The following is a 72,089-nucleotide window of genomic DNA, read 5'->3' as shown; positions in this document are numbered from 1 at the left end:
ATGTCGAAGATGGGAGGGGCCCGTAGACGTCGATGCCGACACAATGAAAGGGTCGCGCTGGACAAGGCAATGGCTGCAAAGGGCCGGCGGAGGGGCGCGGAGACGACTTGCACTGCTGACAAGCAGTAAAGGAGCGAATATAGCGGCGGACAAAGTTGTACATCCCTCGCCAGTAGTACCGCTGGCGGAGACGCTCGTATGCCTTCAATAAGCAAGCATGTGCGCTTTTGCGGGTCGGCATGGAGATGCACACAAATTTCTGTGCGAAGATGGCGACGAATGACCAAGAGCCATTTACGACCATCCGGGCGATAGCTTTTGCGATACAGCAGACCACCCCGGATCATAAAATGGGAAGCTTGGCGACGAAGAGCTCGCAGAAATGAAGATGTTGAGGACGCGTTGAGGACGTCTAGGAGTGATGATATCCAGAGATCCCGGCGTTGTTCAAAATGAAGATCGTCGGAAGTAAGGGCTGCAACTGAGGGTTCGGATATCAAGTCCGAGGGTGAAGGAGAAGGCAGCGGCGAGCGCGACAAGGCGTCAGCGTCGGAGTGTTTGCGTCCCGATCGATATATCACGTCAGAGTCAAAATCTTGAAGGCGAAGAGCCCAGCGGCCGAGGCGTCCTGGATGGTCTTTCAGGGAAGCCAATCAGCAGAGGGCATGGTGGTCAGTGATAACGTTGAAGCGGCGGCCATATAAGAAGGGGCGAAACTCTGTTAAGGCCCACACGATTGCAAGACACTTGTTTTCCATGACGGTGTAGTTAGATTCAGCTTTCGTTAGCGCTCGGCTAGCGCAAGCAACTGCATATTCAGAAAAGCCGGGTTTGCGCTGAGCGAGGACAGCACCGAGACCGATGCCGCTGGCGCCAGTGTGCACCTCTGTAGGAGCGGATGGGTCGTAATGGCGGAGAATGGGCGGTGAAGTTAGTAGACGTCGGAGCGTAGTGAAAGCATCATCGCAGAGTGGGGTTCATGTAGACAAGTCGGCGGGACCATTTAGCTATTTTGTAAGCGGTGCAATGATGGTAGCGAATTTGCGGACAAAACAGCGAAAATATGTGCATAGTCCGACGAAGCTGCGTAGCTCTTTAACCGACGCCGGTTTCGGGAATTTAGTGACCGCACGTAGTTTGTCACCACCAGGACAAACTAGGTGCAGGACACCATCTTTGGACACAACATGACCCAATATATTCAGCTTGCGGGCGCCAGTGAGACAGCTCAGGATTTGGTGCAAGCGCACGAGGTGCATCGGAAAATTGGGAGAGAAAACGACGATGTCATCCAAATAACAAAGGCAAATGTTCCACTTGAGGCCGCATAAGATGTTGTCCATCGTTCGCTCAAACGTAGCAGGAGCGTTGCAAATACCAAAAGGCATCCCAGCCAAGAATTAAGTCATGCGAGCATGACGCAAGCGCTACAAGCTCGACGATGTATAAGACGTCCGCGATAACGACACGCGCTGTGCAAGCAGTAGACGGACGAACGGAATCGGCGCTGGCGGTGCGAAGAGAGAGTCCAGAAGGCGGGGTGGTGACAAAAACTCGCTAATGACGGAGAGAGTGGCCCCTGTATCAACGGATGCAAGGGTACGAACACCATCAACAAAAACTTCGAGAACGTCCGGCGCAGACAGGCGAGGACTTGTGGTAGGCGAAATGTGCGCAGTTCGTGCCCCAGGAACTGCGGCGGCTACTTTTCCGAGTCATGTGTCACGCTGCAACGCCGCATTGGAGACACGGACCGGCGGCGAGGAAACTGCGAGCGGTGCAGTGGAATGTGCTGGCGGCCCGACGAGTTGTGCGGCTGCCTTGGAGATGTAACAGAAGGTGGGCGCAAGGTGTCGTACTGATAATTGCAGTCATCGATAGTGCGTGCAGGGGTAGAGCGCCGAGTGCGACGGCACAGGCGGGCAACGTGGCCTGGAATACCGCAGGCATAGCAAATAGGCCGGTTGTCATTCGTGCGCCAAGGATTGTAGGGAGGCGTCGTAGATCAGAACCGTGGGGCGACAGATGGTGGCGCCATAGTCGGCAGGTACGCAAAGGACTGTGGCGGCGGTGAGCGGGCGGTAACTTGTGCATACGTGGGAGGCATCTGTACTTGCACAGGTAGAGGCGGCGCGATAACAGGAGAGCTGCAACTCAATGGTGCAGCAAGAGGTGTGGGCTGCAGTGGAACAGGGTCGGCATGAGGTGTGATTGGCGCTAGCAGGTCAAAGCTGGGAAGGGCATCAGCAACCTCCTGCGTAATGGTGTGTCGGAGAGAAGGGGAAAGCAGCTGGGCTGTTGATGACGGGCGTGGGCCAGACAAAAGCCCAAGCTGTCGGGAGACCTCATTCCGAACGAAGTCTTTGATGTCAGCCAAAAGATCGCTGCTCACAGCCTGGCCAGACATGGACGCAGCAGGTGCGGGAGAGCGAGGAGTGCAGAGTCGTTGCTTGAGCATTTCGTCGAAACTTTGGTAACGGTTGTACACTGAACCACAGTGGTTGGGCGCTTTTCCCACAGCATGTGAAATGCATCGACACCAATGGCCTTCATTATGTATTTTATCTTGGCAGCCTCATCCATAGACGGGTCGACACGCTTGCATAAATTAACGACGTCTTCCATGTAGCTTGTGAAGCTTTCCCCTTCATGCTGAACTCGCACGCGCAGAGCGTCTTCAGCGCGTAGTTTCCGAATTGTGGGATGACCGAAAATGTCCGTGAACTTTGCCTTGAAGTTGGCCCAAATTGGCATGTCAGCCTCGATGATTTAGATACCAGAGGTTAGCAGCGTTACTCAGATAGAAGGTGACGTTGTTGATTTTCATGCGGTCATCCCAGTTGTTATGACGACTAACCCGCTCGTACGAGGCCAATCAATCTTCAACGTCCTGGTCGCCCTGCTCGCTGAAAACTGCGGGGTCTCGCTGCCGAATGGCACCGGAGCATGAGATGGACTGCGAAGGGGCTGCCACCGGCTGTTGGCCTACCTTGTTTGTCGCCATAGGTATCGTACGGCTGCGGAGCTCCACGGTGATCGTGTAAGGATCGTACCCCGGCACGTTCCACCATGAAGAGGGGTTTATTGGGAGTTATTCAAAGGACTGGAGACGGCGACCGGTGAGACAAGACGATCGTAGAGCGAAGCACAATCTCGTCCGAGCTCTCAGTGCGCGCGCCAGCTGATCGGCGTCTTCATCATCGTTAGTGTCGGCGCTGTATTATCTTCTTTCTTACAATATCATTGAGTTCATCCACACTGAGGCTATATGAAAATGTTTCCTCCAGGCGAGGTTCTGATATAAACAATGACCAGTCCGCCGTGTGCAATTTCCAATGGCGGGGTTTAGTAGAGATGATTGTTAGGAAAGATAACAGGCTAATAATCACAGGCAGGTGACGGCTCAGATAAGGGTTGTCTAGAACATCCCATTTAAAATCGCTAAAAATGGAGGGTGAACAGAATGATCTAAGCAGCTCATTTTTCCGGAGCTTGGCGAGTAGTACGTTTTCCGTCCAGTGTTTGGAACGCAGCTGCTGTTACATAAAATAAAATCTTCTATAATACGACCTCTAGTATCGGTTAGTTCACTTCCCCAAAATGATGAGTGGACATTAAAGTCACCGACTATGAGATATGGTTCTGGAAGCTGTTGCAGAAGTTCTTTCTGGTCAGCAAGGGTTATGGTTAATTGTGGTGGCAGATACAAAGATCCTATTGCTAATGTTTTGAAATGTACGACGGTAACAGCCTCGGCTTCGAATTTGGTTTTTAGGCTGATTTCGCTAATTGCAACATCACTCCTGAACACAATAGCAACGCCTGCAGAGAGCCTTCTTTAATGCTCTCGGTCGCACCGATTGACTTTATAGATTTTCATACCTTTTTTGGGGGTCATAAATTTGTCTCCTGTATACATAATGATACTGGGGAAAGTGAGCCTAAAAGATCCTTTATGTAGCTGTAGGTTTTAAGAAATCCATGACAGTTGCACTGAATGAGGAACGCCATGCTTAAGTTATGCTGATTTGATTGAAAAGACTTACTTTCGGGGTTTGTCTGCTCCAGTTATTACGTTTTTCTTTCTTTTTTTTCGTTCGAGAGAGCTATTCCGCCTCTGCAGCAGTTGCGGAGGAGGGGTTGTTTTCACTGCCTGCTCAGAGGCAATAGAGGTCCGCGAATGAGACGCGGATGTGGGGGTATCTGGCTTCTCCTGTTGGGAGGAAGACGTGCGGACTGCCGCTTGAGAGGCTGGCGGGCCCTGTTTTTGGAATGGCAGGACATCCCGTACTGTTTCTGCCTGGAGCGCGGATGGTCCTGCCCTAGGCTCTGCTTGTGCAGAGGTCAGGACCTGTTGAGGTGCGCCGCCCCCCCCCCCCCCACTCTACATCATTGGAATAGTTTGGTTTAGCAGTGAATTCAAATGTGCCCTGTGCAACAAGGTAATGCTGAAGTGCTTCTTTAAATGTTATATTTTCTTTTACTTTTCTTTTTATTGTCTTTTTCCTTCTTCCAAGAGGGACATGACCGAGAGTACGCTGCGTGCCCACCAGTACAGTCTGCGCAGTGTAGTTGTAGTGTGGCATCACACTTTTCGGATTTGTGGTCATTTGAAGAACATTTGGCACATGTTTGTCGGCCACGCCAGCTCTGGGAGCCATGACCAAACTTTTGGCAGTTGAAGCAACGCCTAGGGTTCAGGACGTAGGGCGGATGTCTACTTTGATAAAGCTTACTTCTATGGAGTCAGGGAGCTTGTTGGAATTGAAGGTTAGTACTATGTGCTTTGTCGGCCGATCTTGGTTGTCTGTTCTGAGTTTGATCCTGTGCACTCTGATTACATTTTGTTCGGAAAGGCCTTCTAGTAGATCTTCTTCAGTGAGAGACAGGAAGTCCCTCTCTGAGATCACACCTTGAACAGTGTTCAGCGATCTGTAGGCAGTGACTGTTACTAGGATGTCCCCAAATGTGACAAGTTTATGAAGATTTGTGTACTAGTCTCTGCTTTGGAATTCGAGCGGGAGATCCCCGCTGGCCAGCTTGCTTACTTCGTATCTGGGGCCTAGGACGTTTGTTAAGGTCTTTTACACTACAAAAGGTGAAATTGTCCGGACATGCTTGCCAGTGTTTTCACTGTGAATGACATGATACTTGGGGAAGATTTGTTGTTTTGGGGGAAAGAATTCAGCTGTTACATCAGTCCGCCTTTTTTAAGGCGAATATTTGGTTTTGATGAAGATGCCATAAAATAAGTATGCTGTTCGGCCACGGTTCCAGCCGCCCACCACGGATCCCAACAAGGGGACGGCACAGGAAATTGCGAACGAGTCCTACCCCCGCCAGCTCTACACCATAAATATAACCTAATATGGGGCAACACAGGGCAGTTATTTCAAACAAGGTTAAACCTTGTTGCCGGGAATTAAGGAAAACCAAGAAGAGAGTAGAGGACAGGAGAGTTGTAGGGAAGAAGATATGAAAGTGAAAGTTAGAGGGGAGGATAGGAAAAGGTGACTGCCAATTTCCCCCCGGTAGGTCAGCCCGGAGGTGCCGTCTGTGGGAAGCATGGGCCAAAGTGGTGTGTTGCCTCTGCCGAGGGCACTCGTCACCGGCTCAACCGCAGACACGGCGATGCCACGCACGGCTGAACGTGGGTGCTCGGGGTCCGTGATGTCGCACAAAACACGCAAGCATCTGATTTAGCAGATGCCCACTGCGGTGAGGTATAATATATTGTCATCATTCGAACTATACCCCTGATGTTCGAAGGCCTCTAAAATATTTAGACAATTACCCCACCCTGTGCTAGTGGCATCCACTTTCATGCGACCACCTAATTTTCTGTCGCCCTCTGATATGCTTACTAAGGGCGGAACAGATGGAGCGTTGTTACCGCGTCAGCCGGCGTTTTTCTCGCGACGGCGCGCACTCGACGCCCGGCATAGTAAAAACCGCACGCCGCCGCCCATCTGGACCTGCTAGATATTTGACGCGCGAGCGATGTGCCGTAGTTTCCAACAGGAAGCTCCTGCGCAAGCGCGCCAATAGGCACCCTGCATCCGCAAGCTGCCGCCACTATCAAGGTTGAGTTCGATGTATGCAGACGATACTGTGCTGCTAGCTGAGAGTCTGGAAGAATTGCAAACTCTAGTTACGTATTGCGGAGACGAAGGGGACGCTCTAGGCTTCAGTTTCAGCGCAGTTCAGTCGGGTCTGATGATTTTCAACGGCTCAACTGATCAGGGTCTTAAAATACAAGGCCTTGAAATACCTAGAGTAGCAGAATATAAATATTTGGGGGTATGGGTAAACGAAGGATTGGCATACATTGGAAAGCATGAGCAATCACTTAAGGCCAAAGGGCGAAGGAATGCCGGGGTAATGAAGCATAAGGCATTGTGGGGTTACAATAGGTATGAGGTATTGAGGAGTATTTGGAAAGGAATTATGGTGCCAGGACTTACTTTCGGAAATGCGGTTTTGTGCCTAAAATCAGAGGTACAGTTGACATTAGAAACAAATCATAGATCCGTTGGACGATTAGCACTAGGTGCCCACGGCAAAACTACAAATGAGGCGGTACAGGGAGATATGGGCTGGGCATCTTTCGAAGTACGGGAAGCTCAGAGTAAAATATTATATGAGAAACGCCTAAGGAAATTGGACAGTAACAGATGGGCAGCTAAGGTATTTAAATACCTGTACCTAAAAAGCGTTGACTCACAATGGAGGAAAAGAACTAGGAAACTAACTAGTATGTATGCTAGTAACAAGGACGGAGAAATAAAGAGCATTAAGCAACAGGTGAAAAACACAGAAGGTAAAAACTGGATAAATTCGATGAAAAAAAAAAAAAAAAACAGAGTGTGGAATTATACCGAAAGTGGAAAAGGCAGATCAGGAAGGAAGATTTCTTTGATGACTCAAGAGGCAGTGCCCTACTTTTTGAAGCTAGATCAGGGTGCCTTAGAACACGCAGCTACAAAAAGAAATTTAACATTGGAGATGACGCATGTGCTGCATGTGGAAACTCGAGTGAAACAATTGACCATATTATACTCGAATGCAATGGTATCCTTCCGGAAATTGATGCAGGCGCAATCACTGATCCTGAAGCTCTGGGGTTTAGAGATAACAGTGGCCGGGTGAATGAACCGGCGGTGGAAACTAGCAAAAAACGGCTGGAAGATTGGTGGCTTAAAAGCAGAGAAGTGGCATAACGTTAGTAATGTAGGAGCAAAATTTAATAAATAGAATGATGGTTTAGTTAACCATTCTAAATCAAGAATTAAGATATATAGAGAAAAATGAGCATGATAGCTACTGCTACCACCCCGTTTCAAAGGGGACGCTCCTATATTCCATCCATCCATCCAGTTCGTCACCCTGTGCGACCGGTTCCTCGTCCCTGTCAGGAAGCCTTCTTCTGCGTCTCTGCTGGGGTGGCGTCTGCTAGCAGACTGCCGCTGATTATAGAGGCGGAATTTGGAGCTATTGATGTGACTGAAAAATTATTTCAAGGCGCACACGTCAGGAAAGGAACGAAGCTTTTCAAAGCAGGCCATGCGCATAATGGGAAAAATATAGTAAGATGATGTTGAAGCAACTGCCCGGTGCTTTGCACAGATTAGTGTGCCATCACAAATGATCACATTAAGGGTAAGAAACATTTAGCAGCTAGGTGTTAGCATTCTGACTGTTTAAGTGCTAGCTTTATCCAATACTGCAACCGGTCTGGATTACCGCTACATTTTTGCAACTTAAAGTGATGTCTGTGAAATGCGACCGGAAGAATCCCTTGCACTCGCGCCTACAAGGCGCGAGTGCAAGGCTCCTTTGTAGGCTCTAAGGGAGCACTTCAGGTGAGGGTCAAAGGAAGTACCTTTGCAAGACAAACTGAACCACCTTTGCAGGCTGCGAGGTTCGAAACTGGGTTTGGGCCCACTGCGGAGGAGGGGCGCGCAGCGGGGTTTACGGAGCTTCTCCCAAACGCACACCCCTGGAAAAGCCGAGCGCCAGACCGGGGGACGCTTGTACCCATTTTTACCGGTGGGTGTCGGGCGGTGGGTTTCGAACTAACCACCTCCCGCAGCCGAGACGGGCGCTCTAACCTGAGCGCAATTAGGATAAAACAATTTTCACTTTCACAGAGTCGCCTACAAATTCAACTTTGCTTTATCATAAATAGTTGTGCTTTTATTGAAGATGCGGAAGCTAATTCTAGAGCCCTATAAGAAAAACGCGAAAGAGGGAATGCAACAGCAGTTTAAAGGGGCACTAAAGAGAAAACTTAAGCGGGCTTGCATCGATAGAATACCATTTTCTGATTACAAAAAAATCCACTCTTACTGAAAACAGAGCTGTTATAAGGTAGTAAAGAGGAAGAACAGAAGTACAGGTATCACCGCCACAGCCGAAACTTGTAACTACAAATCACGTAACGCGCCAGGGATCCCGGAGGCTGACAAATGCGAATTACGTTGCCCGTTTGAATGCCGGCCTAGGTTTTGTCTCGAATACGATAACACGCTTTTATCATATGTGTACGACGGCGAAAAGTCAATGTAAACTTTGCAAGGCAAATACAAAAATATACTTGGAGGCGCCATAGGCGCCCACTTCAGTTTCGGTTATGTTCCGGCTCAAGCACTTCGTGCGTGCTCGGATAGTTTCAAGTTTTGACTTACAGCGCCTGAATTACGAGCTTGGAGCAGCAAATGCGCCTGGCTCGTTCACATTTGAGCATTCGGAGGTGCGAGCGAGTGAAATTCGCTGCCGCCGACATGATCCGTCGTTCGCACTTCTGAGCCAACATATCGCTGCCGTCGCCACATTGACTGCGAGCTCCCGTTAACTCTGACATGACCGCTCGACTGCAGCCACCTACGCCACGAAACGCATACATATGCTAAGTGCCGAAGGAAACATATATTGTCATTAAACTGTTCATTACATCATGGCACATCTGACCAACATACTGCGGCAACAAGACCTTCAACGTGCTATTTGCAGGCATAGTAAACAAAAGGGGCCCACTTGCCGCTCATACCACGAAGAGCGTCGATCTATTGCGCTGGTCGCAAGGCGAAAAAGAGGGCCTCGGGTAAAAAGTAAAAACTAAAAATAACGAGCGCCACAAATAGATTGAAAAATGTAAGAACAAAGTCAATATCTAAAAAAAAAAACGCCACCAGCAGCGGGATTCGAACACGCCACTGCTCGCACCGTAACGTTCGGCGCTAACCACTCGGCTCCCGCGGTTATTTTTTTTATTTCCTGGCTTTTGCAAGACAACACAAACACACACAAGACATTGTATAATAAGCCTGCCAGGTGCTGGCTTCCTCGTACTAAAATTCCTTTAGATCCATCAAAGGTTCTACCTTTGTTCCTGCATGACGTTCATGATCTATTTTTGTTCGTCATTATCATCATTATCAGCCTGACTATACCCACTCCAGGGCGAAGGCCTGTCTCATATTTCTCCAATATCCCGGTTCTGTGCTAGCTGCATCCACTTGACCCCTGCGAACTTCTTAACCTTGTCCGCCTACCTAACTTTCTGCCGCCCCTCCCCCCCCCCTCTACCCTTTACTTCTCTTGCAATCCAGCTTGTTACCCTAAGCGACCATCGGTTATCCTCTCTTCGCACTACACGCCCTGCCCATGGCCATTTCTTCTTAATTTCCACTAGAATGTCAGTAACTTGAGTTTTTTCTCTGACCCACTCTGCACTCTTCCTATCTCTTAATGTTACCCCTACCATTTTTCGTTCCATAGCCCTGTGAGTTGTCCCCAACTTAAGTAGAACCCTCTTGGTGAGCCTCAATGTTTCAGCCCCATAGGTGAGCACAGGTAAGATGAAACTGTTGTATACCTTCCTCTTGAGCGATACCGGTAAGCTGATAGTCATAATCGGCGAGTGCTTGCCAAATGCGCTCCATCGCAATCTTATTCTTCTTGTTATTTCCATTCCATGGTCCGGATCTGCGGTTACTACCTGTTTTAAGTAGACATATTCGCCTACTACTTCCAGTGCTTCGCTACCTAACGTAAACTACTGTTCCTTGCTGCTGAACATTACCTTAGTCTTCTGCATTGATTTGTAAGCCTACCTTTCTACTTTTCCTACCTAGGTCATCAATCGTTATTTGCAGTTCATCCCTCGAGTTGCTTAGCAAGGCAATGTCATCAGCAAATCGCAAATTACTGAGGTATTCTTCATCTACCCTTATCCCTAACTGCTCCATGTCCAAGTCTCTAAAAACTTCCTCTAAGCAAGCTGTGAATCGTATTGGGGAGACCGTATCTCCTTGCCTAACACCTTTCTTTATGGGAATTTAGTTACTTTCTTTATGCAGAACTATGGTTTCTGTGCAGTCAATATATATATCTTCCAGCACTTTCACGTACGGCTCGTCTACCCCCTGATTTCGCATTATCTGCAATGCCGCCGAAGTTACAATTGAGTCAAATGCTTTTTCGTAATAAATGAATGCTATGTATAAGGTTATATTCCGAGCATTTTTCTATCACCTGATTGATGGTACGGATATAATCGATAGTAGAGTACCGTTTCCGAAAACCTGCTTGATTCGTTGCTTGATTGTAGTCTAAGGTTGTGCTGATTCTTTTAGCGATTACCTTAGTAAATATCTTATACGTAAAAGACAGTAAGCTGATTGCTCTGTAATTTTTAAGATCCTTAGAGTCCCCTTTTTTGTGAATGAGGATATTTGCATTCTTCCATGGTTCCGGTACCGTCGATGACACCAGGCACTGCGTATACAGGGTGGACAGTTTTTCTACCACGATATCACCCCGTCCTTTACAAATCTGTAACTACTGATCCTCTCCAGCTGATTTCCTCCTTTTGATAGTTTCTAATGCTTTCTGACCTCGTCTTTCGTCACTGGTGGAACGTCTGACTGTTTTTCCCTACAGCCAATCTCATTACTGTCCTGACTACTTTGGCTGCTGCACAAATCTGTATAGAACTTTTCGGCTACTTTGACTATCTTGTCCATATTTGTGATGACGTTGCCCGCCTAGCCCTTATCGCATACATCTGGTTCTTGCATATGCCCAATTTCCTCTTTACCGCTTCAATGCTTCCCCCATTCTTTACAGCATGCTCAATTTTCTCCATGCTATACTTCCTCATATCGGCCACTTTGCGCTTATTGATTAGCTTTGATATCTCAGCCAATTCTATCTGGTCTGTTGGATTGGAAGCTTTCATACTCTGGCGTTTCTTAATCAAATCTTTTGTCTCCTTAGACAGCTTACCGGTATCCTCTCTAACTATCCTACTGCCTACTTCTAAAGCGCAACCAGTATTGATGTCTCTGAAATTATTGTTCATTGCTTCTAGGGTAATGTCGCCATCCTCAGTTACAACTGAATATCTATTCTGTAGCGTGATTCTGAACTCTTCTGCCCTCCCCCTCACCGCTAATTCGTTGATGGGTTTCTTTCTTACTAATCTGTTGCGTTCCTTCTTCAGAATTAGGCGAATTAAGGACCTCACCATCTTGCGGGCACTGCATAGCACTCATCCGGTTACCTCTACATATTGCATAGTGGCGGGGGTTAAACACAGTATGAAGTCAATTTCATTTTCAGTCTCCCCGTTAGGACGTTTTTATGTCCATTTCTGGTTTTTCCGTTTGCTGAAGAAGGTATTCATGATTCTTAATTTATTGCGCTCTGCAGATATTCTTATATTATTGCAGAGCGCAGTAACACTTTTGTTTACTGTCTGCCAAATTAGATTCGGCTACGCCTCAGGTAGCTGGGAAATATTTCTGCATATTATGTCATTGCCACATTTATAATGGAACCTGCTTCGAGGTGTACAGGCCATAGCTGCCGGTATAAAAATCCCAGTTTCTTGACCATCGGAGCATGCTGCCTGCTCTCACGACTTGCAACTAATGTTGTGGTTGCCTATGCGCACTATATTGTGCAAAGGAACCATTTTATCATGTAGAATTTCACAGCGCTGGCAAATTTAGGGGCACCGGCTCTTCGGTCATGCTCTGCTACAGTGGACGTAATTTTCGCTGAACACGGAGCAGTAGCATAAACCTTGAAGAAAAAAATGCGACGAAGCTTCAAAATTGGCAAGCGCAGCAGCGAGGACACTATTTTGCTGGTAACTATATCTTATTTGTATGTAAACATTTCGGGAAGCGTTGCGATGACCAAAGGCTCAGTTTGTTTATACGCAGTGCAAGAGAGCAAAGGCTCGAGAAATATGTAAATTATTGTGCATTACAAGCGCTCTATGTTTTTTTTTCTTCCTTTATGGGTACATGGCTCGGTAAATTACTCTCTTAATCTTTTTTTTTTTTATTTCGACTGTGGCCGTCACTTATTGTGAGCCGATGGTCGATTGTGAATACTCTGTTGTCATGTTGGCCCCTGAGGGATGCGGCGCCGCGGTCCGCGCCGGCTCGCTAGCAATCACGGAGTCTCCGCTTACGTCATAGTGTGCGCCACTATTCGCGACTACGTAGTCGGAGGAAACAGTTTGAATTCGACCGGTGGGAAGAAGAAAAAACCTCAACTTCTTATCGCAATTTCTCAGCAATTATTCGATTTTTTGCTGCCGGATATGCTGTCACAATGTCACCAAATGTAGCTTATTAGATTTTCATAGCATCTTTGGGTGTCTTTACTGCCCCTTAAGTGACGCGCTGTAGCACGTCACATGAGCATAAAAAAGCCTGATGCTACTTGATATGGCCAGCATGCCTGATTGCATGCCTGGATAGTCACCTTGATTGAAGAAGAATCTGCGTAAGAAGCTGATATTTGATTGGCTGATAGCTTTCATTGGCTGTGTAGCCATCGATAGTAAGTGCTGTGTTTCAGAAGCTTGACCGCGCTCTCAAATAGCTCAAGACTGTGGTACATTACGACTGTCATTATTATTCGTTCGCAACAATATCCACAGTAAAATTTAGAATTGATTCGTGCAGTTGAGTAAGATAGCAGTTCTGACTAGCAAGAATGACCATGACTACAGGTCTGTTCTCTCGTTAGAGGATGACTCTCACATGTCACCCTCCGCGGGTCGCCGCCTCTCCTTGATTTTCCGCAGATCCAGATTTCCCGCAGTTGGTGAATCCCCGAAATATCGTGGAAAGCAGATGAGAAAGCTCCGCAAGAGTCCGGGACCGATGTCTCACTACAAAGCCCTACGTTAGTGACTAAAGCTTCCTGAATAACAACTTCACAAGCCTGTGGCCATTGGGCGCAAGCAGCGCTAGCAGTGTCACGCGATAAAATGATTGTTCATGGCTTACCTTCTTCCATTGTATCGCTGCTGCTCACGGACACCTGGTACTGAGCTGGCTGACCTGCCCGGCCGTGTGAGGCGAAAAGGTCGAGACGACGAGCTGAGTTCAGTTCTCTTCCTTTTCTTCGTTACACGTGTGTACTGTGCGCTGTAAATTTCATCGTATTCTAATAGTCGCTATGCAAATTAAGTATTGTGGCTGTATTTTGCGCATTTTCTAGATGGCTTTCATTGCATAGTGGCCAGAATTTCATATTCCGTACAAAATGCTTGTACCTGTTATATCGGCAGCGAGCCATGGCATATGCAAACACTTTCAGTCAGGTGAAAGTGTGAAGAATACCGTAGGCTGTATGTTAAAAAAATAGTGCCTCCTACAAAAGCCCTTTTCAAAGTTATTCAGTAGAGCTATACTCATTTAATTTTACAACAGCAAGAGCAGAGCGCTTTCTTCAGAAGACAAATGACGCAACTCGTATTATGTGGTAGTTTCGGTGTGAATCCAAGATATTCCCGCAAAAATTTCCCCACACAGGTAAAAACTAAGTGCAGCATAAAATATACCTGCAGGAAGAATCGAAAGCTGGGCGAACTAGTTCGCGCTTTTCAAAATTGCTGTTGCTGTGCGTATACGTATATAATTTTAACAATAAAGGACAGAATTTGCCGCTTTTTTAAATAGGTAGCTTGCACCTTACAGCGGCAAAGGACCCTTTCAAGATATTTTAAGCACCAGGGACTACAGGAGGACATTTCTAGCCGGATGTTCAGAAATATTCTTAAGTTCTTAAGTAAAACAAATAAAGATGCTTTTAATAATGATGATGAAGAGCAACTAGGTGATGGTTCCAGCAGCCGATCACCTGACCCTGAACTGTTTTAACCAAATCACTCTTGCATTTTCAGAAAAAGAGGCCCATAATAAAGTAAAGCTCTGTTACCGAAATACCTCTTCTCTGCCAAACAATAAAATTGTTGATTATTTGCTAATTGATGGAATCTTTGTTCTTGGATTGCTGCTTACACTGCCACCATGGGAAGGAGAAGAGAACAAAGTTCATCTGCGACCAGCTGCGTAACGTTTGCCTAGAAATTGAAAAGAACTTGCTACAATTAAGCAGTATCCAAGTCCACGAGGATAAGAGCAACTCCCACCTTTTCTATAAATTGAATTTCGGAATTTCTGCTGTAAAAGCGCCCCCAACGACCTCGAACGTCGGACAGTCATGAGCTCACACGAAAGAGTGTTCTTGAAAGTTTGACTACGCATATTGTGGCAAAGCTCAAGGATAGCGCCTGATTTTAAAGGAATATTGTGAGGCAGAAGAACGCACCAGCAAATTCACCTTTTTACTTCAGGTAGGCCGAAGCAGCAGCTACCGACTAGCCACAGCTGAGCAACACTTTGTCTTCTTCGCACGACCCGATGACCGATGATGATTACGCTGAGATGAAGATGAAGGTCACTCACAGTGCTTACAACATTCCCCCTCCCGAACGAAAGCGACCATACTGGTCGCAAATTAAATCTTAAGGTCGGCGGTTAAAGGGTTTCAAGCGCGACACGTGCACAATCTCGGTGCCGCGACACCGACGATCGCGAACAGGCGATGCAGGTGTGATGAGATAGTTTACAGGGGAAGTTTGTTCCAGAACCGTGTACGGGCCAATAAAACGGCTCAGAAACTTTTCACACAGGCCGGGGATGCGAGTAGGTGTCCAGAGTAGCACTTCGTCTCCAGGGCGGAAAGACACTGAGCGATGAGTCGCATCATACGTGCTTTTCCTGGAAGCTTGAGTGGCTTCAGTTTGAAGGCGGGCACGATCGCGGCAGTGGGCGATACGAGACACGAACTGTTCGTGGGAAGGCGCGGCAGAAGGAGTAGAAGCTGTGAAGAAAGATGCTTCGAGGGAGAAGGTAGGATGGCGGGCATAAACAAGAAAAAACGGAGAGTAGGTGGTGGTTCGTTGAACGGCAGTGTTGTAGGCGAAGGTTACAAAGGGGAGTAAAGAGTCCCAGTTGTTGTGCTGAGGGTGAATGTAGGTGGATAGCATATCAGAAAGGGTGCGATGAAAGCGTTCTGTGAGGCCATTGGTCTGAGGGTGGTAAGGAGATGTAGTTTTATGCACCGTGCCTGAAGCATGAAGCACTGCGGCGAGGACGGTGGAGAGGAACGACTTGCCACGATCGCTAAGGAGGAGGCGAGGGGCGCCGTGGCGAAGAAGTATGGTGTGGAGGAAGAAGTTGGCGATTTCGGAAGCGGAGCCGGAAGGAAGTGCTGCGGTTTCAGCGTATCGGGTGAGGTGGTCAACGGCAGTAACGACCCAGCGGTTGCCAGCTGGAGTCAAGGGCAGGGGTCCATACAAGTCGATTCCGACGACTTCGAAAGGTGTGGAAGGACATGGGAGAGGTTGCAAGAGACCGGCAGGAGGCGACGTAGACCGCTTGCGTCGTTGACAAGGGATGCAAGACGCTACGTATTTTAATACTGAGGTTGAAAGGCCAGGCCAGAAGAAACGACGTTTGATGCGGTCGTAGGTTTTGTGGTACCCAAGGTGACCTGCGGTGGGGTCGTCGTGAAAGGCTTGTAGAACTTGAGGACGCAGGGAAGAAGGAATTACGGGAACCCATGTGTGGCCCAGTGGGCTGTAGTTGTGCCAAAATAATGTGCCATCCTGTAACTTGAAATTTTTGAGCCGACGACGGAGACGGGCATTTGGAGGTCTAATAACACCGCTGAGACTATCAATCAGCTTTTGACAGTAAGGGTCAGCACTCTGGTGGTGAGCAAGATTGCAGTGTATATCTGGCATGGGAGCAATAGAGGCGGCGCTCAAAGACTGCATAACTGTAGGGTTTAAATGGCTTGACTCCGTTGGGACAGGAGAGGAATGCGAGGACATGGGTTGCGACGGCAAAGCAATAGGGCAACGAGAGAGAGCGTCGGCGTCCTTGTGCTTCTTGCCCGATTTGTAAGTGACAGTAAAGTCGTACTCTTGAAGGCGGAGGATCCACCGCCCGAGACGACCGGACAGATTTTTCAATGTGGATAACCAGCATAGGGCGTGGTGGTCAGTGACGACTGTGAAGTGACGGCCGTACAGGTAAGGACGAAACTTCTGAACAGCCCAGACGACGGCGAGACATTCTTGTTCGGTAATAGTGTAGTTTTGTTCCGCAGAAGTCAGAGTTCGGCTCGCATAGGCAACAACATTTTCTGTAGAGGTGTTTTGGCGTTGCAGAAGGACAGCGCCAATGCCATGGCTACTGGCGTCGGTGTGCAAAATTGTCGGTGCTTTATCATCAAAATGGCAGAGGACGGGACCCGAAGTCAGAGCACGCTTCAGAGTTTCAAATGCTTCTTCGCAAGCAGGAGACCAGATGAAAGGCGTGTCGTTGTGAAGAAGCGCATGTAAAGGTGAGGCAATAGAGGCGAAATTGCGGATGAATCTGCGGAAGTATGATGCCAAGCCGAGGAAACTGCGGAGATCTTTGACCCGAGTTGGACGGGGAAAGTGCAGCGCAGCAGCGATTTTTTCAGGGTCAGGCTTAATTCCTTCGCTGCTTACGAGATGGCCAAGAACTTTAATGGATTTTGATGCAAAACGGCATTTCTTCGTGTTTAGCTGTAGGCCAGCGTTGGAAAGTGCTGTCAAAACTTCATCGAGACGAGTAAGGTGATCAGGAAATGACGAAGAAAAAATGACGATGTCATCTAAGTAACAGAGACATGTTTTCCATTTGAGGCCGCGGAGAACTGTGTCAATCATACGCTCGAATGTAGCAGGAGCGTTGCAGAGTCCAAAAGGCATTACATTGAATTCGTATAAACCGTCCGGTGTTGCAAAGGCGGTCTTCTCTTTATCATCTTCATTCATGGGGATCTGCCAGTAGCCTGATCTTAAGTCAAGGCTGGAGAAAAATTGGGCACCTTGCAAACAATCGAGGGCGTCGTCAATTCGAGGGAGGGGATACACATCCTTACGAGTTATTCTGTTTAGAGCACGGTAATCTACACAAAAACGAACCGAACCGTCTTTTTTTTGCACTAGCACAACAGGCGATGACCAGGAACTAGACGATGGGCGTATGATGTTGCGTGCAAGCATGTCAGCAACATTTTCCTGAATAACTTTGCGCTCGGTTGGAGAAACACGATAAGGCCGGCGTCTAACTATGCTTGATCCGTCGGTGAGTATGCGATGCGTTGCTGCAGCGGTTTGACCCAGTGTGCCGGAATTGACGTCGAACGAGTCTGCGTGCTTGTTCAATACAGCGAGCAATGCGTCTGTCTGGTCTGTTGTCAGGTCGGTGCTGATCGTGTGGCGAAGTGCTGCACTGAGCGAGGCAGGGGATGAATCAGAGCGATCGGAGGTGGAAATGGGAAGAAGTGTGACAGGCTGGGCGAAAGCAATTGATGCAACAGTAGAGTCGCGTCGCAGAAGAATGGGCTCTGATGTGGTGTTGAATGCGGCGAGAAGAGAAGAACCGCTGGAGAAGCGAAGAAGGGACACGATGATGATAATACCTCTTGACAGGAGACGAGGGCTGGGTGTAATCAGGACGTCGCCATCGGTGACGGCGTCAGAAGTCACAGATAGAATATCTTCGTTGCCCGGATAGAGGACGTGATCGGCAAGCATAACTACACGGGAAGAAAGTGGTTCTCTATCGGCAAGAATGTTGCATTCAGTGACTTCAATAGTGGGAGGGGAACACGTAATGACTGCTGAGGCGTTTTGGAGGAAATCCCAGCCGAAGATGAGTTGATGGACACAGGAGGATAGGACAGCAAACTCAATGAAGTGCAAGATGCCATCAATGGTGACTCGGGCTGTACACGCTCCACAAGGGTTAATATTCTGTCCATTTGCAGCACGTAAAGGAGGACCGGTATAAGGTGTGCGCACTTTTCGCAGTTTTAAACACAAGTCAAGTTTCATAATAGAAATAGCGGCGCCGGTATCAATTAAAGCTTCCAGTTCATGTCCCTCAAGGAATACAGTCAACATGTTTGATGGGAGCAGAGGAGGAATTGGAGCGACGACAGGCGGTGCAGTTTTACCTCCGGAAACTGCACAGGTTAGTTTTCCGTTTGGCGGGCAGAAGCTGAAGATGGAGGGCGAAGGGGCGACGAAGTCCGGCGAAAGGGTGACGGGGAGCGACGACGCGATGGCCGTGCTGTCCTAGACCGGTCAGGAGAAGTCGACGGGGAGGAAGAGGGACGGAGGTCATTATCGGTGTAGTACTGGCGAGGAGGAAGCTGGTAGGCGTCGTCACGTCGAACGTACCCATAGCTCGCACGCTCATCTCGCAGTCGTCGGCGACAAACGCGTGTTACATGGCCGCGGATTCCGCAGTAGAAACATACTGGACGAGGTGGGAGAGGCCGCCAATTACCATACACCGGTGGTCGCGGGGACAGGGCGGCGAGGCTGGGTGGGACAGGCGCGTGATGGACAGGAGGACAAGGAGGAGGAGCCGCAGTGACTTCAGCGTACGTCGGAACGTAGGGAGGGGCTGGTGGTTCTGTAGCCATGGGACGATTGAGTGAAGTAAGCTCCTCCTTGATAATGCCACGCAACCCAGTAGATTGAGCAGGTGGGCGTGAGAAGGCAGGAACCGACGAAATATCATTGTGGAGCTCTTCCCGTATTATAGATCGTATGATGGTGCGCAGATCAGTTTCGGGAATTTGGCTCGGATCCCAGGTGTTGTTGAGGCGGCGCGACTGTAGATAGTCAAGTCGCTGGCAAGTGGCACGAATGTCTGCCACCGTGACGGGATTTTGGGCAGCTAGAGCTGCGTAGGCAAAAGAGCCAATTCCTTTTAAAATATGTCCGACACGTTCAGCCTCGACCATGCCATTGTTAACTCGCCGGCAAAGGGCGAGTACGTCCTCAATGTAGGATGTGTATGTCTCTCCTGGAAGCTGCACACGGGTCTCTAGCTTCTTTTGAAAAGAGGCCGGACCAGCACCAACAGTTCCAAATATCTGGCGGATCTGTGTCGTGAATTGAGGCCAGTCAGGAATGGCGTCCTCATGGTTGAGGAACCACGTCTTAGCCACGTCACTCAGGTAGAATGAGACGTTGAGTAGCTTCATAGAAGCGTCCCAACCGTTAAAAGCGCTCACCCGATCGTACTGCTGTAGCCAGTCTTCGACGTCGTCACCGCGGAGACCGGCGAAAACCGGAGGGTCGCGCTGACGTGAGGTAACTGACCAAGTTGGGTGGGTCAAATGGTGCTGAGCAAGTGCACCTTGGGACGTCAGTGGTGCAGAGGTGGCATGGGCAGCCGTGGGATGCCCATCGGTAGCTACAGGCGCCGGAACGGTGAGAGCAGGGGGATGTGACTGCGCCATGGCGGTTGATGTGCCGCCAAGAACACGACCGGAACGGAGCTCCAGGGGGTGCCGCGTTGAGGACGCTGGGATCAGGAGTCACCTCCACCACTTGTGAGGCAGAAGAACGCACCAGCAAATTCACCTTTTTACTTCAGGTAGGCCGAAGCAGCAGCTACCGACTAGCCACAGCTGAGCAACACTTTGTCTTCTTCGCACGACCCGATGACCGATGATGATTACGCTGAGATGAAGATGAAGGTCACTCACAGTGCTTACAATATGTTTTGTTACTTAGACACGCTGTTAGTCGGAAGCCCTAGTTTAGATTATATGGAAGTGAATTTACCAGTACGTACAAGAAAAGGTGTGAAATAATAGAACAAGTTTTGATATTGGTTTGGCATTCATGCTTGAATGAAGAATTAGAAAGGGTAAATTAAATGCAGAGCTATATATTGTAACAAAACTATTTTTCACATAGCAAAGGAAGATATTTTCCTATCTAGACACACGCTCAAATACAAAGCTCTTGTCATTTTACGGGGTTATCATAAGACCTAAGTGCATAAATGGCAGGAACAAAATACGGCAACTACACTTATAGTGAGATAGTTTAGCATATGACGCATATAAATATTGTAAAAGTACATGGCAATGCGCACTGAACGGATCTGTTCCACACACTACACTCAGTTTCGTCTTCTTCTTTCTCGATTCCGAGAAGCGCGCGGCATTACTCCCCCTCTTCGAAAGCAGCGACTCGACGTTGGGAGCGTCCTCAAGCTATATACACACAGGAGAAGCAGGGAACACAAAGCTGCACACGCGCAAAAGGTCACTGCCTTTCATAATACGGTTTCATCTGCACTACATGAACAGTTACAGCACTTGAGCGCCGCCGTATTGAGTGTCGTTGAACCCGAGGAACAACTTCGTAGGTCACGTTACTAAGACGTCGAATCCTCGTATGGCCCAAAGTAAAGGCGAAGTAACTTCTCGGAGAGTTCTCCGCAGCGCACTGGTGTCCACAGCCATACAAGATCGCCAGGCTGGTAGTGAATGTGTCGGTGTCGGAGGTTGTACCGACTGGCATCGCGGTGTTGTTGATGTTGAATGCGGCACCGTGCGAGCTGGCGCGCTTCTTCGGCCCGCTGCAGAAATATGTCGACGTCCGCATAGGCGTTGGTGGCATCGTCGCCATGACTTATGGGTAGCTGTCACGAAATCGGCGCACATTTTTATCAAGCTGGCGCGGCGCGAGGCCCGTGCGGCGCCACATGGAAATTTCCACAAAGTTCGAGAAAAGCCTTCTTCCCCGCGCGAGAGAGCGCGTAGCTTTGTACGCGTCGCCGTCACTCCCTTTCTCATCACCCGGCGATGACGGTGATTCATCAGTCTGGAATATGTCAGAGCTCTTCAGAATGTTCTACGGGTCCTAGCCAATGAGGACGCGCGGCTCGACGGGAGGAAAAGGGAGCGCTCTAACCAGCAAAGCTAAGTGTGTGTGCGCGCTAGCCTTAGCGCGTTAACAGACAGACACGGCGGGCCCTATTTATAGAGGCCGCGCCGCTTGTGTAGTCAGTCAATCAGTCAGCCAGTCAGCGATTGCGGCGTGTTCGCAAGTGCGACAACTGGACTGCCAGGGATCACCCGCTGCTGGCAAGCCCACAGACCTGCGAGGGAGCGGCGCTCGTCTTGCATGGCGGCCACATCGTGACTCTCGAGGCGTCGGACTGCAACAGTGCCTGGTGAACAATTGGTGTTTGTTTATGTCATTCTCTCGTGTTTGATCTGTGTTGTAAAGCCTCTGTGTTATTGAATACCTCTGTAGTTGCATGCTTAGCGTTTGTGTTTCGTGAACCTCTCGTCTGTACGTTTTTAGTGTTCTTGTGTGTTCCTCTGTGTCGTCTCTTGCTGTGTATAAATATTGTTTTGTTTGTTACTTCCGACTCTGAATCTTACTCTGGCTTGAACCGGCGACAGCTGGGCACCAAACTGCCATACCCTTCTGTCGCGATAGCGAGAGGTAGTGCCGCGCGGAAGCGTTAGGCGAGGATCGCTAATACCCTTTTTACACGGGCAGAGTTAACCACGGTTAGCGTAACTGCGGTTACGCGAAACCGTGGTTAGCCCATTTACACGGCAGACCAAACCACAGTTACACCCTTAACCGTGGTTACCGCAAACCGAGTTTTGCGACCTCGGTTTGCGTCGTTAACCGAGGTTATGGCGGCGTCTGTTGACTGAGGCTGCTCGTCGGCACTCGAGTGCGCGAAGCGTGCGACCGTGTGTGCTTCAGCAGTGTACTCGTTTGCCCGTATTGAATGGCCGGTGTCTACTGTGCCGCCCGCCGTCTTCGGTTACGGCCTACAGGCAAGTGTCTGAGTACTGAAGCCCCGTCCTGTGTTTGCAGTATCGTTTGTGCAACTTGGTGCTGAGCGCGGAACGTCACAAAATGCGCGGTCTTAGCTTTATAATTAAAGTGCACAAGTTCGCAAAGCTTGTAGTGCGGGATGCTGCGAGCAGGCTGAGGAACGTTACACTTCCTGCGGCGGTGAAGCGAGCGAGCACGGCTAACTACGGCGGGGTGCGTAACCCCCTAGTCGTCGATAGGCCTAAATTATTTTTCTTCGAAGCCGCGGCGATCGGCGCTTTGGAATTGATCAACGCTGTCGAAATGGTGTACTCATGAAACATCCTTATTGTGAATCCTATTCTTCCGCCGTGAAATAACGATATGATAAACTGGTGATACATTAATCGCAGAGCTACTAGTAAGCAGAACGGTGAGCCGCAATGTACCGGCGGCAGCTGTCTTGAACAGAAACTTGATAGTATTGCGGTTATCGGTCTTGACAGCAATTTGCCGCTGGTCAGTGATCAGGAGTGATTCTATTCCATAATTCGGCTCAGTATTCCAGATGCCAATAAATTTAGCACGCATTGTTTCTGACGTCGGCGCTAGCGAACCGTCGTGTCGTTCGTGTACGGTCTGCGGGAGGAGGGGCCAACGCGGCAGTGTTACGATGGTCGATGAGGTGCTGCCATCGTACGGGGCTTCACCGCGTTGTTGACACCTTGCCGGACGGCAGTCCGGAAACTACAATATAAATAAAATATTTGTAAATGCTGCTTCGTTCCGCATATCACCGCGTTGCTTCGGTTGTACTTTATGGGCAATGGCGGCCGTAACCGAAAACGGCGGCGAGCTATGTAAGCACAGCTAACCGCGATTGGCGGTAAACGTGGTTCAGTTTGGTAACCTCGGTTAAGCGTAACGGTGGTTAAGCCAGCCGTGTAAAGAGGGTACGAGTTGGAGGAGTTTACCAACAGGCCATAAAATGTGTAGCAGCAGAGCGATAGCGAGAGGTAGTGCCGCGCGGAAGCGTTAGGCGAGGATCGCTAAGCAGACTTTAGGCTACACCCAAACGGTCCGCGCTTCAGATATGAATCTGAAAGAGCTGGTTGAGGCTGCCACCCAGCTGGGGTTGTCCGGTTCCGAACTGCGCAAATGGGTTAGCCTGAGAGAAAAAAGAGGAAAGAGAGAGAGAAAAGGAAGAAGGAGAGAGAGCAGAAAGGGAAAGAGAGACGGCTCGAAAGGAGCGGGAAGAGGAATTTCAGCGGCAAAAGGAATTACTTACTATGAAACTTCAGCTCCAAAGTTCAACGAACAACAATGGTTTTGCTGAAGCGCATAGTCCCAGTGAATGACATCGCAGTTTGCGGATGGACGCAAGTAAATTGATCTCGAAATACGACGAGAGAAGAGACGATCTCAACGCGTTCCTCTTGCGCTTCGAAAGGATAGCCATAAATGCAAACCGAACAGACAGTGAATGTGCTACCATCTTGAGCACTTTCCTTAGCGACGAAGCATTAAGTGTATTTGGAAGACTGCCTCCTGAGGATGCAGGCAGCTATAACAAGGTGAAAGCTGCATTACTTAAAAGGCTGAGATTTACGATGGATGGGTTTCTTGAGAAGTTCAGGACTGGTAAACCTGTGGACGGCGAAACGGCAACACAGTGTGTTGCGCGATTGAGTCATTATTTTGACCGCTGGACTGAACTCCCAAAATTAAACTAGAGTACGGCGAACTTCGCGAAATCCTAATTAAGGAACAATTCCTGGGCAGCTGGCACCCTGGTGTGTCGCTTTAGTAAAAAGAAAGAAAAGCGCATATATTGGACGAAATGATGGATCTCGCAGACCAATATTTGGAAGCCCAGGGAGGCGAAAATTTGAGCAGGAATGCAAATTCTGAAACCTCTCGAAAGCCCGAATTCTGGCAGACACAACCTAGCGTAAGGTCACCCCCGAGGTGCTATCTCTGTGGACTACTAGGCCATTATGCACCTAACTGCCGCAAACTCGCAACCAACAATCCATCCTCGTGTTACAAATGCGGACAGAAGGGCCACAAAGCGATGTCGTGTCCCGACGCTGACAGGGCAGCTCCGCAGGCGGAATGCGCAAAGGCTCTGTCAGAGTGGGAATGTCGCCTGGAGGAAGAACATGCCGATGGCTTTGTTGAGCTGAAGAACGGCAAGAAAGTCCGCGTGGTGCACAGCCTAGAGGAGGAGGAAGCAGAGAGAGTTGCTAATTGGAAGAAGGACAAGAAACTCCGGGTGGTGAACGCCGTAATACATGCGCAACCTGGATCTGCGGTGAATCGGATGCCGGTTTCGAGGGGAACGATAGGAGGAAAATCAGTTTCTATGCTACGAGATACAGGTAGCAGTGCCGTAATCGTTAGACGCAGTTTGATTCAGGAGAATGATCTGACTGGTGAGACGTGCCCTGTGAGGCTAATTGACGGCTCAATTGAGTTGCTACCAGAGGCAACATTTGAAGTGCAGACGCAATATTATTCTGGAAATCTGACAGCCCTGTGCATGGGACGCCCTATCTACGATTTTGTGTTGGGCAATATCAAGGGCGCAACATTTTCCGAGGATGCTCGTCAAAGTTACGTGGCGGTGCGCTGCAGTGAACCTAAAAAGAAAAGGGGAAGGCGAGGAAAGCAAAGCCCTGAGAAGCCGGAGGAAACCGAAAAGAAAGAGACGACACAGAAAATCAAGTCAGGAATGCCTAGGCCGTAGTTGATGCAGGTAGCCCAAGTGTTTCTCCTGCTTATGGGAACATTACTCGGAATAGTTCACCTTCAGCGCAATGAATGCCGGCGCTTAGAAAAGAGCAATACTACAGTGATTCTTTTTGTTGGTCTGTACACGTTGGCGCAGGTTCCCGTGTATCCATCGGCGTAACTGGTTGTAGGGGCATTTATCGGCACACAGTGGTTTTGTGATTTGCAAGGTGACTATCAGTCAGGCCTTAAGGAATTTGCAGAAGCCCGATCTAGGAACATGGAAGCACCTCAGTTGCTAGGACCTAGTGCGAAGACAAAATTCCTTACAGACAGAAGCGTGTCACGCACTGATCGCAAGTTGGAATTGTGTTCGGATATTTAGGTTTGTGCGCTTCGCATTTGAAAAGCTGTGTGTTGTTGATTCCTATGTGTATCCGACAACAGTGTGTTACTATGTTTGTGAACATCATGTAGTATTGTGTGAAAACATTTGTCATCAGCGAAAGAACTTGTGAGACTTCTGATGTGTGCATTGTAATTTGTGGGTGCAATTCGTGAAATTTGTGCAATGTCTGTGCGTGATGTGGGCATTTTCCCATGAAGTTTGTGAGCGCATGCATGTGCGCACGATGTTCGTGTGTATTGAGAATATTGTAGGACAATATTCTCAATACACATTAAAAAGACGAAGACCATGGCGTCTTGCCCTATCAAGTCCTGGAGCATCAATGGACAAGAAGTGGAAGCTGTGACAGATTTTCTGTTCTTGGGCGCCAAGATTACCTCGGAAGGAGACTGCAGCCATGAAATTAGGAGACGCCTGCTTCTGGGAAAGAGAGCAATGGTTAGCCTTGACCGCCTAGTAAAGAGCAGAGACATTAGTCTACCAACCAAGATACGTATAACCCGTGCTATGGTCTGTCCATTTGTGATGTATCGATGCGAGAGTTGGACTGTGAAAAAGGCTGACCTGCCGAAGAATTGACGCGTTTGAATTGTGGTGCTGGCGAAGACTCTTTAGAGTTCCTTGGACAGCCAGAAGATCAAATCAGTCGATATTGTCGACCATAAACCCTGACTGCTCATTGGAGGGTCAAATTCTAAAGTTAAAGCTCAGCTACTTTGGTCATCTGATGAGAAGAGAGGAGTCGCTGGAGAATGATTTGATGTTGGGAAAGGTTGAGGGTCGCCGGAGAAGGGGTAGGCAGCGAACGCGATGGTTAGATGGCATTCTCGAGGCATTGCAGATGAAGCTATGTGATGTTAAGAAGATAGTGAGAGACCGGAAAGCGTGGCGTGACATGGTCCATAGGGTCACGAAGAGTCGGACACGACTGAACGCCTGAACTGAACTGAGGGCAATATTCTTTAAGGAAAGGGCAGTGTCACGAAATCGGGGCACATATTTATCAACCCGGCGCGGCGCGAGGCCTGTACGGCGCCGCATGGAAGTTTTCACATGGTTCGAGAAAAGCCTCCTTCCCGGCGCAAGAGAGCGGGTAGCTTTGTACGCGTCGCCGTCACCCTCTTTTTCATCACCCGGCGATGACGGTGATTAATCAGTCCGGAATATGCCAGAGCTCTCCAGAATTTCCTACGGGTCCTAGCCAATGACGACGCGCGGCTCGACGGGAGGAAAGGGAGCGCCTTAACCAGCGAAGCTAAGTGTGTGTGCGCGCTAGCCTTAGCGCGCCTTAACAGACAGACGCGGCGCGCCCTATTTATAGAGGCCGCGCCGCTTCTGTAGTCAGTCAGTCAGTCAGACAGTCAGTCAGCGATTTCGGCGTGTTCGCAAGTGCGACAACTGGACTCCAGGGGATCACCCGCTGCTGGCAAGCCCACGGACCTGCGAGGGAGCGGCGCTCGTCTTGCATGGCGGCCACATCGTGACTCTCGAGGCGTCGGACTGCAACAGTGCCCGGTGAACAATTTGGTGTTTCTTTTTATGTGACTCTCTCGAGTGTGATCTGTGTTGTAAAGCCTCTGTGTTATTGAATACTTCTGTAGTTGCATGCTTAGCGTTTGTTTTTCTGTGAACCTCTCGCCTGTGCATTTCAAGTGTTCTTGTGTATTCCTCTGTATCGTCTCTTGCTGTGTATAAAGTTTGTTTTGTTTGTTACTTCTGACTCCGACCCTTACTCTGGCTTGAACAGGCGACAGCTGGCCAACAAACAGCATACCCTTCGGTCACTACAAGGTAGTTGAATTCCGGCTGAGCTTGCCACACTGGCCGAGAGCATCTCCTTTGCGACATGAACAGCTACCTCCCCTCACTCTAAGGGTGTCTGGGAGTGTGCGCACCGTTAAGGGCGCATCGTTAATAATCAGTTAATTATTAACGGGGGACAGTAGCATAGCATCCAACATTGCGGTGACGGGATGACAGTAGGCTAGCTGGAATGGTGCAAGATAGGTCGTCTCCTGTTCAACCGTGTTGTATGCAAAAGTTCCATACGGAAGGGCTTGATTTCCATGTCTGCAAGATTTCTATTGAGGCGTTCAGTCAGTCAGTTTGTTTGCGGATGGTAAGCAGTAGTTCTACGATAACTTGTGCGGGTACCACTGAAGAGAGTCTGCATTAGTTCGGCCGTAAAGGCTGTACCGTGGTCAGTAATATTAACCGATGGGGCACCGTGGCGCCATACGATGGTCTTGAGCAAAAACTGGGCTACTTCAGCAGCAATTGCACGGGAAAGTGCCTGTGTCTCGGCACATCGCGTTAAGTAGTCCGTAGCCACTACTAGCCATCTGTGCCCTGATGCGGACGTTGGGGAAGGGCCCTGACGATTCACACCCACTTGCTGGAAAGGGGGTGTTGGCGGAGGTGTCGGCTGAAGGAGCCCTGCAGGCTACAGCGGCGGTGTGTTGCGCCGCTGGCAATCTCGGCATGTTCTCACGTAGTGCTGGACTGATGGCAGCAACGTAGACCAAGAGTACTTTTGCTGAATGCGTGCTAATATTCGCGTGACTCCTAAATGACCAGCCGAAAGCTCGTCGTGGCATGCGTGCAAGATTTATGGCCGGCGGTCGGACGGCACAACCAGAAGAAAGGTTTCCTTGTTGTGCTGAAATTTTATCTTATATCGGACGCAATCGCGAATGCTGTAGGAGGATAAACCCCGTGCGAAAGCACGTGGGACAGCTACCTGAAGGCCTTCGAGGTGCTCAATAAGCAGGCGTTAACCGGGGTCAGCCTGTTGACGCTGGGCCAAATCGGTGGTCGTGACTACAGCAAGAAACGGGAAGTCGTTGTCTTCGCTGTCGGGAGGGGCAGCATCAACTGGTGCACGCGACAAGCAGTCGGCGTCGTTGTGCTTACGGGCGCACCTGTTTACAACCGGAATGTCGTACTCTTGGAGGCGGGGGCTCCACCTTGCAAGCCGTCCAGAGGGGTCATTGAGGTTGGCAAGCCAGCATAACGAATGGTGGCCGCTCACAGCCCTTAAAGGGCGGCCGTAAAGAAAGGGTCGAAATTTACTTATCGCCCAAACTAGCGCGAGACATTCCTTTTCTGTGGTTGAGTAGTTTCCTTCTGTTTTTGATAGAGAGCGACTCGCGTAAGCGATAACTTTCTCAGTGCCATTTTGCACTGAATCAGAGCGGCACCAAGTCTAAAATTGCTGGCATCGGTATGAATAGCAGCGCTTTCGTCAAAATAGGCAAGTATCGGGGCGGCCTGTAGTCGCTGGCGCAATTTGTTGAAGGCATCCTCTTGATCATCTTGCCACGCAAAGGCAACATTGTCTCGGGTAAGACGCTTAAGAGGCTCGGCAATCACATAACAATTCTCGACGAAACGGCTGTAATAGGCACAAAGCCCAAAAAACCTTCTAACGGACTTTTGGTCGGTTGGGCCCGAGAAATTTTTCACAGCAGCAGTCTTGTCGGGATCTGGTTTCATGCCCTCGGCACTAATAGCATGGCCAAGAAAGCGGAACTCCTGGAATTCGAAGTGGCATTTCTGTGGTTTCATCGCCAGTTGGGCTGAACGTAGCGCCTGTAGCACCATTCGCAGCCGGTCGAGGTGCTCCTTAAACGACGGCATCATCGAGATAAACCAGGCACGCTTGCCACTTCAGTCCAGCGAGAACGGTGTCCATCACTCGCTGGAAGGATGCTGGCGCAGAACAGGGACCGAAAGTAAGCACTATAAATTCATAAAGGCCGTCGCCGGTGAGGAACGCTGTTTTCTCTCTATCCCATTCGTCCCCTTTTATCTGCCAGTAGCCATTCTTGAGGTCAAGCGACGAGAAATATTTGGCCTTGTGTTACCTGTGCAATGCGTCTACGATACGTGGGATTGGGTATATGTCCCGTTTCGTTACCTGATTTAACTTACATTAATCGACGCAGAAACGCAAGGTGTTGTCTTTATTCTTCACCAACACTGCAGGCAAAGCGCACGGGCTGGTAGACGGCTGCACCACATCGTCGGTAAACATTTACTGCACCTGGCTTGGAATAGTCTCTCGTTCCGTTGACGACACTCGGTATGGATGTTGGGAACTCGTCTTGGTCTCCGCGTGTTTGGCTACTGGGGTACGCCCAACTTTCGATGACGTTGCAAAGCCTCCAGCAAAATCCTGAAGCAGCTCTAGTAGTCGCCGCCGCTCAAACACCGACAGATTGGGAATAATGTCCACATTTGATAGAATGTCGTGCGCATCACATCTGGCTGAAGACGGCGGCGCCAGAGAACATATGTTTTCTGGCTCAATAAAGTCGTTGACATACGCGATTGCCGTTCCATTCACAATGTGCCGAAACTCGGTCCCGAAATTCATAATCCAGAGCATCGCACAAACATCCCGCAGGCGAAGAAGTCCCCTTGTAGCGCAGATCCCTTTCTCAAGAAGCAGGCCCACGTTCCTCTCTGCCAGACGTCGCGGTCACATGGTGAGTCGCTTTCTACCAGGACCATAATGCTGCACCATGGCGGGACCGTACCATCAACAGCTGTAATACTTAAGACTGGCGTTGATGAACCGTCGATGCTAGATCTCGCAATGGCTTGGCTCAGCGAAGACGTCATTCCTGATTCTTGCAAATTATTTATCGCACCGTTAGCCTGTGAGAAGTGTAAGCCGAGTATGACGTCTCGCGAACAATGGGGTAAGAACAAGGAAGTCACCAACATAAATAAATCCCTTCATCATCATCTTCATCATCATCTTTATTTTTCACTATGAGGTACATGTACATGGATTATTAGTATTACAGAAGGAGGTCCCGAAGTATCAACTGTCCGGGGGACCTCCTATGACAGAATGGATAAGATTAGCAGGTAACATACTAGGCAGTGAAAAAAGAATATACAGCCGTGCAGAGAAAAAATATAATAGAATACTAACGAGAAACAGTGAAAATAAATTCTAAATAAACAGGAACTTCAAACAAAAAATGCACAAATTACAGAAATTAGCGCATTATTGGTACAAGAATAAATAAAATGTAAACACGGAAACTATGATCCAGACAAAACATCTTTAGTCGGTGGAACAAAACAAGGTAGAAAATAAATAGGTCTTTAATTACAACTCTCGCAACGCATCTTCCAGCCGGAGTAATAAGGTGTCCCCTGCCGTGCGAATTTGACTTTCTCCAATTTCCTTGCTAACCCACTGCTCATAACTCAATTGTCCGCCCCCGTATCATCATATGCTGTAATGAGAAAATCGTCGTGTAAGCCCGTATGTCCAACGCTGCGCACTCAGGTTCATCGTTACATGACACCGTCTGATAGCCGTTATCTTGTCGTAAACTTGATGGATGATTTTCGGCAATTCGCTCGTCAGCGGCCTCACATCCGCAGGTCGCCGTTCCTAGTTTCGGCGAGCGGCCAGTAAGATATGTAGAGGGACGTGGACTTGGAAAACGATAATGGGAAGAGGTAACGACGTGGGGCCCGTATTGTGGGACGTCTGGAGGATCCGTATGCGCCAACAGGTACTCCTGGATTTCGGGTGGTCGTTCACCACTCCGAGGACATCGTGCACGCGGATGGAAGCTACGAAGTCCTACGTGGCGGTACGGACAGAACATCAACATGTGACCGGCCTAACCATAGTGGTAACAAACTGGCCCATTGTCAGGTGCATACCAGACGTCAGTCCTCGGAAACCTTGCCTCGGCAAGAAGAGGAGGACAGCGCGGGCTTGGAACAAAAGTAGAGGGTGTCCACTCTGGCTCTGGGAGAGTCGTACCCACTATGGTGCTGGTTTCGATAAGGCACATTGGTTTTCGCTCTTTTAGAATCAGAGAGGGTATGCTGCTGAAGCGCGGATGCCTACGTTGGCACACTCGGTGGCGGTGGCTGCACACCATGCAAGCACAGACGGTTCTGGGACGACTTGCCTAACTTCCTCACGAACGACCTCCGCGAGTGATGGAAGCCTCGATGACGACGTTAGACCCTGTAGCTGAATGTGTCTCAGCTCCTCTCTGACCACAGGTCGAATAAGCTCCCTTAAGGCATCATCAAAACCGTTGAAGACGGAGCCATAGACGACCGGTGACATGGCGGTCACGTTACGGTTATAGTGCTGAGCCCTGTGTCGAAGTGTTTGTTCTATCGTGGTGGCCTCCGTAGAAAATTTGAGACCATGCCAGGTGGATTGCGCACAAGCCCAGCAAATAGTTCTTGTTTCACCCCTGCATTAGGTGGCGCACTTTCTTCTCTTCTGACATATTTGGATCAGCACACCTAAAAATGCGGATTATGTCCTTGTAGCACAAACCTATACTTTCGTTAGGGGCTTGGCAACGAGATTTCAGCGCCGCCTCCGCACGCTCTCTTCGGTCGTATGGCGGTGTAGGTCGCCAACCTCTGGCGACGAAAGAGGTCCCATGATGGTAGTGTCGTTTTGTGGTTCATGAACCACTTCCGCGCTGAATCTTCGAGAGCAAAGTACACATTATGAAGCTTCCTTTGCTCATCCCAGCCGTTTGAATTGGCGACCCGTTCGAATTGGTCCAGCCAGTCTTCAGCGTCCTCATAAAGCTCGCCATGGAAGGACGGTGGCATTCGAGACTGGAGGATGACGAACAAAGGTGAACACTCTCCGTTAGCCACAATGTCCGCGTTGGATCTATGAATGTTGGCCACAGGCATGCAGGAAAGAGGCCTGAACTTGGGCGACTGACCTCGAAGGCGGCGGCTGCAACTGCGATGAACCGGTGTGAAATCCATGGTGGCTTTCGGTTGCCCTTGAGTGGTGGAACTCAGAAAAAAAAGGAAATCGTACCCCGCTGCTCCACCATAAATGTAACCAGTACAAGGCAGCGGACACTGAACGAATCTGTTCCACGCACCACTCTCAGTTTCGTCATTTTTTTTCTCAGTTCCGAGAGGCACGCGGCAATATAACAGCAGTGATTTTTAGTACTTTTCAAATGTAAATTATTATAGCGTCCAGTCTGACAACTAAACGGCTGGCTGCTTTAGCACTAACGTCCTTAGACCGACAATACCAGTTCATGTGTTTGTCTCTAGCCATCTTTATCAGCCGAAGAAATAAAGTGAACAACGCCAAACTACGCCAGGCGTGTTGCAGCAGTATGAGCAGATTAGCTCTCCTGGTAATTGCACCAGACCGCTATGCCATCGACGCATTTTTCCTCAACTGCTAAGTAAAACACGGCCAGGCTTCGAACCATTCTTAGCAAGGACGATTTCCGTGAAGCCGTCACACAAAGTCGTATCAGCATGGTGTCATTACTCTGCCCCAATTTCGGGATACCCGCGCATCCAACCAGAAAATGTAACGAGCAGGAAGTAGGTAGCGGAGGATATCACTAGCGCACCAAAACACATTGCTCTCAGAAAATAGGCTTAATAGACTGTACAGAAGCTTTAGGGAAAAATTCTAGTCAAGAAATAAACCATATCGGCATTGCTAAAGAAAACATGAAAACGTAACATCGAGTCTATGATCATATGAATGTTTAGAATAAGTAAATTGTCACTAAATCGCCTTTGTAGTCACGAAAACGAGGTGGTTTGTCGTTTCAAGGAGCAAAAAAATAGGCGTGATTCAATTGTTTTTTTTTTTTCAAAGGTTTTCAAAGAGTTTCGAAAGCTTTGTTTGGCATAGTTTAACCTAGCGGTCTAGCACTGGCAAAGTGCAGCAGGGCATGATTAAGTTTTCAGCTTAATTAGTTGATTTGCACATTAGTTAAAGGATAGGCACAACATCTGCCTCACTTCACAGTGGAAACAGTTATGTTTCACCGCCCTCGTGTGGTATTATCGGTACGACCGCAGCGGATGCAGAGCGATTGATCGGATCTGCAGACTTTTGAAGCATCTAAGCGCAGTATTACCCGCCATCCAAGACCTAGCTCCAATAAGCTTCTTTTAACGGGTTTCCTTGCCACGCGTCTTCGTGTGTGTATGCGAAAGCTTTTGAAAAGGCGGCGTGCGGGGGCTGTCGTTCCGCACTGCTGAGCCAGAACATTTTATCGACACCGACGAAATTACCTGTCGATGCAGGCTGGGATATACTTACGGGCGGCCACGGGGGCCCCTTCAGACCCCTTCCTTTTTCTGTCTGTGCTACGAGGATACTTAGGCAACAGTTACTCGCTATCAAGTAATCCGCCGCCAATACACCTGCTGTGTGCTGTGTAAATCGGTGCACAGTCTGTGGAGGCGCAACTGATGTGGACCGTCGCGTCGCGCTTCAGCGCACCAATGGCTAGGGAAGGGCGCGCTGGCAGTAGGTAATTTCTGCCGACATTCCTTTTGGGGACGCCAGTACGATGGTAGAAAGCGTAAATGGTAGCATAACTCCCATTAAAACCTGCGTGTCGACTCTGAGCAAGGTTTTAGTTGCTTGGCGCTCCCTGCGAAATTGGGCGAAACAAACGCATGACGTTGTGACGTCATAAGGTCGTGGCATCACAGTGACGCAACACTAGCGGCGAGTTTTATTTTGATATACTTTTCGAACAAAAACAAGGCCAACGAGGCAATAACGATGCTCGGATAAGGCAGAAAAATAGACACCATAATTGTTTAGCCAACTTTACTTGACATGGATTTCTACTGTTAAGTTTTACGTCAACTGAAATGTCACGTCGTATTCAAGCGCATTTTCATGGCACCGTTCTTGCTTCGCTTTTGTTAGCCTCGTCTATCGTCGCGCGTCATGTAAACGCACCATAGGGCTTATTTCTTCGGGCACGTTTCTGAATATAAAGGACCTTCAAGTTAATTCGGCAAGCACATGAATAATAATCACATAGCTTGAGTGATTTCACTAAGGGCATAAATGAGTGAAGCTAGGCTGCATCGAACGCTAGGTTTTATTAATCCACGTATAATTACATAGACGCGTCACGATAATGCCAATCTTTAACTGCAGGAAAACGACCACCGTTCATTCGTCGGTCATGCTCTTCATGAAATCCTCGTGATACCAAAATGACCTGAATGTAGGTCTGCAAAAGAGACGCGGTGAGATTATAAAAAGGGAAAAGATTTTATGAACAAGCAAAGTACGTATCAGCGTCAAAGAAAACGAAAAACGTACAGGATAACTGTAACGCTAGCGTTAACCATCTGGCTTAACAACTGAGGCAAAAAAAATCAAATAGAGATTTTTTCTACTTAGACGTTGATGCATCTGTGAAGTGAAAATAACTGCGATATAGCTTTGCTCCCTACAAACTGATCGCGATTCCATTCTTTTACTCGCGCTACGTTTGTCGCTCACAGGAGTCAAAAGGCTACAAATTTACAACTTAACCATTTAACATATTCATGAGGAAGATCCCACTGGCAATACAAACCTCCTTGTAATACCAGCTAAAGCACATTGAGCGAACGTTGGTGCGGTAATGCGACGCAGTAAAAAAGACACGCAGCAAAGGGAGCGGAACCGAAGGCTTTTGGCAATGCGACACGTGTCTTGGCGGCAATAAAATCTCACTTTCACCGTTTAATTAAGATAGATACAGCGAGACGCCGTTCGTGCAGACGTGTATCCGTAAAACAAGCCGCCACTTTTGCGTCGTCCTTGGGAGGCCGAGCTGGCCGAGCCACGGACCGGTGACGCAGCATTTCCCCATTGTCCGAAAATGCGCACGTGCAACGGCAATCAGTTTCTCATCGAGCATGTACAGCCTTCGCCTTGAGCTCTTCCACAACTAGAATACTGACTGTTTGACACAGATAACCCAATTTGTACGCAGACGCTTTCAAAAGGCCGCAAGCAAAGTTGAACTGGAGCCAACATGGGCTGATGACACACCCCTCCCACCCTTCCCCCCCGCAGGTGAAAACGCTTCGGTCTGAGCATAGCCTCTCGTGTTTTCCATGCCTGGGCGTCAGCTCTAAAAGGGCCGTTCAAGCAAAAACACGACTACTAGACCCTAGCGGCTTGCAGGCGAAGTAAGAGGAAGTTAGGAGAAGGCGTTACTACGCGCCAATGGGCACGCTTCGGATCCCACCCGAGCGCACCTCAGGCTTTCTTTCCGGAGCAGGTGCTTGCCGCGTCACGGTGAGCAGTATAATTAGGGGCGCCGTGATGAACGAGGCACTCGCCGCTATTGCCGCGATGAAGTGCTGGCAACCGTGAAGGTGACACGCGACGCAGGATACAATATGAAAGCATTTTTCCAGTGTAGGGAACCTGCACTGCATAGGTAGCGCTGCAATTGTACCGCAGTGTGACTCAAAAATGCTGCTGTTAGCCGCATGGTTCGCGATAAACGACCGAACATGTTCAGCAGGATTATAGATACGTGTGTGACAGATAACTGCCTTGCCCAGGTGCTCTCGATAGCCCAGTTATCTGACACACGCCAAGCAAGGCTTCGACAGAGCGTACAATATGATTCCTGTAAACACATGCAGGTGGCGTGAAAACGCCCTAAAAAGCGGCCTGAGAAGCATTTGCTATTCTCGCTAGGCTATGTGTTGCGGCGCGGCGATCGACGCAGCAAACTTCATTGCAGGATAGTTAAGCGGGCGAGTTGGTGATACACCATTCAAAAAACAGCGCGAACAAATGGGGACGAAAGCAAGAAACCACAGGAACAAGCGCTGACTCTCAACTAAAGTTTAATCGCAGGAAGCACGTTTATATAAGGAACAGAGACAATAAAACACTAAAACCAGGACGCACGTGCTACTATGTGATATTCAGATATGCAACCTCACAGTCACGCAGGAGCAGGGAAGGTTTGATGACACACAATCTTTCTTTCTTAGCCATATTACACGCCTCGGTGATTTCCCTGGTCAACTGGTCGGGGTGTTGACCAGGGAAATCATCGAGGCGTATAATTTGGCTAAGAAAGAAAGATTGTGTGTGAGCAAACCTTCCCTGCTCCTGCGTGACAGTGAGGTTGCATATCTGGATATCACATAGTAACACGTGAGTTCTGGTTTTAGTGTTTTATTGTCTCTGTTCATTGCAGGTTCCCTATACAGCAGTCAGAAATTGTATAATGGTAGAATATGTTTTTGGTGCAAGTAGCGTGTAGAGGGGAATCTTGTGAAGTCTCGGTCACCCTTCAATACCGCAATGAAGCAGTGCGCGACAGTCAAACGAAACTTAAATCAGTTGTATTCCAACGTTGTTCCTGTACAGCCATGGTTGTTCTGAACGCGTCCTTCAGTAATGGTTTACTTCTACTGCAAATGCAAACAGTAATATATCGTTTCGTTATAAATTCCTACCTTGTTCGCAGGTCGATATGGTTTTGCTTTCTCGCAGATTGCTTCAATACGCTGACTGCGCCGATGCTGTGCAGTCGGGTAAAAACATTCGAAACTCCGTTCTCCAGCCGCCTAATTAGGGAACCTTATCTGGCATTCCATCATGCACAGCCACAAAAATGCATATTTCTAAATGCTGGCTTCATAAGCACGCTATTGGGCTGACGTTGAACTAGTTTGCTTTGAAACAGCTGGTAGAAGCGTACGCCCACTCCACCTCGCCGCTAAATATTTGAGTATCACCCACCCGGATTTCTCTCGTAATTCAGAACTTGGAGTGCTATCGGAAACAAGTCGGTGCCTGTGTTCACGAAACTGCAATGCTTTCCTCCTTGATCGTCATCTCTGCCTCGGAACTCACCGTCGTTTTCCAAACCTGGAGGCTTGCGCCATTGAACAGCCGCAGGTGTACACTACCTGCTCTGCTTTATCGGTGCAAATTCCACCCCAAACATGTCGCAACTGCCCTGCCTCTGCAGCCGCCCTCTCCAGCACTGCCCATTTTCTTGCCTGGATATGCTTTGTGGTCAGAATCTTTCCCCATCTTCTACTACACTGTTTGTACTGGCCTGGCTTGGAGCTGGAGACGCAGAACAGCGCTTCCTCGTGAGCGAGCAAACGACGTCTTAGGCGCCGAAGTTTGTGCCCGAAGTCTATACACAGCAATATTGGTACAGTGAAATAGCAGAGGGGTGTTTATTTACAGTGATATGGCAATGGGATCAGAGATAAGGTGAAGCCTACTAGCCCCCAGGCACCAACGCTTTTTCCTCTTGTTCTCCCAGACCAGGGCAATCCTTCCTCGTCGTCAGTGGCGTGACATTTCTCCCCTCCTCAGCCTAAGCCCTCTGGGCGTGTTCGTGAGTTGTGCGAGGAGGAGGAGGAGGAAAAACATTTATTATGTAAACTTCCTTTTCTTCCTGAGTGGAGCCCTCAGTCCAGGGCTCCATGTGCCGCCTCAATCCTGCAGGCCCGCCAGAACAGCTGTCGCTGGTCCTGCGGGTTGTTGCGAATAAAACGGTCTCAGAAAAGAATACAAACCAGTCCATAAGCCCATGGGCCACGGCAATCCTCTCGGCCCGCTCGATTAGCCGGCGTTGTTCGGCCGGCTCCATGCGGGACAAGACATCTTCCCAAGATGAGAGGGTGGGGTGAGGTACAGGTGGAATGCCGCCGGGTGGCTTTGGGCAGGCCCAAACAGAATGGTATGGTGTAGGTCGGTGTTGTTGGCAGGTGGGACATTTATCTGGGTAGCGGGTGGGGAAGAACAAATGTTTGTGGTACAAATTTGTATACGTGTGAGTCTGCAGTTGTCGCCATGCCACAGCTTCGGCCTTGGTGAGTGTTGGGTGCGGCGGTGGCAGAGGTCTTCTTTGTGTGCGGTACTTTGTGTGCGGTAATATAGTGTAATGTGGGTGTAAGACTGTGGAACTGTGCTGGCGTCCTCTGTGTCTACTTCCCCCTCCGCTTCCGTCGACAGCGCCCGGAAGGTTGCTGCTCGGGCGAGCGCGTGCGCACTCTCGTTGCCAGGAAGGGAGGAGTGACCAGGAGTCCAAACAATTTTAACAATGGGAAAGGTATGATAGTTTATAGGTGAGAGCACGCGTGAAGCCTCGAAAGATAATGTATTCTCCGCGAAGGCGCGACACGCAGCTTGTGAATCTGTGATTATTGTGTATGTCGGACTGGCGGGATGTATGTAACATGTGTCCATGTGGTGTATGAAGGTGAGTGTTACCGCTATGGCAGTCTCCTCAGCCGTCGTGCTCGAGTTCCTGCCACGAACGGAGCCCGCAATCCTAAATGAGCCGTTGGCGTCCGTAACAGCTAGTGCCATAGCGTCTGTGCCCGATGGATATCTCGCCGCGTCAACATATAAAACAGTTTGGACACCTCTGTACTGGCGCAGGAGTGCCTTGACTCTAGCGGTCCTACGACCAGTGTGGAGTATGGGGTCCATATTCTTTGGAACTGGCGCGACCCTGATCTTAGCTGCCAGTTTGGGCGAGATGGCATGGTACCTCTGTTGCAGCGGTGTTGTCGGCTCCGGGTAGCCTATTCTACGGCTAACAGTCCGGCCCACTCTAGTGTCTCGAAGGCGCGTGAGTTGGTCATTCCTTTGGGCTTCTATCAGCTCTTCTGCGGTGTTGTGGAGGCCAAGCTGAAGCAGGCGATGTGTCGAGGTGTGCGGGGGAAGTCCGAGGGCTGTCTTTACTGCCGATCGTAGAAAGATGTTCAGATGATTGAGTTCAGTTCGATTGAACTTGTGATAAGGGGCGTGAAACGTCATACGGCTGATTAATAGCGACTGCACGATTCGCATGGTATCCCTTTCCTTGAGCCCCCCACGTCTGTTGGAAATACGGCGGATCAAGTGCGCCACCTGCGCGAATTGCTTCTTCAGCAGCTGTATAGTGTAGGTCGCTCTGCCGTTGCTCTGCAGATACAGGCCCAGTACCCTTAGTCGATCCACTCTAGGGATGGGAATTCCTTCGAGATGCAAGTCGATTTCCCGGTCGACTACTTGGGTCCTCGCTCGTGCACGAATCACAAGCAGTTCTGATTTCTCAGCCGCGCATGTAAGCCCGCGCTCAGTTGCGTACTGCTGTGTCATCTCAATTGCTTCTTGAAGGCTGTCTTGGATGTGGCCGTCAGAGACTTTGGTGATCCATAACGTGATGTCGTCAGCATAGAGCTCATGATGCAGATCAGGAATTTCTGACAGCGTCGGAGGAAGTCCTGCCATCGCCACGTTGAACAATGTGGGCGACAACACCGAACCCTGTGGGGTGCCTCGACCAGTGAGACGTATCGTATCAGAGCGTACGTCTCCGATACCCAGGGTAGCAGTTCGAGCCATGAGGAAAGCCCTAACGTAATCATAAGTTCGTTGACCACAATGTGAACTCGCTAGTCCCTCCAAGATGGCATCGTGCGACACGTTGTCAAAAGCCCCCTTCAGGTCTAAGGCCAGGACAGCACGGGCCTGGGTCCTGCCGGGATGATCGATCACTTCCTCTTTAAGCTGAAGATGAACATCCTGAGTAGAGAGATGCGGCCGGAACCCGAACATGGTGTCAGGGAAGAAGATGTTGGTTTCCAAGTGTGGGTGCAGCCGCCGGAGCACTACATGCTCCATCAGTTTCCCAACACACGACATCAAGGATATGGGTCGAAGGTTCTGAAGGGCGAGCTGCTTGCCTGGTTTCAGAATTAAATTTATGTCAGCATGATGCCATTCTTGCGGGAGTGTACCGGTCTTCCATACGTCATTATAATAACTGGTCAAGGCAGTTATTGATTCGTCGTCAAGGTTCTGGAGCATCTTATATGTAATACCATCCGCCCCAGGGGCAGTGCTCCTTCTCAGGCTCGCGAGTACTGCTCGAACCTCTGATTCCCTGATGTCCTCGTCCAGGGGTGAATACTCATTTTGATGAGGGTAGTCTCTATATTGCGGTCTGGGACCCGTCAGTATATAGCGCGCCTCCAGGGCATGCAGCAGAGCAGTGCAGTGTAGTGCCGTGTCAGCCGTGTGCGAGGCTGACACGGCTTCAAGCGGGCAACATGACATAGTTCGGTTTTGGCAGACCGAGGACCCGATGCTGTCAGGCGGGCTATTGCATAGTAAGTTAAATCACTACCCTGTCGGAAATTTTTCTCATGGTGGTTATGATGGAACCATGATCATGGTGGATTATGGTAGTGGGCATATGGTCGTTATGGTGGGCATGGTTGTTATGGTGTGCATGGTCGTTATGGTGGGCATGGTTGTTATGGTGGGCATGGTCGTTATGGTGGGCATGGTTGTTATGGTGTGCATGGTCATTATGGTGTGCATGGTCATTATGGTGCGCATGGTCGTTATGGTGTACTAAATGGTCGTTATGGTGTGCATGGTGGATAGCAAGGTAGGTATGTACAGCCACGGCCGGTCTCGAGGGAGAGAGTGCGCTCTTTCTTCCGGCATCCTCAATAGCCGCGGGAGCAATGGGAACGTTTTTCCTCGAGTTACGCTCTCCACCGCTGCAAGGCACGCGACCTGCTCACTGTTCGCTCCGTATCTGCTTCAGCGGCGCCGGGTGGCTTCTGCCTGGTTTCATGTTGTCGCTCGCGGGTTTCATGGTGAGTGCAGCCCCAAAATGAAAGAACATGGAATAGATGCTGCAGCGGCATGTCGTCAGTGTACTATACACGTGAACAGTCATTATATAAAAAAACACTGTCGCTCAGCGGACGCTCGGAAGCATATATGACATACAGTGCGGCACGTTAGCTACTTTTGCCTATTTCAATCCAAATTTTTTCCAAGCCTGCACAAAAATGCAAAAAAAAAAAAATCAGCAGTGATCACATTGAAGCTTCTTCAAGGCTAACATTACAGCAACTCCTCTGCAACAGCAAAACCGTCTTTCAGCGCTAGATGCAAAACCATCCATATATAGCACCGAAGATGGAAATAATTTCATAAAAATATAATGTGAGTTGCATAATGCTTGCATGATATAAAGTATTAGCATAACAGTCAAAGTAGACTCTAAGGTTGAGTTTTTAATGTTATTATAATTTATATATTAGGAAATGTGTTGTATTTAAACATTATTTTAAAATGCTGTTTTAAAGAAATTTTACATATTATGCTTATAAAAACAAAGGAATGGTTTGATATTCATGACACCACTTGTGCTGTAAGCGGTAAAAAGAGGCTAATAAATGACGCAGCTGGTGATACTCAATTGCAGTAGCTGACAAACGAGTTCACTTGCTTATAAAGCACCCAAGAAACTTCTAAAGCATTAAAGAAGGGAACTTTCACTGAGGAAATGTTTCAAGGAATTCTGTTCATCACGAGTCTACTGTACAAGTTTTAGAATACCTCCTGGGGAATGGTGTCGGCTCCGCCCTCACCAGGAAACTCAATAGCGACCCCATTGAAACTCTCTTAGGGAAAGTAAGGCTAATGTGCGGAAAGAACGAGATGCTAGACGCAAGGGCCGTAACAGCGGCACTTGACCACGTTGTCAAGACGGAAGTTTGATCTTGGAGCAAAATCAAGGCAGCTTTCGTCAATGCCGAAGAAATCATTTCTGCTTGGCCGCAATCAGTAACCGAAGAAATGAAGGAATTGTGGTGGCATCTCCTGTCATCCCATTACCCACTGTCATATATTCAGGTTTAGCTTACGTCGATGAATACATTGATAAGTTAATCAGTGACTTCGGGTGTGACGCTTGCACTATCTTGAAACTAGCTAAAGAAGCAGCCTCATGTACACTCTTCTACGAGGACAAGAATTATAGTCAACACCGCTTGCCCTTCGTTGAAGGACAAGGGGTGTTGACTATATTTTATTCCTCGTACATGATAAATCTTAGACGCTGATTATGGCATCTTTGTATAAACCAAAGGAGTGAAATGTCAGGACCTGCCGGATGCATCTGACGCGGGCTGGACAAAGAGCGAGTGCGTTTCCTTTGCGCATGAACGGCGGTAGCAGAGGCACAGCAGTGGGGCGGAGGCGACCCCACCGAGGTGCGGCGGGAGGTCAAAACAGACCCCACTAGGTGAGGCCGTAAGAGAAGAGAAGCGCGCTCTCCCTCGAGACCGGCCTTGGTACAGCACACTGAATGGTGTGTCATCTTGTGTACCACATATAGTTACAGTTCATTGGTGAAGAAAATACAGAATGCTGGTAGTGCCCCTATTTTCCCTGATGGCTAAGGAGCCGATGCTGTATTTGCTAACCTGCTAAGTGATATACTGAGCATGCAAGCTTACAGCTTCTGTGCATCCAGGTAGCAGCAGAAATGGCTCACCTACTGAAGCACGCACTGAATAAGCAGGATATAGAAAGTCGAGCTCAGATTCCAGCTTTATTGGAATCATCGGCAACTGAGATTTTCCTGCGATGTCCTTGCCGGCTGGCCTCAATGAAGAAGCGCCGCAGATGTTGACGGCATGACTGAATTTGTACTTCATCAGGCACATCTGTTTTCGGATGTTTTGCTATGTACTGCATCAGACAATCTGAAAAAAAGAAAACACATGTATCTTTTCAATTCTCCTTCATCAGCCCATGCAATGCACAAATAGATCTTGCATATGGCTATGCAAGTGGTAGTACACAAAAATAGCAAAATGAAACATGGCAGTTCCATTTTGACACAGCCCTGTAGCACTGTGCATGTTAGAACAGTGGTTTTCAGCCATTGGACCCCTTGAGATGGGGGGGAGACGTTTCGATAGCAGGTCACACAAATTTGAGTCAAGGCTATAACTTAGCCTCTAAAAGGCATGCACTCGATAAGCCACACCATGGCCTGCAGAGGAGATGGGGGAGAGGCAACATGCTGGCACCGGTGTGCATGCTGCTGAAAGAATTTGGCTCCTCGCAGCACTGCGCAGATCGCTTGGTAGATGCTTTGCATAGATGCCCAGCCAGCAGTGCAGCCCAAGTTTCGAGTTTCAAAGATGCCGGCGTCAACGAACCTGGTAAACTGTAAACACTCTCTCGCTTTCTACCTCTCGAACAAGCTCTCAATTTCTGTAGTCCTGAGTTTATTTCGCTTTGAGAAACTGCATTTTGCTTTCAACCTCCATGCTTAACATTTTAACCCACTGCAAAAAATTATTGATGACCTAGGCAGGAGAAACAGAAAGGTAGGTCTAAAGATCAACACGCAGGAGACAGAAGTAATGTTTAACAGCCTCGGGAAGGAATAGCAGTTTACCAATAGGTAGCGAAGTACTAAAAGTAGCAAGAATATATATACTTAGGACAGGCAGTAAGAACAGATCTAGACAACGAAAGGAGAATAACGAAAAATATGATGGGATAGGGTAGATTTGGTAAGTACTCGCAGATAATGACTAGAGCTGAACCAGGATAATTCGAATTATGGTTCCATCAAACTCGTGGAATATCCCCTTGAAAACTCCATGCAAAAGTATAGGGAAGCTGCGTCATACATCGAACTCCAATTTCCCTGGTCCTTCCCCAAAGACTATCGCACCACCCTCGGCAATTTGATGCGCGACGTTTTTCGAGCCACGCGCGGAAGGAATGAGAGAGAACAGTTTGACGACGGCTGATCTAGAACAGCGCCGCGGCCTTTCCCCAAAGACGCGCGCCTTCAGCCCACCACCGTGAAGTGTCACTCATGCGGTTAGCACTTTATATTTATATCTGGGCCATAGCAGCCGCTTCTTGATGGATGGAAAAAGCAAGGTGCCCCTGTGCTGTCCGATATCAGTGCACATTAAAGAGCCCCAGGTGGTCGAAATTTCCTGAACCCGCCGCTATGGTGTCTCTCATAGCCTTAGCCACTTTGGGACATTAAACCTAAAGAGCCAAACCAAACTTACATCTCGTGATATAACAGGTAGAAAATGCAGTGAACCATATTTTTTGCATAAGTATGTTTAATTGCTTAACTATTGTATTGGTCATAACTGAAGGCCAAAGGTTTGCTGAAATATAGTCACAAAGTTCACTTCTGCCTCTTTATTTGGTATTGTTCATTTCAAACATGCATTCCATGTTTGTTTTAATTTACAGAACTTTCTATGTGCTTTTGTATACCATAGCTGAACAGTTTGCACACACGGGCAAGACAGCCAGCAGGCATTAGGTGCCGCCCCTTGGTCAATGCAAGGTGTGTCATTACAACTCAGGCTGCTTCAGGCCAAGTGGATCACCACCACTAGTCACATTAGACTATTGCAGCAGACACTCAAAATTATGCAAAGTTAAGGCTGGTGCACAGCCTACAAAATTCCATATCATGCACTAGGCAGAAGCTGATGTTCAAAAATGCTGCCTAGGGTCAAAAGAAGGTGTACATTAACTTAGCCTGACAGTGGTGCAGCACTCAATGTCAGAAACATCTTCACCTCAATCCACAATTTATTGTTGCTTGACAGAGTGAACATCTTTTTTCATAGTATATGGCTACGCAAGCTAAAGTAAGTAGGCTGGTTGGTTTATAAAAGAGCTGTGAAGAAGGGTCTAGGGCAAGTTGGAGTTTGCAAGCTGAGCCAATATTTTGACAAGAGAACTTCTCATCTGGGCAGTTCAATCATTACTGCAGGGTTTAAATGCACCTTTGCTTCTGTACAAAAGCCAGGTAGGGAAGAGGGAGGGCTAGAAAGAACTCTGAAAATCAAGTACCACCAGAATGTCATCCTTCTGAATACCACCAACGAATTCACTGCGCAAAAGGTAGCAGCAGTTACCTCGTTATTCATTCAAGCCAAAACTCATATCATCCAATCTTGCATGATGGCCCCCGTGAATTCGTACCGGGACGTAATTCACGAAACTGGGAAAGGTCTTTCGGAAACCGAACATTTATAAACTCTTCAACCGCGGCATGCGACGATCCTTTCCACTTGCATGATGAGAAAGACCAAGTCAGTGCTAATAACGTTTGAAGGCACCCATGTACCTTGACAAATTCTGTTCTGTCATGTCTTGTACAGATGCAAGCTTGAAGCAGGGCTAGGAGTGAAAGAATATTTCCTTGGGTATCAATTTCTATGAGCCTGCAACCTGTGACAAGGTGACCTAAAACGAAAATAAAGAGTGGCAGCAGCAGGATAAGCTACAAGAAAACCACCTGAAGCAGGTTGGATTATGACACCTGTTTCTTGAAAGGGTACGGACAGGCATCGTAAAGAGATCTAACAAGATATATGGCCACAAGGGAATACTGAGCTTTCCAGAAGAGGGCAATAGAAAAAAAAAAGCAAATCAGAGTAGACTACACCTGCCTAGCGAGACATTATCTGAAGAAAAGGATTCAAGTGGAGCCAAAGCAGTGGTGACAAGGAAACGTGTTTAGAAAAACACTTGCAGCTTTGCTGTTGTCTGAAGAAGAAGGGGGGAGGTAGTGGATTTTACAGATGCTGAGAATAAACTGTACAATTAATGCTTTATGGGAGTGTTGTCCCTACTAACTATAGTGCAGAGGGAATGTATGTAAGGAATTCTAATTTTCCTTTCGAGATATTTGCACTACAGTAATCCCTCGTTATAACGATATCATTTTATTCGAAATATCTTTCGGTCCCGACCCAAACGCATTCATTTTAAGCCGCATTACTCGAAGTGCACGAAGAGCTTGACCCGCTTACAGCGAAGTGGCGAGCGGAGGCATCGCCGAGCGGCAGCGATGCTTTTGCTCATACAGGCGCAACAGCATGAGGCAACAATCCCTGGAGATGTGTCATGCAATGGCAATGCCAATGCCTGTCGTTGCTGGTGGCGCACACCGCACGGAACGATGGGACTCGGGACTGCGCTACTACACTGCGATGCCGACTTCCATTGCAAGCAGTGACTTTCTCTTGCTCCTTTCGAAAATTAACAATATCAAGCCACACTATCTTTTTGTTTCCTTTACTACCCTACCAAGCTTTTACTGAATTGTCTCAATGCACTCATATGCACGCATCAGACGAAGGGAGCATCTGCAGGTCCTTCGCTCAAACCGGACTATGAAAACAACCTCCCCCCCCCCCCCCCAAAAAAAAAAAAAAAAATCAGAAGTTGAGTACCCCTTAAACCTGCTTTAAATGCTGAGTCATTATCTACCTTGAATTATACCTTTTTCTGCTACTGCCACTTTTTATTTTCGTTTTCAGGTCACAGGGTTCACCGGTTCCAGGCTCATAAATTCATACCCCGAGGAAACATTCTTTCACTCCTTGCCTTGCTTCTTTCTTCTCCCTCTATAGCTTTCGTTCTTCTGAGGCAAAAGTGCCTTTAAACCCTGCTAGTTATGATGGTGCTACCCAGACAAGGACAAGTCCCCTTGTCACAACACTGGCTCAGCTTGCGAACTGAGGCTTCTCCTCTACCCTTCTTCAGTGCTCTTTCATACTCTGAAGCCATCTTTCTCAAATTCAGCCTTGCTTGGTTCATGGGGTTTAAAGCACCAAAGTGGCTCATGCTAAGATGATCTAAGTACTAAGTACATATCCTAAAATACTGAAAATATATTCAGTATAATAGGATTTCTACTGGGAAAGTTCACTTACTTTTGAATATGTCGACTAAAATGGCATGGTGTGCTCCATGGTAGTTGAGCCTGCAATGTAGCAACACGCTTTCGCAGTTAGGCTCTGGACAGCAGCTCTTTCACGCATCCAAGGTGTTCCAGCAATTTCCAGGACCAAATCGGTGTTGAGTGGCACAAGCAGCCCAGCCATAACCACACCTGCAGTTATAAAGGTGGCTCTCAGGCACATTGCAAGAATGATACAGAAAACTTAATAGCTTGAAAATGCCATGCACAGTGGGTTCATAATGTAGCAGCTTTTCTATAGGCATAGCTAATAATGTGCACTTACAATGCATACAGGAAGAACCCGAGATTATTCTGACAGAACAGTGCAGTAACCACAATAATAATACATCCTTTCTTTATGGCCATTCCATGTTGAATGCATCTGGATGCTTGACCCTCTCAATGTTTTTTTTTTATAATTTGCAGCATTTACTACAGTCAAAAGCCATTTCCCTATCTAGGGGTTAAAGATCCTATCATGTGATAGCCTTTTGAATTTTTCTGACTACTGTACGACTGTATTCATGGAAAACTCAGTGGCTATGCAGTAAAGGCTACACAAAAAAGGGAAGAAAATAGGCTTTTGCCCCCATACTGTCGGGACAGCAAAAAACCCGCACCATCCTTTCAACCTCCCCTCATCACCTCTTCCCTGAACAACCCACTGTCAGTGGCATGGAGACAAAGGCTGGACTCATTCCCTTTCTTGTGTAGCCTTCGCTGTCAAACACAAGAAAGTTGTCAGGGAGTTAAGTGTCCATAAAAATAAAAAAAAAAACTTTAAAATTTCTGAAAAAAAAAAATGTATATGAGCTGTACTTCTATATTATGCATGAAGAACTTGTCACTGCAAAATCATTCATTATCGATTTAGTTTTTTTTTTTCAGTTCAAGGTGTCATCTTTAAGCTTTTAAAAACTCAGCTCGAAATATCTGAGTATTATGAAATCTTTAGCCAGAACATTTACTACTCCAGGATGATCTAGATCTGAGCTAGTTGTTTCATGTCAAAGTTGAAGCTATAGCCTAACAGAAAAAGACACAAGGAATACGAAAGTACATGAGGCTGACTAACAACTAATCTTTGTTCAAGGATGCAGAAGAATATGAAAGCAAAAGGAAGAGGGTAAAGAAGTGAAGGGCGTTAACACGAAAAATGCACTCAGTTGTCACAATGAAATAAATGAAGTCAATGCCGCAGGATAAGAGCAGAATATAAAAAAGAAAATGTATGAACATGGGTGCTGTAAAAGGCCAACCTGGAAGAGATTAAATCTAAAACCAATGCGTGAAGAAATGTGGCTAAACACAAGCGACAACAACAAAAAAGGGGGGGGGGAGGTTGGGGCGGCTAGAAGCACAAACAAGAAAACCAACTTAGTCAAACACTAGGGCACTAAAAACTTGTAGGACTGTCCAAGACATTTCTGCTCTTCTTCAGTAGGTGCCACAGAGGCCATGCTAATAGTCATTAATTGCCACTGCTTCCAGCACGTTTTGAGTTACCTGGGTGCTCTTCCTAGCCAAGCAGGTCAGCTCGTGCACCAGTGGGCAGATCCTGTGGGCTTGCAATGCTTGCAGTGCTGAGATGTATGCCCCCCTAAGCGTTTTAATGTGCTCAAAGGTTAATAGTACTGAAAAGGTGCCCAGGTGCGATATGCGTGGTTGTGAAGTGGTGTTGGCTTCAGGTTTCCCATCTAGTGTGGTAAAGTGTACGTAAAACAGATTGGTAGGTGCTATAATGAACGAGCAAAGAAGCACGCAAGGTATTCCAACAATGCTTCTCGGGAGGGGGGCATTTGTCTCAACACTGCAAGCATTGGGAGCCCACAACAAGAATGTGCAGTGAATGCAGGCAGCGCTGGAAGCGGTGGCAATTATTGACTACGGGGATCTTCATCAGCACTGTCTTGTGGCACTCGTCGAAAAGAAGAAATACCTCGGACAGTTGTACAAGTTTTTAGCACCCTAGTGCTTGACTAAGTTGGCTCTCATTGGTGTCTCCAGCCATCACCGTTCCACCCACCTTTTGTTATCGCGGCGCTGGTGTTTCAGCCGCGTTTCCTCACATTGGTTTTAGCTTTAATCTCACGCACGTCATTTTTTTGTGTTAATAATGCCCCACATTCCCTCTCCCTTTCACGTTTATATTCGTCTGCACCCTGGAATAAGGATGAGTTGTTGGTCAACCTTGTGTCTTGTTGCCTTCCATATGAGTGTGTTTTTCTGTTAGGCTATAGTTTCACCTTTGATATGTACTATTCGGGAAGAGACTATTTCCCCTCAGTTTCAATAAATAACTTACATGAAAAACACCAAACGTGCAAGCATTCTGTAGTGTACTGAGTATTCAGATGAAAATTACACACTAAGAAAATTACATGCGCACACAGAAAACACGAAGTTTGCTTAGCAATTTGATATGATGTGTGACTGCTCATGCACATTTCAGGTTTAGAATCAAAGCTCATGAAGTCATGAACCTGAGAATAAAGAAGTTTGGCCTCAAAAAGCTGAACTGTAGCCAGCATATGTATTTGTCATTCAACTTTATAAACACCATGAATCCACATTCACTCCTCCTTTCCTAAACTTTGTTTCAAGCAGGAAAAAAAAAAGGGAGCACGAGCAGTCACACACAGCATGTAAGGTTGACTAGATAAGCAAACTGTAACATGTTCGGCTGCAGACACGAGCAAAATGCAGTTGCAGCGTTACAGCCTTGTCAAGTGTGCACTCCCTCAGAAAGTCGAAAACAACTTGTATCAAACTGCACTCCAGCTGTCATCAGCCACCACAAATATGCTGAGGCCTTGTCTCAGCTCCAGAGGCCAACACTTTGCAATGCCTGCGTCAGTTTAGGGCATGCTGTTGAGCATTCGGGTTAAGCATGCTGATGGCCCTAACAAAAGTAACATGAGTATGTCTATATTAATCCAGTAAACATACATGATGCAATTGAGGCTCACAATAACACACCTGTCCAAATAACAATGACCCAGCAAAACAGTACTGTCAGGTCAGCTGGCACTGTACCATGTTACAGACTGGAGTAGCGATGTGCCCAGAAATGAAAGTAGCATCCATGCAGTGCAGACCTTGAATGGCTGGAAAGTGCAGCTTCCAGCATGAACCATGCCTGCAGTCTTTGTTACACAAAGATCCAGCTATGAAGCTTGGGAGACGGACTCCATCAGATGCCAAGTTTTAACACCTGCATGAAGATGTATGGTAAAATTGGTGCATTTTTTTGCCTTTATGTCAGATGAAATAAAACTAAACAAGGCAATAGCTGCACCTAAAGGTATATTTCATATGGCAATAAAGTTTTTCTAGTCCTGCAGCAATATCAGTATGGCAGAGAGACAACGTGCTGGGTCGATAAAGAAAATTAACCTCAAGCAAGATAGTTAAACGTATTAGTACTGGCTCCCTACAAGGAAATTCAAATTTCACATTCACACAGAGGTTATTACAAGACATTTTCAGGCTGCTGCGTGGCGTACTACTAATGTGCCGCATGGCCTTAAACTTGTTTCCCCGCATTAAACTCTGAACTGTGAATTTTTTCTTTTGTATCCCTTGTTACGTTTCTCCACCGAGAAGTGGGACAGCTGACGCGACCACCGCATAGCAACAGGCAGAACCGCGAGCGGATCGGCCATTTCGACGCCGTTCATCGGCCGCGCAACGCTTCCTCCCGCCGACAAGTCTCAGCGTGTTCCGGCCACGCGCCAAATGTGTGTGCGTGCGTGTGTGTGCACAAGCTGGCCAAGCCTGGAGATCGAGGGAAAGTGCGTCGCCCTCTCCTGTCTGCAGGAGGTGGAGGAGATGAGGTCGGAACACCTGCGATTGAGTCATTCGTCGTGAACCAACATGTTTGGCTCTCCCTTTCCTGTGAGGGTTTACCCTTTCCCTGTGAACTGGAAAAACTATAAAAAGCAGCGGCAGACTCCGCTGAGATAGAGACTACTTTGACGCGCCGTAGGCACCACGCTAGACACCAGCTGTGTGAGAGTGTCTGTAATCTCTCCGGGTCAGCTTCTCTGCCCGTATCTTCTCGATGTTGTAGTAAAGGTTGTTTCGTTAAAAGACGCCTCGTCTTTGCTGGAACCGTTGATGCCGTCCGCCGTCCACGGAGCCGCCAGGCCAACGCTACCGAGGGGCCGCGCGCCGCAGCGGTACGCAACCCCGGCACTCGCGACCCAAACCTAACAACTGGCGTCAGCGGTGGGTTGAGCACGCGACACCAAATGTAACACCCTGTATGTGCCAGAGCACCGAACGAAGGTTGAGAGGATGCCTCAGTTTGCAAGTCGAGCCACAGTTCTATAAAGAGGACTTGTCTTTATTTGGGCAGCTAGACGAAGACAAATCCACTTGTCGAAATGTTGGCTTGGGTTAAGATCTGAGGCTCCCCTTCTACCCCTGTTCAGTGATCTTTTAAACTGTGCAGCCACCCTGTATGTGCCAGGCATTTGTCGAGACCTTACCGCAGTTGCTTAAGTAGTTTTCTACGCTCTAAACGCCACTTTCTTGAGATTAGCAAAATCTAATAGTTTGTTAACTGGAACCAGCACACTACACTAATGTTAGTTTGGCACAGTCTTAAAATAAATTAATCTCCAAAGGTGAAAGCATAATTAAATTTTGTGCTATTTGGTTCAGGCCTTTGTCATAATCCTTTTTCTCACCTACCGTTATTTTCTACGTATAATGCCTCGTGTAAACCTGCCCATAGCCCAGAATTCCATGTTTCAGTGTTTGCAAATAAATATATTGTGAGGCAATAGAACGCACCAGCAAATTCACCTTTTTACTTCAGGTAGGCCGAAGCAGCAGCTACCGACTAGCCACAGCTTAGCAACACTTCGTCTTCTTCGCACGACCCGATGACCGATGATGATTACGCTGAGATGAAGATGAAGGTCACTCACAGTGCTTACAACATTCCCCCTCCGGAACGAAAGCGACCATCCTGGTCGCAAATTAAATCTTAAGGTCGGCGGTTAAAGGGTTTCAAGCGCGACACGTGCACAATCTCGGTGCCGCGACACCGACGATCGCGAACAGGCGATGCAGGTGTGATGAGATAGTTTACAGGGGAAGTTTGTTCCAGAACCGTGTACGGGCCAATAAAACGGCTCAGAAACTTTTCACACAGGCCGGGGATGCGAGTAGGTGTCCAGAGTAGCACTTCGTCTCCAGGGCGGAAAGACACTGAGCGATGAGTCGCATCATACGTGCTTTTCCTGGAAGCTTGAGTGGCTTCAGTTTGAAGGCGGGCACGATCACGGCAGTGGGCGATACGAGACACGAACTGTTCGTGGGAAGGCGCGGCAGAAGGAGTAGAAGCTGTGAAGAAAGATGCTTCGAGGGAGAAGGTAGGATGGCGGGCATAAACAAGAAAAAACGGAGAGTAGGTGGTGGTTCGTTGAACGGCAGTGTTGTAGGCGAAGGTTACAAAGGGGAGTAAAGAGTCCCAGTTGTTGTGCTGAGGGTGAATGTAGGTGGATAGCATATCAGAAAGGGTGCGATGAAAGCGTTCTGTGAGGCCATTGGTCTGAGGGTGGTAAGGAGATGTAGTTTTATGCACCGTGCCTGAAGCATTAAGCACTGCGGCGAGGACGGTGGAGAGGAACGACTTGCCACGATCGCTAAGGAGGAGGCGAGGGGCGCCGTGGCGAAGAAGTATGGTGTGGAGGAAGAAGTTGGCGATTTCGGAAGCGGAGCCGGAAGGAAGTGCTGCGGTTTCAGCGTATCGGGTGAGGTGGTCAACGGCAGTAACGACCCAGCGGTTGCCAGCTGGAGTCAAGGGCAGGGGTCCATACAAGTCGATTCCGACGACTTCGAAAGGTGTGGAAGGACATGGGAGAGGTTGCAAGAGACCGGCAGGAGGCGACGTAGACCGCTTGCGTCGTTGACAAGGGATGCAAGACGCTACGTATTTTAATACTGAGGTTGAAAGGCCAGGCCAGAAGAAACGACGTTTGATGCGGTCGTAGGTTTTGTGGTACCCAAGGTGACCTGCGGTGGGGTCGTCGTGAAAGGCTTGTAGAACTTGAGGACGCAGGGAAGAAGGAATTACGGGAACCCATGTGTGGCCCAGTGGGCTGTAGTTGTGCCAAAATAATGTGCCATCCTGTAACTTGAAATTTTTGAGCCGACGACGGAGACGGGCATTTGGAGGTCTAATAACACCGCTGAGACTATCAATCAGCTTTTGACAGTAAGGGTCAGCACTCTGGTGGTGAGCAAGATTGCAGTGTATATCTGGCATGGGAGCAATAGAGGCGGCGCTCAAAGACTGCATAACTGTAGGGTTTAAATGGCTTGACTCCGTTGGGACAGGAGAGGAATGCGAGGACATGGGTTGCGACGGCAAAGCAATAGGGCAACGAGAGAGAGCGTCGGCGTCCTTGTGCTTCTTGCCCGATTTGTAAGTGACAGTAAAGTCGTACTCTTGAAGGCGGAGGATCCACCGCCCGAGACGACCGGACAGATTTTTCAAAGTGGATAACCAGCATAGGGCGTGGTGGTCAGTGACGACTGTGAAGTGACGGCCGTACAGGTAAGGACGAAACTTCTGAACAGCCCAGACGACGGCGAGACATTCTTGTTCGGTAATAGTGTAGTTTTGTTCCGCAGAAGTCAGAGTTCGGCTCGCATAGGCAACAACATTTTCTGTAGAGGTGTTTTGGCGTTGCAGAAGGACAGCGCCAATGCCATGGCTACTGGCGTCGGTGTGCAAAATTGTCGGTGCTTTATCATCAAAATGGCAGAGGACGGGACCCGAAGTCAGAGCACGCTTCAGAGTTTCAAATGCTTCTTCGCAAGCAGGAGACCAGATGAAAGGCGTGTCGTTGTGAAGAAGCGCATGTAAAGGTGAGGCAATAGAGGCGAAATTGCGGATGAATCTGCGGAAGTATGATGCCAAGCCGAGGAAACTGCGGAGATCTTTGACCCGAGTTGGACGGGGAAAGTGCAGCGCAGCAGCGATTTTTTCAGGGTCAGGCTTAATTCCTTCGCTTCTTACGAGATGGCCAAGAACTTTAATGGATTTTGATGCAAAACGGCATTTCTTCGTGTTTAGCTGTAGGCCAGCGCTGGAAAGTGCTGTCAAAACTTCATCGAGACGAGTAAGGTGATCAGGAAATGACGAAGAAAAAATGACGATGTCATCTAAGTAACAGAGACATGTTTTCCATTTGAGGCCGCGGAGAACTGTGTCAATCATACGCTCGAATGTAGCAGGAGCGTTGCAGAGTCCAAAAGGCATTACATTGAATTCGTATAAACCGTCCGGTGTTGCAAAGGCGGTCTTCTCTTTATCATCTTCATTCATGGGGATCTGCCAGTAGCCTGATCTTAAGTCAAGGCTGGAGAAAAATTGGGCACCTTGCAAACAATCGAGGGCGTCGTCAATTCGAGGGAGGGGATACACATCCTTACGAGTTATTCTGTTTAGAGCACGGTAATCTACACAAAAACGAACCGAACCGTCTTTTTTTTGCACTAGCACAACAGGCGATGACCAGGAACTAGACGATGGGCGTATGATGTTGCGTGCAAGCATGTCAGCAACATTTTCCTGAATAACTTTGCGCTCGGTTGGAGAAACACGATAAGGCCGGCGTCTAACTATGCTTGATCCGTCGGTGAGTATGCGATGCGTTGCTGCAGCGGTTTGACCCAGTGTGCCGGAATTGACGTCGAACGAGTCTGCGTGCTTGTTCAATACAGCGAGCAATGCGTCTGTCTGGTCTGTTGTCAGGTCGGTGCTGATCGTGTGGCGAAGTGCTGCACTGAGCGAGGCAGGGGATGAATCAGAGCGATCGGAGGTGGAAATGGGAAGAAGTGTGACAGGCTGGGCGGAAGCAATTGATGCAACAGTAGAGTCGCGTCGCAGAAGAATGGGCTCTGATGTGGTGTTGAATGCGGCGAGAAGAGAAGAACCGCTGGAGAAGCGAAGAAGGGACACGATGATGATAATACCTCTTGACAGGAGACGAGGGCTGGGTGTAATCAGGACGTCGCCATCGGTGACGGCGTCAGAAGTCACAGATAGAATATCTTCGTTGCCCGGATAGAGGACGTGATCGGCAAGCATAACTACACGGGAAGAAAGTGGTTCTCTATCGGCAAGAATGTTGCATTCAGTGACTTCAATAGTGGGAGGGGAACACGTAATGACTGCTGAGGCGTTTTGGAGGAAATCCCAGCCGAAGATGAGTTGATGGACACAGGAGGATAGGACAGCAAACTCAATGAAGTGCAAGATGCCATCAATGGTGACTCGGGCTGTACACGCTCCACAAGGGTTAATATTCTGTCCATTTGCAGCACGTAAAGGAGGACCGGTATAAGGTGTGCGCACTTTTCGCAGTTTTAAACACAAGTCAAGTTTCATAATAGAAATAGCGGCGCCGGTATCAATTAAAGCTTCCAGTTCATGTCCCTCAAGGAATACAGTCAACATGTTTGATGGGAGCAGAGGAGGAATTGGAGCGACGACAGGCGGTGCAGTTTTACCTCCGGAAACTGCACAGGTTAGTTTTCCGTTTGGCGGGCAGAAGCTGAAGATGGAGGGCGAAGGGGCGACGAAGTCCGGCGAAAGGGTGACGGGGAGCGACGACGCGATGGCCGTGCTGTCCTAGACCGGTCAGGAGAAGTCGACGGGGAGGAAGAGGGACGGAGGTCATTATCGGTGTAGTACTGGCGAGGAGGAAGCTGGTAGGCGTCGTCACGTCGAACGTACCCATAGCTCGCACGCTCATCTCGCAGTCGTCGGCGACAAACGCGTGTTACATGGCCGCGGATTCCGCAGTAGAAACATACTGGACGAGGTGGGAGAGGCCGCCAATTACCATACACCGGTGGTCGCGGGGACAGGGCGGCGAGGCTGGGTGGGACAGGCGCGTGATGGACAGGAGGACAAGGAGGAGGAGCCGCAGTGACTTCAGCATACGTCGGAACGTAGGGAGGGGCTGGTGGTTCTGTAGCCATGGGACGATTGAGTGAAGTAAGCTCCTCCTTGATAATGCCACGCAACCCAGTAGATTGAGCAGGTGGGCGTGAGAAGGCAGGAACCGACGAAATATCATTGTGGAGCTCTTCCCGTATTATAGATCGTATGATGGTGCGCAGATCAGTTTCGGGAATTTGGCTCGGATCCCAGGTGTTGTTGAGGCGGCGCGACTGTAGATAGTCAAGTCGCTGGCAAGTGGCACGAATGTCTGCCACCGTGACGGGATTTTGGGCAGCTAGAGCTGCGTAGGCAAAAGAGCCAATTCCTTTTAAAATATGTCCGACACGTTCAGCCTCGACCATGCCATTGTTAACTCGCCGGCAGAGGGCGAGTACGTCCTCAATGTAGGATGTGTATGTCTCTCCTGGAAGCTGCACACGGGTCTCTAGCTTCTTTTGAAAAGAGGCCGGACCAGCACCAACAGTTCCAAATATCTGGCGGATCTGTGTCGTGAATTGAGGCCAGTCAGGAATGGCGTCCTCATGGTTGAGGAACCACGTCTTAGCCACGTCACTCAGGTAGAATGAGACGTTGAGTAGCTTCATAGAAGCGTCCCAACCGTTAAAAGCGCTCACCCGATCGTACTGTTGTAGCCAGTCTTCGACGTCGTCACCGCGGAGACCGGCGAAAACCGGAGGGTCGCGCTGACGTGAGGTAACTGACCAAGTTGGGTGGGTCAAATGGTGCTGAGCAAGTGCACCTTGGGACGTCAGTGGTGCAGAGGTGGCATGGGCAGCCGTGGGATGCCCATCGGTAGCTACAGGCGCCGGAACGGTGAGAGCAGTGGGATGTGACTGCGCCATGGCGGTTGATGTGCCGCCAAGAACACGACCGGAACGGAGCTCCAGGGGGTGCCGCGTTGAGGACGCTGGGATCAGGAGGCACTTCCACCACTTGTGAGGCAATAGAACGCACCAGCAAATTCACCTTTTTACTTCAGGTAGGCCGAAGCAGCAGCTACCGACTAGCCACAGCTTAGCAACACTTCGTCTTTTTCGCACGACCCGATGACCGATGATGATTACGCTGAGATGAAGATGAAGGTCACTCACAGTGCTTACAATATACGTAGTGTAGCAACAAATCATAACCACGAGAGTGCACCCGTCAGTTTATAGTACACAGCCACGTGCCAATGCTAAGGTGCATACCATGAATGAAATTACTACGATTATTAGGATCATTTTTCCAATTATAAACATACGAATTCTGAAATATGTTAGCAGTAAATAAAACACAAAGTTCTGGTAACCGCGGTTACCAAGTGCCAGCTGGTGCCAGCTGCAGTTGTATTGAAAACCTCTTCCATAAAATCATTGCGGAGGTAGCCGACTCACCATTCCTTCAAAATAAAGAAAATGAGTTCACGTCCTGACAAAATATTTCGTCCTCACCTTATATCGAGTCGAATTTAGCACGCTGCTTCTCAGTACGAGCCCTCACAAGCCGCCGAGTTGTACGCGTTTGGGGCTTATATGTGGCTATCGTCAACGCGGTGTTCAGAATCGCTCACTGGGGGTCTCTCAAGAAGCGCGAAGCAACAACTCATGTTCCTGCATAAATAGATACGCGCTGTCAACTAGCTGTGGCCCTCTCCGTTTTTATTCTTCATACGCTGTCAAAATCAATCCCTGCTCATTCAATGTAGCCCACAACGGTCGCTCGAGAAATTGCACGTGCATTTCACTCCGCGACGCGCGATCCAAAGTCTGTAATTTCCACATTTGTACAATGCGCTGTGTCAGATTCGCTTTTTCATTTTTGCGTCCAGTACCCTAGAGCCCAGCAAGAATGGAATGCGAGCGGAAAATCAAACCAACGGGCAAAATACTCACCGGCTTTGCTAGTGATGACAGCACCGCGCTCGTCCTTACGCCGTTACTTTGCTCCGAAGACGCTGGCCCGGGAAAAGTGGCCATCTTCAGATTCAACCGTACAAGTACATCATACAAGCATACAAGCTTACGAGCAGTGTATTTGCAAACAGCAAAGCTGCGTACACAGAGAGTATCGCGGTTACCGCGGCCGTTGCGCCCACCTACGTCGCAAGCCCATTTTTCGACCACATTTTTCGTGACCGGTTCGCCAAGTGGCCGTTAAGTGTCTCTTACTCACTCATCTTTTTTTATTTATTAACTTCTCCAATGGCTTACTATTTGAAATATTACGCCTTTTCGACGCCACTCAATATTTTAACATTATTTTAAAGCTAATGGGTTCGAAATTAGAAACAATTACTATTTCTCACTCTGTTTCTTTTATTTTAGTGTATGGTATGCAGCGCTAACTGACAGCGGTAAAATTATGAACTAAACTGCAAGCTACAGACGGCGCGCTTTGAGAGGGATAATCTTGTTACGGTGGGTTTGGCAATCCCCGGTCAGCTGATTTTTGATCGCACCCGTATAAAATGTGTAAACGTTTGTGATACTCTGAGTGCAACGTCGCAAGTGACAACTGAAGCGACCTGCCTTGCCGTCGGAACACCAAGAAGCTTCATGGCGTGTGACAAGCTGTGTACGTGCGCGTGTGCATGTCGTGTCAAATGGCCTAGTGCGCTGGTATGGAGGCGCCACTGCTCCGGAACAAGTAGCGCCACCTCCAGCCGGCGCACCCATATGTGGTATGTCTGCTCGTCGAAGAGAGGCGGCGGAGTGAACGCGAAGTCTACTCTTCTCGGCAGAAACCTTGTGAGAAGAAAACTTTTGTCGGTCATTTCCTGCCTCATGTCACACGCGTACATAACAAACACATGTACCATGTGTGCGTGTTGAAAAATAAACCAAAAACAAAGCGAAGAAAGCCGCTACCCATTCATGCCGTCTGGGAGACGGCCGCCGGCGCTTTGGGCGCAGCGCATCGTCGGCGCGCGAGCGCTTCTGCTGGCGGCTCTACGGTTTTTTTTTCCTTTGAAGTAGGAATTCGGAACCCGAACAATATGGCACTTTGAAAGTAAAGACATAAATAAAACAAAAACTAAGCCAGTGTGCAATGCGCAGCACTGGCTTTTTCCCTCGGTGGCAGTGTATGTGGAAGCGGCATGCTAGACCCCCCAGAAGCGACAGCCGAGAGCTGGGCTCCGTTGGTCAATAGAAAGGCTCTTTAAAAAAAATCCACGGGACGAGCAGGCTGTATATGGAGATGTACCCTAAGGCGTCGGGCCTTGCGTGCACGTGCTTTTTCGGCGCTCGGCAGTTCTACCGTAGTTTTTATTTTCTACTCGATGCGTCGAAATAAGTGGTGACGGTTCAGTGCGCGGAAAAACAGCCATAGCTGAGCAAGCTCCACAGCGCGTGCTGTTCGGGGGATTTCGCATGATCGGGAATGTTGAGACTTGATTTAAGAATAACTGCTTGGTGCGCGGTCAGAAACTGTACGAAGCCAGCACGTGCGTGGAGTGCGCGGGGAACTTCACAGTGCAGAAGGGCCCTCGGATATCTTCAGAAAATGCGCTAACGAAATGAAAACCGCCTTCTACGAAGTCAGCTTGGAGGTAAGTTTTATTCGGCCCTTTCGGCGTCTTTTCACAACATATGTAATTCATTTTTTTTTATGTAGTTGTTGGCAAACCCACGCAATATGACGGGTGCCAGTTCCATCTGCAAGGCCAGGTGCCACTGTTAACGATGCGACACATCGCTCTCGTATGATTTCCAAGGAAACCGCAAAAAAAAGCAACAACTTGATTTTCGATTGCCTCCCAACGGTTTTTTTTTTATACCTATTATGACACCCATAAACACAACAGCAGATAGAGCTCTTAGTTTAAAAGGACGTTTTCTGTTTGCGGGGAGCCATGAACGTGTGTGAAGTCAGCAAGCGCGCACTCCTGCAATGTGCTTCGCTCTCCATGTCGTGCTTCTACGTCTTTTACGTCAGGCTAGGCTTCCCAAAAGCGAGCACCGAGAACAGCTGGAAACTATCATTAGGAAGTCGTTAGAAAAAAAAAAAAGCTCCCGTTGGGCAGGAAGGCTCCGCGCTCTCTACAACACAGGCTGTGTCCGAAGACCTGCCAGCGCTGGTTACAACAACTTTTAGTAGTTACAACTTTTAGAGCTCGAGTTGGGTCCAGAAGTAAAAAAAAAAGACCCTTTTTTTTTGGTGTGTATTTTTCGCGTGTTGCGCGCTCGATACAAACAAGCGATCGCTCGTGCATGCTTGAAAGAAACCTAGCGTCAAGTACTGTACAAAAAAAAAAAGAAAAGTGGGAAATGCGCAGCCGAAACGAAAAGCAATGGGTGCGATATGAGATTCGAAATGACTAAGTAAGCACAGGCCCTTGTTTTAGTCGCTGTTTATTTTTTATTCTTACGGGGAACCAAAAAGAAATCGGAACACAGCGTCGGCGCTGCCCCCGGTTGCGGATCCAGACAGCCGCCTTTTACAGCGGCGCCTCCCAGACGGCGCCACATGTTCGGCCAAAGCTGCAGCGCACCAGGCCCATAGTGGTGTACGATCAGCCTCAAGCATGCCACGCTAGCCACGCGAGAAGCATCCGTGTTTGTAGATAATCCGTGTTTCAGCGCGCGAGCGCACGTTTCGTACGATCGGCCACAAGCGTGCCATTCATTAATAAGCCGATGCGAGGAACCCCCGTGTTTGTAAATAAATAAGCCGTGTTTCTACGTGCCTGTGTGCGTGTCGTGTACGATGGGCCAAGTGTGTCACTCATCCATAAAACGAAGCGAGAAACGCCTGTGTTTGTAGATTGGCACGCAGCAATTGTATGTGGGGAGGGCACAGTGAAGCGGAAACAGCCATTTCGAAGCTTTCCTCGAGTGGCTGTCTCGTCTGGAAGAAAGTGCATGAAGCTGTGTTCGGAATTTGGGCTTGGAGCGGCGAAGATCGCACCTACTGTTTAGAAAAAAATTATAAAAAAAAACCATTGGTACGTTTGAAATTTTGTATTCGCTGCCGGGAGGCAGTGTGCGTAATTATTTATAGCTACATATCTTATTGAAGTAGAATTACTTCACGGAAGTGGTTACTTGAAGGCGGAAAAAAAAAGAGTTCAGCATCAAAACGATTCCTTTGTAGCTTCATTGGTTTGTAATGTTCGTGTATTCAACTCTGTGCCCAGGGCAACAGCAGCAAGTGTGCATGGTGGGCAATGAAGATCAAAACTGCTGACCGTTTAGGCCACACTTGTGTGGATCCAAGTTGGAAATTGAGCCTTAAGCGCTTACTAAAATCTGAAACATTGTGAAAGCTGTTTTGCATGGTTGCGATCGTACTTGACAAGTCTGGCAATCCACTACCTGCCTGCTGGCAACTTTGGGAAAAAAAAAAAGAAACAGTGCATCGTGAGAGTATCATTGGAAAACTAAGTTATGCCAAACAACTGACAGCTGCTAATAGTATTAACCACTTGTAGTTACCCAAGCTTACCGATTTCACGATGTTTGCAAAAGTGGAGCTATCCATTAACTTGCGATGCAGGATGAATAAGCAAGCACTTGGTTATGAATGCAAGAAGAAATTTCGAAACTGTAGTGTGCCATTAGTTCATTCATTGATCTTATGCTTTCTTACACAATTCCCACTTGCACTGTTTCTCCTATTCCTTGAAGTTCAGTTTAGAAAAAAATTGTCAGCTTGATACCGCAAGTATGTCATTAGGTTGGCTTGACCTTCATAATAACACATTAATGTCTGCTTTTAAATTACCTCGTAATTCTGCTATACAGGTAGATGATGCCTCTAGGGTGTTGAAATCACAAATCTGTGCCCCTAACTTGAAATATGGCCTGATCAAACTCAATCATTTCACATGCCGGTTGACCCTTTTCTTTGCTTCACAGTCACTATATAATTATTATTATTACTATATTATTAGGGCGCTATATTATTTGCATAGTCGTGCTGTTCGCACTACCGAGGCAAGAGCAGAAAGTCTACTTCATAGAAGTGAACTGTGGGGCTGCAATTATGCTAACAAAGTAAAGGACAGGACAACAAAAATATAATGAACACAGGTTGCCAAGCTCACCTTTGTTTTTTAACCTCCTTTGCTCTATATGATTACTATGGTCAGTGATGTGTGCAGTATAAAGTGAAAGTTTGTACAATTCCCAGATACAAGGCATGATTGCAGGGTTTCGAACAGAAATGAGAGTTCCTCTTTGCTACGCTTAGCTCTCTCTGTATTCAGAAAACAACTTGACTGCATTGTTTGTTGTCTTTTCGACAGAGGCACTATTGATTGCAATTCAAGTTATCCAGCGAGATTGTTTGATTAGCTTTTAGGCACATATTTTAATTCAGCATATGGCTGCATTCTCACTCTTATTCTGTTTAGATTATAGATGAGAACGAGTCGGTGGCGGAGGGCTATATGGGTGCTGTAATGCTTTCAACAAACGTCGAGTACAACCGCATGCATCTGCCTTTTGTCCTGTGCCTTATCTTGGTACGGTGAAATGCAGGAAATGTAATTCACCACAAGTTATAAAGCACTATTAGTTATTTCTGATGGAATTCTTGAGACGGTATTTTCTCGATAGTTGGTCGTCATCTTGTGAAGCAAAAAAAAAACAGGCCATAGCACAATTTTTGAGCTTGGCTGTGCTCACTTTGTCTTTGTGTTCTTTTCTGTGTCCTGTTTTTTAGCTCTGCTTCTTATGATGGTGCATAGTTATTTTATTATACTTAGAATTATCGCATTTTTTAATATATTTATTGACCTGATGTTGATCTGCTAATTGTCATTTTTTGCAAAAAGCACTTGGGTTCTATGCAGTTTAGAGGGCTTAGGTAATGCATTACAGATTTGTTGAATCAATATTTTAATGTTCAGCTGCAGCCATGATGAAACCTTTGATCCAAACAGCCAGAACACATCTGGCTGATTGTTAGTATAATGCATAGCACATATGACATCGATGTATATGAAAGCTTTGCAAGTGTGAAAGTATTTCAGGTTCCTCCTTTCCGAGTTGCATTTTGCCTTCATGGTTAGTCTTTTTCTTGTAGACATTTTATTCTTTCAGTAACTCTTAAAGAGCTGACAGTAGTCGTAAAACATCACTGAAGGAACAGAAATGAGTTCTGCTATTTCCTTAAATTGACATCATTTCATTAGGTAATGTCAGTGGAGCTCTGGAATGAAGACCCCAGTCATAGGCTGAAGCAACTCCTTGTGTTTTTCCACCTCCTCCTTATAGCTGCGTTTATTTTTGATGTTCAGGAAACTGTGACATGGTCGCTTATCATACTTGTTCTGATAACATTGTTTAGGACACTTATATATGGGTAAGCAAAGATGTTCCAGCAATAAAATTTTGTATGGGATGAGTTCTTCAGTACCTCCAAGAATTTCTTTGGCATGATTTTTATTAGCGTAGTGGCCATGATGCATCCACTTTTCACCAGTCATACTTAATCAGACAGCTTTGAGTTAGCTTACAAACAGTACTGTCTATTTGTTTTGTATCTGTGAAGTGTTAAATTGCAGACAAAGCAAAATTAGATGTGTGCATCTCTCTCTTTTCAAAATTATTGAACAACTTGTATAATTATAAACTGGCAAAAACTATACAATGTGCCCCAAGGATAAATTGCTGTGGTAAGCTTCTCACCATGAGCATCAGCATTTATTGTAGTCTGAATAGTATAAGATTGAAAACGCATTTGTTTTCCTCAATGTCTTCATATATACCTTGTGAACATGAAAATAGCGTTCAGCATTTTATGCGGCCTGCCATAATGCTTACTGAATAAACCATATTTCGACCTCTAATGCTCATTGCCAACTCTGCAAGAATACAACCTTTCAAAAGTGATTCTGGCTTACATATTTTCAGCGGCCTAGCATTCTTTGAGAAATACTTGTTTCTGACAACAACCATCCTCACTAAGCCCTATGACATCCCATTTCATACCCTCTAGTTCCTCTAACAGCACTGCTAAACTAGCATCACTAGCTAGGGTTCTAGCGTTAAACGTTGCCAGGGTCAGTTTCCAATGGCGGCCTGTACAGTAGTATTGCATCGTACCTGTACTCACCTAAGGGGCTGAAACGTGGAGGCTAACCAAGAGGGTTCTACTTAAGTTGAGGACAACTCAGAGGGCTATGGAACGAAAAATGGTAGGGGTAACATTAAGAAATAGGAAGCGTGCAGAGTGGGTCAGAAAAATAACTCAAGTTACTGACATTCTAGTAGAAACTAAGAAGAAGAAATGGGCATGGGCAGGACATGTAGTGCGAAGAGAGGATAACCTATGGTCACTCAGGGTAACAAACTAGATTCCAAGGGAAGGAAAGTGTAGCAGGAGGCAGCAGAAAGTTAGGTGAGCGGGGCAGGTTAAGAAGTTCGCAGGGGTCAAGTAGATACAGCTAGCACAGAACCGGGTTATAACATTAGGGAAATATGGAAGAGACCTTCGCCCTGCAGTGGGTATAGTCAGGCTGATAATGATGATGATAATTATTCCTGTTCTGAAAACCCGAAACATATTTTTCTTTTTAACTATACTCGTATACATACCTCTTTTAAAGCGGGTAAGTAGAACTACATGCTACAGTGTCATTGCCTTGTTTGAAGACAGCATAAAGCTGCTTTGAACAATGCTGTTACTGTTTACATACTCAGCATATGGCTTGGTGGATTTTTTTGCTTTCATATTCCATATGCCAACCATTATTTATCTTTGGGATATTACACTGGGCGTTACGAAGTTTCTTCGGACAGGCTTATTTCCTTACTTTTTCTTTTATCAGCTCATATGGCACATGCATCAGCAATCTCGTTGCAGCTAATCCCAAAATGTATCCTATGGCTACAAAAGATTTTATGTGGCTGTTGCATCATTTAAAATGTCCCTATGGAAAGTGTTACAGGGTTTTGCTGGAATGTAGTGCTCAAATTAAGTGCACTCTCAGAGAGCCTCTGTATGAATTGTACTGTTTTTGAGACTTCTGATGAGGGTCAGCATAACATTCACAAGGAGAAAGAGAACGGCAGTACATGCAGTGTTGTTTTCCCTAATTCCATATTATGTGCCACTTCAACTTATATGCAGCTAGCTCAAGCATATGGAGCTTGTTTCACGATGTGGAAACGCCACTACAGCACATACATTTGATCCTCTGCACTTGGAGCTATTGCTAAGGCCCGCGATTCTGCACATTGTGCCATAGTGTATATATCTTTATTTTTCCTCTTTTCTCCCTATCGCTCACCTCTTTGATTTCGTCTTCTGCTTCCTCACTACCCATTTATTTCTGCCGTCCCAATTCAGGTGCTTCAGATATCAGATAGCAGATACCGGGGCTGACAAACACCTTTTCCTTCCTTTTGGATATATAATAAACTAATTACATACTACTGCTACTGCACATGTGCTAGAAAATTGCTTTTCCAGCCGTAATAGGTACCTCTGACAAAATTTGCATTGCATTCATTTTCATAGCAGAGGCTGACTACTGTTCTCCCTGGAAGCGAATGTCATGTCTGTATACATGAGCAAGGCGCAAGCTGAGTAGCTGGGCTTTCATTTTTCTTTCGATCGCGATGCCCCAGTTTTCTCGTCGCGGCGCTGCTATCATTTCCTAGCACAATCGAGCGCAGACGCGCAGACCCCTTGATTTGTGCCAAATGCGCATAAGCACCACCACATCGCGGTGCTGCAGCGTAGCTTGCGAGATGCGAAATTGCGTGGAATTTGTGCAACTCGTACACATGAAACCTGCGGCAACGGCTGCGTGAGCGAAGGCTCTTCGGCTTACTTTCACCCGAGCTGTATTAAACTCTATATAAGAGATTTTGCGAGAAAACAAAGCTGTGTGCTGGGGCTTCGCCATGTTTTCCCCAGTTTACAAGCGAAGCTTACCTGAAACGGATATTTCATGTTTCTGACTTTCCACGGCCGTGTAGCTTCGCTCACAGCGTGCATAGACATCGCGGCGGCGGCGGCGGCATACGTTGACTTAGCTATGACGTATAATCTTTTATAAGTGAAGTTATTTGTTCTCTTTGAAGATAAAAACGTCTTCCGAGGCCAGTCCTCGCGGATGAACGGTCGTTGAATGCGGCCGGCACGCGATTATACAAGCACGCTGTACACGGCGATGTGCGAATCGTAGGCACTGCCGCTGTCGTTTGCGTGGCTGCACACCCGCCACGCACAACCGGCCAATGCAGACATCAACCTGCTTAGTTTGTGGGAAGGCAGATGAGGCGTGAAAAACCAATGAGCTCCTCGTCGCGATCGCGGCTTCCGATGTAGCATCCGATGTGCTACATTCGAATATAGCCTGCACGCTCGCTTGCGGGGAATAAGGCGAGCAGCATAACTGGTATATTTGTCGAATGTACGTGGCTTTAGGACATTCTACTACGTGCACCTTAATGCTCAAGAATCGACTCGATACGTCGGACATACCTATATACTTCGTTCTACCACACCGCCATATGGTGCGCTGTGCACGAGATGAGCCAGCCAAGTTGGCCGCCATTCTTCATTACCGCCCACCTTGACCACCTTGACACCAAGGCTGCCCCACGATGGCCCCACCGTAGGGAACCATAACCACCGTATCCACCACAGAAGCAAGATCACACACCATGCACACCTTTTGCTACCATCGCCAGCATGGCGCCACGAATTCAGTCGGGTTTTTGGTGGTTAGGGTGGAAAATGGTGGCCATGGTTATTTTTCGGTGGTCATGATGTGGGCAGTATGGTGGTCGAGATTGACCACCATAAAGCATGCCCATCATGGACACGAAAAAAACACCATGGCCACCGTTTTTCCACTCTAAATACCAGAAACCCACCACAAAACGATGGTGGTTTTATGGTAATCTACGGTGGGATTTTCGATAGGGTAATGCGTTTGACAAACACATATGGGCCGTCATAGTGGGCCAAGAGTTTTTGATGTAGGCCACGGCGCCGAATTGGACGCCACAGCCAGACTAAATCACCTACAGAGTACGTGACCCGCCGGTGACTGGCATCGTATCGCACTTTAGAACGTTCTTGTGAAGCACCAGACCGTAATCGGGCGATTCTCCGAGCTTCTTCGGCGAGACAGAGGGTCTCAGCCAGGCAGGGGTCTTCACGGCTTGTGAAGGGCAGGATAGTATCTAGGGAGTAGTGTGGCAGTCTGGCATAGAGCAGGAAAAATGGACTGTACCCAGTCGTCTCATGCGTGGCGGTATTAAATGCATACGTGATGAAGGGTAGTATGGTGTCCCAGTTCTTATGCCTTGCGTCCACATACATGGCTAGCATGTTAATAAGCGTTCTGTTGACGCGCTCAGTCAAGCCATTTGTCCGGGGATGGTATGGTGTCGAGTGTCGCAAAGTTACGGCGCATAAACGCATGAGCTCTTCAACAACATCAGCAGTGAATTGTCGGCCCCGATCAGGGATACAATTCGTGGCGGCCCGTGTCGTAAGATGACTGAGTGCAGCAAGAAATGCGACACCTGATGCGCCGTAGCAGATACAAGGGCGGCGATTTCACAGTAACGTGTGAGATAGTTCACGCAGATTACAATCCAGCAATTTCCATCCACGGACTTCGGGAACGGGCCTATGAGGTCAATGCTACTTGATCAAACGGAGCTGTCGGGGTCTTCACAGGGTGCAGCAAGCCAGATGGAGTTGCAGTTGGACATTTGTGGCGTTTACATTGCTTGCAACTGGCAACGTATTGTTCAATCGTCGAGCGCATTCTGCGCCAGAAAAATCTTTCTAGAGCACGGTGGAGTGTTCGAACCGATCCGAAATGCCCAGACGTTGGATCATCATGCATAATACGCAATACGTCCATGCACAGCGTCTTGGGAACTACGAGTAGGTATCGCTGGCCGACAGGCGAATAACTTTTTCCATAGGAGGCCATCACGCACACAAAAACGGCTTGTAGGCACGCTAGCTTGGGCGGCGGCAAAGAGAGGCTGCAGACTGCTATCATTTTGCTGCTCCTTTTTGAAAATATTCGGGTCGGGGAACGCTGGCTCGAGGCTCGATATATAATTGTCGAAATCGTCGCTGTCAGGTTCAGTTGCGGCCATCCTAGAAAGACAATCTGCGTCTGCATGACGCCTCCCGCTTTTGTACACCACGGAAAAGTCATATTCCCGTAACTGGAGGGCCCAGCGTGCGAGGCGACCACATGGGTCTCGAAGGTACCGCAGCCAACAGAGTGAATGATGCTCAGTTACGATAGTAAACGATCGTCCGTACAAATATGAACGGAAACGCTGCACAGCGAGAACTACAGCCATGCATTCCTGTTCGGTGACTGTGTAGTTTTGCTCCGGCTTGCTCAGGGTACGACTTGCGTAAGCGATAACATGCTCTCGTTCATCGTGCCGTTGGACAAGGACTGCCCCGAGACCGATTCCACTAGCGTCCGTGTGAACTTCTGTCACGGCAGCAGGATCGAAGTGACGTAGGATGGGTTTCGATATTAAAAGAAACTTCAGTTGACGAAATGACCCGTCGCAGTCTGGTGTCCAGTCGAAAGTAGAGTTTTTGTTAGAAGGCACGTCAATGGGTAAGCAACGTCAGCAAAGTAATGTATAAAGCGTGTAAAATACGAACACAACTCTCGAAAACTGCGCAACTCCTTTACTGTCTGCGGGGTTTAAAAGACTCAACAGCGGCAGTTTTCTGGGGGATCTGGCATTACACCATCACCATGGACAAGGTCTCCTAGCACCAGCGCTTGGCGCTCTCCAAAGCGGCACTTTTTCGAGTTTAGAATTAGGGCGGCGTTGTGCAGACAATCCAAGCCGCGTACTAGATGGTCATTGTGTTCTTGGAAGGATTTCCGTAATATGACGACATCGTTCAGATAGCAAAGAGAAATGTCACATTTTAAGCCGCGCAAAACTGTGTCCATAAAGCGTTCAAATGTGGCTGCGCATTACACAGCCCGAATGGCATAACATTAAACTCATAAAGGCCATCTGGCGTTACTAAGGCTGTTTTTTTCTTATCCGCAGGGTCCATTGAAATTTGCCAGTAGCCAGATCTGAGATCAAGACAAGAAAAATAGGACGCACTAGAGAGGCAGTCGAGGGCATCGTCTATGCTAGGAAGGGAATACACGTCCTTTTTAGTAACAGAATTTAGACGCCGATAATTGACGCAGAATCGCCACAAACCGTCTTTCGTGCGTACACGAATAACAGGGGCAGCCCAGGGCCTAGATGACTCCTGTATCACCTTCTTCCGTAGCATGTCCTCCCCTTGCTTATGAATGACTGCGCGTTCCGATGGGGACAAGCGATATGGCTTTTGACGAATGGGACGAGCCGAACCAGTGTCGATGGTATGATGGGTCCGATGTGCAGGGCGATAGGTCGGTCCATCTGTTTGAGAAAAGTCAAACATAGGCGAAAAGGGTACAAGAATATCCACGCTAGTACGGCGTTGAGGTGAGCTGAGATCGGCGTTGATCATGAGGAAGATCGAAGTTTCATCAGCAGGCTGAGGTACGGTGGCACTCGTAGCATCTGTGACCAAAGCAACGACGTGGGGCGCATCGGGTCCACAGGAGGCAAGCTTCAATCTCGTTTGTAAAACTGCGGGCTCGGACGATGGATTGATTGTTCATAACGAGGCGCTACCGTGATGCACGGAGATATTACAGTGAGGGATAATAACATTTTTCTGCAAGCATGCTGAGTGAACTGGGTGCACCACGGCCTGAAATGAAACCTGGTCAAGAAGTGGAGCGGACACGGGGACGAACATGGCAGACAAAGGTGGAACTACTGTGTCTTCGGTAATACTAAAAACTGTTTCCTCATTACGGTCACTTTCAAAAAGAGTCGGCAGATGCGAGCCGTCAAAATGAACCTCTTGACTTCGGTAGTCCACGGTAGCGCCACAAAACTTCAAGAAGTCCATTCCTAAAATGATGTCATGCGTAGAGTGGGGTAAGACTACGAATTCGGCTTGAAAAATTGCACCACCCACAGACACTTGCGCACTACACACACCCAGTGGCCGCAACGCCTCTCCACTCACACCACAAAACGTTGAAGCATGGTCATATTCACACATCACTTTGCGTCCCAAGCGCCTAAAATGATTACTCATCACAGACACAGTCGCACTCGTATCCACCAAAGCTAGTGTACACAACCCATCAATGAACACACTAATTTTTTTGTAGCATTATAGTTTGAGGGATGTTGGCACACAGCACATTTCCAGCGGCCTCACCCCCATTGGTCGCGCTGGTTAGTTTTCCTGCTGAGGCGACATGGAGCGCCACCGCGGTGGTGGAGAACGACGCGCACGGAAGGCGGGTGGAGGAGTGACACTTCTATCAGTTGCAGGGGAGTGGTCGCGGAGATTCTCGTTATGGATTTTGCGGTAATACCCACGCTGAATATTTCATTGCTGAAAAGTGGAACTGTATTGCCGATTGTTGAGTAGAGTTGGAGGCGTCGGACGGTTGTGGCCGCTTCCTACCACCCAGGCAGATTGTGCTAGCCCTCCAAGGATCTTCTTTCATTTGTACATACCATCGTCATCGCTCCGCTGCGCCAGCTCCGGCCCGTGCCTGGGTTCGCCATCGGATACGGCATACCTTGCCCTTCCGACACCACCTTGCTGTCTCGACGTGGCCTTCTCTCACAATACACTGAATATGGAATGGCTTCTCACAATATAATAAAATATCCAGTAGTTGAACCTTCCTCTCCCGTGTGTGTTGTGCCACCAAGCAATGAAAGCATGTATCGAAGAGCCAAATAAACATTTTTTCTGACTCATTTTGCTGCCTCTTTTATGAATGCATTCTTGCTTGCGAGTAAAAACGTTCATTGCACTGGTTGGCACAGAAAGATAGCAATGACAGATTTATCAGTGAGTGAGGATTTAACTGTATGCCCTTCTTACACTGTAATATAGAAACATTTAGTCGCGTGATCATGTAAGATAAACTGGTGCAAGGCTTGTCAATGCCTGCGAAATGCTTAGGTTTATAATGGAACATGAATGGAAAAGCCATTGATATGACAATATAAGGACACTATTGTTTCCCAACCTTTGGAATGCCAATGGGTTAGGAAGGCCGTCATAATTGGGCTATGAATGACAGGTCAGTAGCAAAAGAATATTGACAGTGCCTTTGCGGATAACCCTGGGCCACTGATGACTGAGCAATGTTACAATGTAAGAAAAAGTAATTTCTCCTATAGTGAATGTAGGTCTGATATTGGAAACACCGGTTTCCCATTATAGGACCACCGGTGGTCCAATAGGGGTGTGCTAATTCGAGTGTCACAATATTGAGAGATCAGAGGGCAACTTGTTCCACCGTCATCGTTTTGTTCAATCGGCATGACATGTATCAGCACTACGCGAGACAAAATTTTTCAATGTAGCCGGTTTTCAGAAATGGCACCACCGATATCGGGAGAAGACGACACGTCTGTGCAATGTCGCCAATTCCTAAAATGGCTCTTTCGATATCGGGAGGACCGAGGACTCATAAAAGCAATGCTACCAGTTTCTAAATACGGCTAGTCCAATATCGGCAGGACACTGCTGCAACAGGTCCAATGTTTCCGGTTTTGCAAAATTGTCTAGAAAAAAATATTGCGGGAGGACAGAGGTCAACCTGGTCCATAGACTAGCCCAATGTTCGAGGAAAACAGGAAATGTTGGGGCGATGTTGCTAGTATTTAAGAACGGTATCCAGCATTGGAGGAACACTTGAACATTTATCCACATTGAATGTGTTCTGTTCTGGTAACCGATGCCCTGAGGTCATAAATATCGATTAAGAAAAGAAAACGATGTTGAGATATCATCGGCAATGATGAACCTCTAGAAACCATTATTTGCAGATGTATTCTGAATATTGGCCTATCGCATTGTACTGTTAGGTTGTCAGTTTGCCTTGTGGAAGTTTCTGTATTATAAAATGTCCACATTCCCAATCACACGATTTCATATGAATTTTTCTTGTCATATCTGCAGCGGGGAGAATAGCATGCACTTTTTTCATGGTTCCGTAACATATTTTCTTTGCCCAGTAGCCCGTTATACTATAACATGACGCACTGGAACGTACCCTACTGCACATGTTCGAGCAGAAGAAAATCTTTACGAATTTTGTTTCTTAAAGTTCCATCAGGCGCCGAGCTACGCGATAACGGCTGGGAGCCATCGAGCGGGAGAACTGATCGCCAAAAACTAACTCTAGTTACTCGACCGTCTGCAGTCAACACGTCACCCAGTCTGACTTCAAAGAATGATGCAAAATTCGAAACCCAAAGAAGGGTGTAGTAACGTCTGTTTTCCAAAATTATTTCTCGCATTTGCACCCATGGAAAACGCAAATAAGTTGTTAAGACACGCAAGAGCAATGCTTCCACCTGCCCAACTCAAAAGAAAGTTACACACAGACTGCGGCCATTCCGGAACCTGCGCGCCCCAAGGCGACGAGAAACCTGCTGCCGCGGAAATGTTTTCTCCTTCACACATTATTGCATGCGAAGAGCTCAGTGCTAAGAGTACGAACGCCTATCGTAGCCTGCAAGCAGC

At 48.0% G+C, this 72,089-nt stretch overlaps 1 long non-coding RNA gene across 3 annotated transcripts; it reads right to left on the bottom strand.

Moving 5' to 3' along the window:
- Window positions 1-42,321: 42,321 nt before the first annotated feature.
- Window positions 42,322-57,466, bottom strand: LOC146187872 (uncharacterized). 3 transcript variants are annotated; one of them, XR_014707451.1, is made up of 4 exons: window positions 57,401-57,466; window positions 49,636-49,751; window positions 46,509-46,687; window positions 42,322-42,494 (listed from the first exon to the last, which is right to left on the bottom strand). It is a non-coding gene; the product is annotated as an uncharacterized LOC146187872 (long non-coding RNA). The 3 variants fall into 3 exon arrangements; XR_014707452.1 differs by lacking the exon at window positions 57,401-57,466 and adding an exon at window positions 56,960-57,066; XR_014707453.1 differs by lacking the exon at window positions 57,401-57,466 and adding an exon at window positions 56,903-56,925.
- Between the last annotated feature and the right edge of the window lie 14,623 nt (window positions 57,467-72,089).

The sequence above is a fragment of the Amblyomma maculatum genome, chromosome 5 (genome assembly GCF_055883805.1).
Source record: "Amblyomma maculatum isolate TAMU_Amacu chromosome 5, ASM5588380v1, whole genome shotgun sequence".
Taxonomy (NCBI): domain Eukaryota; kingdom Metazoa; phylum Arthropoda; class Arachnida; order Ixodida; family Ixodidae; genus Amblyomma; species Amblyomma maculatum.
This window is presented reverse-complemented; position numbering and strand designations above follow the sequence as displayed.